This window comes from Xenopus tropicalis, chromosome 3 (assembly GCF_000004195.4).
Source record: "Xenopus tropicalis strain Nigerian chromosome 3, UCB_Xtro_10.0, whole genome shotgun sequence".
NCBI classification, from domain to species: Eukaryota; Metazoa; Chordata; class Amphibia; order Anura; family Pipidae; genus Xenopus; species Xenopus tropicalis.
In genome coordinates this window covers 142749398-142810345 of record NC_030679.2, presented here as the reverse complement: position 1 = coordinate 142810345, position 60948 = coordinate 142749398, and the positions used below count along the sequence as shown (strand labels likewise).

At 43.4% G+C, this 60948-nt stretch overlaps 2 protein-coding genes across 2 annotated transcripts; one reads left to right on the top strand and one right to left on the bottom strand.

Annotated features, from left to right (window-relative positions):
- Window positions 1–233: 233 nt before the first annotated feature.
- Window positions 234–20612, bottom strand: LOC116409571 (mucin-17-like). Its single transcript, XM_031898251.1, has 12 exons — window positions 20527–20612; window positions 17985–18920; window positions 16267–16365; window positions 15993–16117; window positions 14782–14840; window positions 10606–10739; window positions 10273–10332; window positions 8502–8664; window positions 7764–7931; window positions 5333–5433; window positions 4505–4575; window positions 234–473 (listed from the first exon to the last, which is right to left on the bottom strand). Exons 1-12 carry the CDS (start codon window positions 20582–20584, stop codon window positions 234–236), a joined length of 2214 nt encoding a protein of 737 aa, XP_031754111.1. The 5' UTR covers window positions 20585–20612.
- Window positions 20613–55128: 34516 nt separating this feature from the next.
- LOC116409570 (mucin-19-like) lies at window positions 55129–57417 on the top strand. Its single transcript, XM_031898250.1, has one exon. The coding sequence runs from the start codon at window positions 55129–55131 to the stop codon at window positions 57415–57417; it is 2289 nt and encodes a 762-aa protein (XP_031754110.1).
- The last annotated feature ends 3531 nt before the right edge of the window (window positions 57418–60948 follow it).

The window sequence follows — 60948 nt, the reverse complement described above, 5'->3', positions numbered from 1 at the left end:
GAGGAGAGGGGAGAACAAGACCCTTGCCATCAGGCAGCAATGTCAGGGATTATGCAGTAACATAGGCAGAGATTGTCCTACCCAGTAACTCATGTCTGGGATCTTCCTTGAACAGCCATCCTTGAACAGGGCGGAGCCATTATCCTGAGGGTGCTGAGCTGGTGTGCATGTACCTTTAAAATTTGCTGACAGGCTGCCGGAGTCGATAGGAAAAGGCACCTGTGGATGCTGATCTATGTTGTATTTGGCCGTGGGTTCGGGCTTGAAGGTTCCCCCGAGAGTACCCATTGGGTGTTGAAGCCGTCAATCAATCGCTGTGGATTTTGGCGCGCTTCTGTGAGATCCCGCGGGAAGTCACGCTTGTTGACGAGACTTCGCGGAGCGTCGGCCATTTTGTGACAGACCTCGGACCCAGATGCAAGCGCAACATGCTGCCTGATTGGGAGTTGGTAAGCGGCTGCTACCACTGAGGACTGCAACCGGATAAGTTCCAGATGACCGCGGCTGCGGACTGGATTGCTGTGAGAAGGGGGTAAGCAAGCCATTTCCCCCGGGTGTTACTGCGGCAGCGGAACACCCCAACTATAGTGACTTTCCATAGACCCTGCTTTATCGTCTGGAGAGATGGAGGATAAAGGCTGGGAGGGTGGGAGAAATCTAAGGTGTGAGGTTATGCCCGGATTTCCCACTGGTTGGTCACCCCTATGGACTCCCAAGGACAGAGACACTTAGGGGGGATGACCATGTCTGTTGCCCATAAAGGTGGGACAGAAGTGGACTAAATAAAGTTGATGTTGGGTGGGGTGTGTTTTTAACAGTTGCATGCACCCACTGACTTTTTCTCCTTTACAGCCAAGCACAAGATGGGGTTGTAAGTGGTTGAGAAATGGTAACATGTTTTTTCCGCAGGAACCATTGTACCTGGTATGCCTCAGGAGAGGATACCTGAAGAGGATGTTTGGTACTGTGTGTTGCACTGTATATTATGATTGAAATGTGTGTTTGAACCATTGCTGGGACGGGATGGGTTTTCCCCCGGGTGAATGTAGGGACCCATAGGGTTAACTAGTCCCTATGGCTTTAAACCCTGCAGCTTCCTGGTTTTGTGCTGTTACTGGGCAAAGACCCCTGTATCAGTTTTGAGTTCAGATGTGTGATTATTGGGTAACAGGGAGACCACTCCCTTGGCACTCTGATATAGTGTTTAGCAGGGGGGGGGGTCTGTCTCTTTGGCTGCCTGTGCTCACAGGGGAAGGAGCACTGTGCTGGAGGCAAAGGAACTAGGCCTCCAGTAAAGCCATGTGCCCCAGAGTGTGTCAGCCACTCTGGTGAAGTCGGGGACAGGGACCCCGTGAATGAGGAGCAGTTAGATAGCAAGTTTTGTGGAGCACTTTGTAGGAAAGTGAGATAGTGAGGGAAGAGAGCACGAGCAGTTTGGCTCAGAGGAAAGTAGCTGTGGGAGTCCCAGACAGGCACTGTTGCCTTAGTGTAGGGCCACGGTTTAGACCTAGGAGGCAGGTAGATTGAACCCTGATCCAAAGTTGCCGTGGGGCCTGAGGAGTGGGGTACCCAGCTGACTGTTCCACAGAGTGAGCAACTGAACCGGTGGCACTGATCCTGCCCGGGCTCAAGGGGAGTTGGGAGGAGCGGGTGTGCCCCCTCTCTGTGCTGTCCTCAGAGAAAGCTATGCTAACTGATGTGTGAGTATATTGCTATAACCCTGCAAGTTGCTTGTTGCTGAAAATAAACCAGTTCTACTGTTAAACTGCAAGAACCTTCTGGCGCCCATTTGTTATTCTGCACTGCACACAGCTACAGTGGGTTGTAGTTGCACTACACCCTAGCTCCGTTTGGTTACTTCCACATAGCGAAGGCCCATCCTGAAGGATTGAGTCACGTGTACCCCATGTTCTAGGCCTATCTAGCCGTGCTGTTGGCTTGTTACAGCCAAGAAAGGGTTACATATATATTGGGCAAATATTAGTTGGGCAGGCCATATGCACTCTCCACACACACACACTGACCAATAAGCCTGGAGGTGCAGCTGTGTGTTCATTTACCCACTACACACCCCTGCTTTAGTTTAGCTACATACGGGGCCCCTCCTTTCTCACAAGGTGCATTAAATAGAGCTTTATTGGGCCACCAAGATAACCCTGAGATAAGCAACCGCCCCCTGCTCGGCACTCCTAGTACTGGGTGCAAAAACAACATTATATAAACTGTCACCCTGCTATGATTTAGTGCAATGTAAAGCTGTACATGGAATATATTTATAGTCTCTATTCTCAGTTTAGGATAAACATGACTCTATTTATACCGGCTGTTACGAGCACAGAGATATAGTGTCACTCACTTTGACGTCTATTGGCCTAATGATATAGAGGTGAGTAGGTATGTGTAGAGGTTTATCTGTGATCCCTGGGTGCGGGGGTTACATTGGGTGCAAAGGTTGGTTCAGTCTCGTGCCCTACATTTCCAGTTAATGAAAACCTGAAGGAGAAAGACCCTTGGATTAAACACAAGGCAAGGACCCAAATAACCCCCAACCTGCTGCTAGAGATATAACCATCGGACTCATTGAAGGGTTAACCCATCCCACCCACAGTGTCACCCGTGCTGTCCCCTTCCTGGACTTGATTTCAACAAAAGGTGGCAACCATAAGCCGTCCCCCGAAATACTGTGACTAATTAACATTGTTTAGCAACAGACGCACCGTGGCCCCCACCTTTCATGACATTGTGCACCCCCCCATAATAGGTTTTATATAATGTGATGAGGGCTGGAGAACAGGGCATTTTAGGGGCAATCTGGAACCACAGGCTGGAGGTTTAAAATCAGGAATGTCCCCTGAAAAGTGGGACAGGTTGGCATAAGCCCAGAGCATTCCTGTTTGTGGCCAACCTGAGGGGTTGCTGACATCAAGTGGCAAAACTGAAAATTACACTTTACCACAATTTCACACAGAATATATTGTACCTCCCTATACCCACAGATGTCCACTCACAGTGTGTGTCTCCTCAGGGGCCCCCCACACCCCCTCCAAGGGACCCCACCACCCAATCAACAGCATCCGAGGGGGAGCACTGATGCTCCTGGAAGGGGTTGGGTTTGGATGAGCTGGGCCCACTGGGTTCTTTCCCGGTGTCCCATTGGCCCGGCCCCATCCTACCCAATCAAGCCTTTCTTCTAGCCATTGTATCTGATGGCATTAGGCACCAGCAGTTAAGGGTGGTGGTAGAGTTCTCTGCTGAATGGAGAGTTAAATTAGTCGTAAAGGAAATGTAAACCCTAAAAACAAATTTTTGTAGGTTGATATCTCACAGGCAACAAGGTGGGATGCATCCCAAATTATGGCAGGTTCAAGTTTGGAGAAAGCAGTTGTCATTGGCCATTGACCAGGCAAAAAAGTAGAGTTCCCCCTTGTGTATTGCCCCCATGGGCACAATATTTATTGTGATTCAGTACCCTATACAATTAAGGGACACCTATTTTGCACAATGCACAGAATTTACTAACAGGCTAAAAAAGATCGGCATGGAATAACTGAGCCCAATGTGTCTAGATTCCTTATTCCTCAGCGAGGGTGGGGAAAAACCATCGGCTCTCCCTTTACTCCTCTCTATGGAGGACACATAACGATTCAATAACATTACTACAGAAGCATCATGTTCAAAATAAATCATTTATTAATCAATAAATAAATGTATACAGTTTTTTTTAACACCAATGTCACAAAGCTGAATCGTATTTAGAAAAAACAACGGTTCTGGTCACTATTTACCATGCAGGACCCATATGGGCACAATGAGGCAAAATGCAGCGAATAATTATCCTCTAGTCCTGTGTAAAGCAGATTCATCTCTAGAAGGTCAGTGCGCTTCAACATGATGATACTTTTGCTAAATTACTTGCCCATTCTGGCCCTGGCAGTCGTTAGCTGTTGGGAAAAGAGAGAGATGTGAACAACTCAAGTCACTCACGGTTATCTATTCGCTTATTTATTTCTAACATCCCATAAGGTTCATCTTATGGTGCAAAAAGAATGGGTTCTCCAAGAATGGAGGTGTTCATGAAGGCTAAGTGGTGGCTGTCACATTGACATCCCCTGGAATACTTCGCAGTTCAAGCTCAGTCATATGTACTTTGTTCTAACAAACCCAAACCCCAATGCTGCCACCCCTGCCCTCTTCCTCCCTGACCACTTTGCTCCTCATACATGGTAACATAGTAACATAGTAACATAGTAAGTTAGGTTAACAAAAGACGTCCATCACGTTCAACCATAATGCCTATATATAACCTGCCTAACTTCTAGTTGATCCAGAGGAAGGCAAAAAACCCCATCTGAAGCCTCTCTAATTTGCCGCAGAGGGGAAACAATTCCTTCCTGACCCCAAGATGGCAATCGGACCAGTCCCTGGATCAACTTGTACTAAGTGCTATCTCCCATAACCTTGTATTCCCTCACTTGCTAAGAAGCCATCTCTTTATATCTCTTACCTTAATGTGTGGGTCCACTTTGTCCAGTGCTGGCTTGAAATCCAAGTTATAATATTCAGGGTTCTGAATCCCTAAAACAGGAAGGTTAAGGGTTATTAAGTTAGGTGATATTGTTGACGCTTCTTTTAGGCAAAGGGAATGAAGTTCTGCAGATCTCCAGTAGGCTACAGAGATGAGGAGCTACCATGGCAACTGTAATTATGTTGAAACAATGGGGGTTTGACATAAGTGAAGACCTGAATAACATACCTCAATGTTCCTTCTATCTTGCTCTGTCAAAATAATGCTTAAGCAGTACATTTATGGAAGGCAAAATGGTGCTGAATGGTTAGTGTTTGTAGCATCTACTGAGAATTGAGGTATGCCAGTTTGGACTTTAGCTAGTGTTCCTAACTACTCTTCTTCTAAATGAATTTTCTCTTGGTTATCTGGTTTGGCCTATTTCTGGATGTGTCCTGATTAGTCCCCTCCTCTAAGGCCTCTTGATCCAACAATGAAACCACCATCTGCAACTGGACCAGTCCATCAAACAGATCCATTGGTTAGGTTTGGATGAACTGGTAGAAAGTATTAGTAATCAGAAGTATTAAATAAATCTGAGGTCGAACTAAAAGATGTGTCTTTTTTACCCAACCTATGAAAAGGTGATATCACCCAGATATTTTGCAACTTGTCATAAAGTAGATTGTCTAGTGCCCTTACCCTTTATTGCCCCTTCAAATTTCTCCTTGTTACCACCACTTATTGCTAAAGATTAAGATGCTGCTTAATGATAATAAAAGGTTCTGCCCTCTAATAGAAGGGAAAGATTTTCTAGAGGTGGCTCACCAGAGGTGCTGTTGGATTCTGATCCTGAGTTCCTGAGTTGGCCTTTATTAAACCTTTCGCCATCCCAGCCCTCGTACCACAATTGTTCATTATCAGTCAACCTGCACAGGAAAGAACAAAAGGAAAAACAGGTGTAAGGTGGGATCAGAGGCATCAGATTGTTTGAAATGAGACATCAGTGAGCAGCAGTTTAACTTCAAGTGTCCAGGTCCCTCAGCTTTCTGAACACGGATGATGTATGCAAACTCCCAGGTCACCCATGATTATGCTACATGCCCAGGTCACCCAGCTAGTTAGCTCAGTTTACAAAGTAGTTGGCTTTATATTTAGCTGGCCATACAGCCTCCATATTATCTCATAACATAAAAAGATATGCAGATAAGATCTACATAACGAATCCAACTCTAGTACCATCAGCAGACAAGATCTAAATAAAGAAACCAACTCTAGTACCATCAGCAGAGAAGATCTAAATAAAGAATAAAACTTCAACCATATTAAGAGAAAATCTAGATTATCCAACCCTAGTACCATCAGCAGAGAAGATCTAAATAAATAAACCAACTCTAGTACCACCAACAGAGAAGATCTAAATAAAGAAACTAACTCTAGCACCATAAGTAGAGAATATCTAAATAATTACACTTCAATACCATTTGAAGAGAAAATCTAGATTATCCAACCCTAGTACCACCAGCAGAGAAGATCTAAATAAAGAAACCAACTCTAGTAACACCAGCAGAGAAGATCTAAATAAAGAAACCAACTCTAGTACCATCAGCAGAGAAGATCTAAATAAAGAAACCAACTCTAGTACCATCAGCAGGTAAGATCTAAATAAAGAAACCAACTCTAGTACCACCAGCAGAGAAGATCTAAATAAAGAAACCAACTCTAGTACTATCAGCAGGTAAGATCTAAATAAAGAAACCAACTCTAGTACCATCAGCAGGTAAGATCTAAATAAAGAAGCCAACTCTAGTACCACCAGCAGAGAAGATCTAAATAAAGAAACCAACTCTAGTACCAACCCTAGATTATCCAACCCTAGTACCATCAGCTGAGAAGATCTAAATAAAGAATCCAACTCTAGTACCATCAGCAGAGATCTAAATAAAGAAACCAACTCTAGTACCATCAGCAGAGAAGATCTAAATAAAGAAACCAACTCTAGTACCATCAGCAGGTAAGATCTAAATAAAGAAACCAACTCTAGTACCACCAGCAGAGAAGATCTAAATAAAGAAACCAACTCTAGTACTATCAGCAGGTAAGATCTAAATAAAGAAACCAACTCTAGTACCATCAGCAGGTAAGATCTAAATAAAGAAGCCAACTCTAGTACCACCAGCAGAGAAGATCTAAATAAAGAAACCAACTCTAGTACCAACCCTAGATTATCCAACCCTAGTACCATCAGCTGAGAAGATCTAAATAAAGAATCCAACTCTAGTACCATCAGCAGAGATCTAAATAAAGAAACCAACTCTAGTACCACCAGCAGAGAACATCTAAATAAAGAATCCAACTCTAGTACCATCAGTAGAGAAGATCTAAATAATCAAACTTCAATACCATATGAAGAGAAAATCTAGATTATCCAACCCTAGTACCATCAGCAGAGAAGATCTAAATAAAGAAAGCAACTCTAGTACCACCAGCATAGAAGATCTAAATAAAGAAATCAACTATAGTACCATCAGCAGGGAAGATCTAAATAAAGAATCCAACTCTAGTACCATCAGTAGAGAAGATCTAAATAATCAAACCAATACCAAATAAAGAGAAAATCTAGATAATCCAACCCTAGTACCATCAGCAGAGAAGATCTAAATAAAGAATCCAACTCTAGTTCCATGTACTTGCTTCTAATTCAATAAACAGTGTATGTAAAATGTACAGATGGAGCAACTTTATCCAGATATTTGACTCATCAAACCCCACTATGCCATTCCATCTAAAGAAATTATTTCCATACCCTATTCCATTGACTTGCACGGTGAGACATGATGTGCTATGGGGCTCCTTGTGTCAACAGTGGCATGAAAATATAAAACATCTGTGAACCAGATGCTTCATAACCAGGCACCTGTTCCTCAACATAGTTATCCCACAACATTGGAAAGCACCCTCTTAGGAATAGATAATACAAATGGGCATTATGATGTATATCCTTCATGGCTTATACTATAGACCACCTGGGATAATTAATGACCATTAAGTGACAATGGACCCATTTTGAAATGGCTGGGCATGGGATTCCATGACTTGGGCTGGAAGTGAAGAAAGTCAACATCACACAAACAGTCTAATAGGAGTAGCATCTCTTATACCTATTTTCACAACATTGCTGAAGGGGTTAGGCTGTGGTTGGTTTACTGGTGAAGGGGGAGGCCCCCATTTTTGTTACTGGAAAAATATATAACTTTACCTTTCTTTGGCTTTGTTTTTCCCACATCGACAGATGATGATTGCCAGAGTGATAATTATAATGGCCAAAGCGATAAGTCCGACTGTCACTCCAGCAATGACGCCTGCTTTACTAACCGAGGTCCCACACCGCTCCCCTGTGTACCAGAACTGCCCCGACGTCTGGCAGCTGCAAAAGGTTAATAGGAGATTTTTAGGGGATTTTCTGAAGTTAATGCTACAGGGAGAAAATATAGGTGGTCTAGGTGGAGTATCTCCAACTGGCCTATCATAAGGGAGTACTAGGGGATACAAGAGCCCAGAACTCCAGAGGCCCGTAATTATTTCCATCAAGCTTTCCATCCCCACTCCCCAGTTCTACCACATATAGGACCTCCCCCTGACCCTGTCACTGACTCCGCCCATGTCATCACTGCCCCACCCCTCCACAGGCCAGTAATATATTAAGAAAAGTGGCAACCCCTATCTCCAAACCCATCTAGTGCACAAGAAATAGCCAATTGGATAAATAGTTTGTTGGGAAGCATTATAAGATGGAAATCTAGCCCTTGGGTAACTTTGCCCATAGCAACCAATCAGATCTTTGTTTTCTAACTTGTACGTAACTGTTCAAATCTAATTGCTGATTGGTTGCTATGACCAGTGATGTTGGTTTACACACTATAATAAATATGGTCTTCTTCATCACATGTGGATCATTCCTAAACGAGGTGTAAGAAGTAGTAACAGAAGGACTTACTAGCAGTGGGGTCCTGCGGTACTGACTGAGCACTGACCCGCGTTACAGTCGAAGAACTCGGGGTTCTGAGCGCTGCAGTTGCTGGCACAGAGGAGACTATTGGATTCATTGACACCATAGAAATATTGGCGCATCTCTTCAGGGATGAACTCTGAGCACAGACCTAGTGAGCAAGAACAATGGGCAAAATAGTAAGTCTTCCTGGTTGCTAAGGTCATTTGGATCCTAGCAACCAGATAGCTGCTAAAACTCCAAACTGCAGAGCTTCTGAACTGAAAATGAAATAACTGTAAAAAAGTAATAAAAAATGAAGACCAATTGCAATTTGTCCCAGGATATTACTCTGCACTAAAAGCTGACTCAAAGTAGAGCAAAGCTGTAGAGCAGTGATCATAGGCTTGGGGTATCGGTGCCGCTGCCAATCTCTGTATGTGCTTGGGGTGCCACAATCTACTGCCCTGGGTGTATTATATACTTGGGGTGCCACAATCTACTGCCTGGGTGTATTATATACTTGGGGTGCCACATTCTACTGCCCTGGGTGTATTATATACTTGGGGTGCCACATTCTACTGCCCTGGGTGTATTATATACTTGGGGTGCCACATTCTACTGCCCTGGGTGTATTATATACTTGGGGTGCCACATTCTACTGCCCTGGGTGTATTATATACTTGGGGTGCCACATTCTACTGCCCTGGGTGTATTATATACTTGGGGTGCCACAATCTACTGCCCTGGGTGTGTTATATACTTGGGGTGCCACAATCTACTGCCTGGGTGTATTATATAATTGGGGTGCCACAATCTACTGCCCTGGGTGTATTATATAATTGGGGTGCCACAATCTACTGCCCTGGGTGTATTATATACTTGGGGTGCCACAATCTACTGCCCTGGGTGTATTATATACTTGGGGTGCCACATTCTACTGCCCTGGGTGTATTATATACTTGGGGGGCCACAATCTACTGCCCTGGGTGTATTATATACTTGGGGTGCCACATTCTACTGCCCTGGGTGTATTATATACTTGGGGTGCCACATTCTACTGCCCTGGGTGTATTATATACTTGGGGTGCCACAATCTACTGCCCTGGGTGTATTATATACTTGGGGTGCCACATTCTACTGCCCTGGGTGTATTATATACTTGGGGTGCCACATTCTACTGCCCTGGGTGTATTATATACTTGGGGTGCCACATTCTACTGCCCTGGGTGTATTATATACTTGGGGTGCCACAATCTACTGCCCTGGGTGTATAATACACTTGGGGTGCCAATACCCACTAACTATTATTATATTTAATGTGATTGGGACGGTACCCCCTAAATAAAGTACCTAAAACCTCATTAAGGTTAATTTATCTAGGTCTCCGGGTTTCAAAGTTCCATTAATTTTCTGAATCAAAAATTAGCTTTACTTCACCATTAGCCTCAGTGTCAGACTGGAAAACCCAATTATAGGGCCCCCCCAGTGCAGCCTCAGCCCCCCCCCCCCCCCACAGCTAAGACCCTTCCACTCCCCCATGAATACTGGCGCCATCTCAGATCGCACAATGCATTCTGGCTCCCTAGTGCTCCACCATGCAGCCTGCCGGAGTGCTCAGTGCCCACCGGGTTTGTTCCCGGTTCCCCCGGCAGACCAGTCTGACCCTGGTTATCCAAAAATATATTTTTAAGAAAAACATTCAGTTTTTTTTAAATACTAAAGCAATTGTGTTTCAAAGGAAACTTTATTGTTTGCAGAGATGCATTAAGATTTATACCTGTAACATCCAGGGCTCTGTCTTGGATCTCTGTTCTGCTTGCATTGAACTCCAAGAAACCTGTAGGGTAGAACATGGGATGATATTACTGTATATGTGTGAGTGGGGAGATACCTGCACTGCCGTGTTTGTCATATTCTCTTGGTATTTATATGGGATTTGGGAGTTCCCATATCTCATTAGTAAGGGGGCCTGTGCTTGTATAAATGCGCTATGTGACATTAGCAATCCTGCTGGATATGTTGGGCTGTACCCCAAGACTTGTATCCCACCCCCTTGGTTAAGCTCCACAGTTCAGAATGTAACCCCCTCTTATATGTTGTCTGTGCTGACCTGGAGCATTAGAGGTGGAGTCCTTCCCAATGAGAGTCTCTTTAAGTTCTCTGACTGAATTATTGTATTGCTCGTGGCCACTTATTAAATCGACAGTTAGCAGCACTTCATGTTCCACCACCACACTTCCTGGTCTGAAGAGAGAACAAAAGAGATTGGTTACAAGGCAGAAACCAATAAGGATTTAGGAGACTAAATGGCCTCTCAATTTGGCACTAAGGACCACCTTTACCTATGAGTCTGTTGAGTTCTATTCTCAGGCTGGATCATTCTGTTCCTTGCTTCCCGGTATCTCCCTTTACATGAGGCTTAAACATAAGGAACAGGACTTTGCTTAAAGGTAAGTGTTCTGCGGGAGATGTTGGGTTACTCTTTTTGAGTTTAGATGTTAATGAACTGCATTCATACATAGGCTAACCCTCGCATTGCTTAATAATGCGCCAACGCATTTCCCCCCATCATTGCCACAAGGTCAAGGTCCGAGGTTCTCCAGATAAGGGGTCATTTTGTAATTTTACCCCCACATTGACATGAACTCATTCAGTTGGGTTATGTAGAAAGGGCGCAAAAACAGTCTCCAAAAGTTCATAAATATAAAGGTATTTTTTATAACAGACATATCTAGGACCATTATCACATATATAGGACCATTTTCCATCCCTTCTTAATAGAAAACTATACCCCCAAACAATGTAGGTCTCTATATAAATATATTGCATAAACAGCTTATATGTAAAACCCTGCTTCATCTAAATAAACCATTTTCATAATAATATACTTTTTTACTAGTATGTGCCATTGGGTAATCCTAAATAGGAAACTGCCATTTTAAGTACTAAGTGCCGCCCCCTGGGATCATAGGATTCACAGTGCACACAAACAAGCCAAGGCACACATACATGCTAGGCCCCATCAGCCAATGAATGGGCAGAGTTCTGCCTTTTGCTCCCACACTACTTCCTGTTACAGTTAGAGCTGCATCACTTCCTGTCAGCTGATCTCTGAGGAAGCACACAGCCCATCACTAGATGGTGGAATGATGGATTCCGGGACTTGAAATTCCTTTGCTTTCCAGAGAATCTGTGAACCTTCCACTATAGAAAACAGAGTCAACTCAAGTCCCAGAATCCATCACTTCACAATGGAACGAACCATGAGCCTAAGGGATGTGGTGAAACGATCCCTCTAATCATGGTCACTAGACTGTAACCACCTTATGTAATAAAAGGCACTAAGTTTGCCCAGTAGCAGTAACCTATGGCAACCAATAAGATATTTTTCTTTAAGATGGTTGCTTTGAAACAGGTGACCAGTATATTCTACCTGCTGATTGGTTGCTATTGGTTACTGCTCCTGTGCAAACTTAGTGCCTTTTATTACATAAGGTGGTTACAGTCTAAGACCAAAAGCAACCAATTAGCAAATAGTTTGCCTGATGCAAGTTAGAAAATAAAAGAAGAAGCTGATTGGCTGCACTGTTAGTAAATCTATCCCCAAGCTTCCTACTTGTTACATAGTTACATAGTTACATAGGGTTGAAAAAAGACCAGTGTCCATCAAGTTCAACCCATCCAAGTAAACCCAGCACACCTAACCCACACCTACCAATCTATACACTCACATACATAAACTATAAATACAACCACTAATACTAACTGTAGATATTAGTATCACAATAGCCTTGGATATTCTGATTGTTCAAAAACTCCTCCAGGCCCCTCTTATAGGCATTAACAGAATCTGCCATTACCCCATCACTAGGAAGGGCATTCCCCAACCTCACTGCCCTCACCGTGAGGAACCCCCTACCCAACATCCCCCGGCAGGGCATTCCCCAACCTCACTGCCCTCACCGTGAGGAACCCCCTACCCAACATCCCCCGGCAGGGCATTCTCCAACCTCACTGCCCTCACCCTGAGGAACCCCCTACCCAACATCCCCCGGCAGGGCATTCCCCAACCTCACTGCCCTCACCGTGAGGAACCCCCTACCCAACATCCCCCGGCAGGGCATTCCCCAACCCCCTCACTGCCCTCACCGTGAGGAACCCCCTACCCAACATCCCCCAGCAGGGCATTCCCCAACCCCCTCACTGCCCTCACCGTGAGGAACCCCCTACCCAACATCCCCCGGCAGGGCATTCCCCAACCTCACTGCCCTCACCGTGAGGAACCCCCTACCCAACATCCCCCGGCAGGGCATTCTCCAACCTCACTGCCCTCACCGTGAGGAACCCCCTACCCAACATCCCCCGGCAGGGCATTCCCCAACCCTCTCACTGCCCTCACCGTGAGGAACCCCCTACCCAACATCCCCCGGCAGGGCATTCCCCAACCCCCTCACTGCCCTCACCGTGAGGAACCCCCTACCCAACATCCCCCGGCAGGGCATTCCCCAACCCTCTCACTGCCCTCACCATGAGGAACCCCCTACCCAACATCCCCCGGCAGGGCATTCCCCAACCCCCTCACTGCCCTCACCGTGAGGAACCCCCTACCCAACATCCCCCGGCAGGGCATTCCCCAACCCCCTCACTGCCCTCACCGTGAGGAACCCCCTACCCAACATCCCCCGGCAGGGCATTCCCCAACCCCCTCACTGCCCTCACCGTGAGGAACCCCCTACCCAACATCCCCCGGCAGGGCATTCCCCAACCCCCTCACTGCCCTCACCGTGAGGAACCCCCTACCCAACATCCCCCGGCAGGGCATTCCCCAACCCCCTCACTGCCCTCACCGTGAGGAACCCCCTACGCTGCTTCAAATGGAAGCTCCGTTCCTCTAATCTAAAGGGGTGACCTCTGGTGCGCTGATTGTTTTTATGGGAAAAAAAGAACATCCCCCAACTGCCTATAATCCCCTCTAATGTACTTGTACAGAGTAATCATGTCCCCTCGCAAGCGCCTCTTTTCCAGAGAAAACAACCTCAACCTCGACAGTCTCACCTCATAGTTTAACCCTTCCATCCCCTTTACCAGTTTAGTTGCAGTCTCTGCACTCTCTCCAGCTCATTAATATCCTTCTTAAGGACTGGAGCCCAAAACTGCCCCCCATACTCAAGGTGAGGCCTTACCAGGGGCCTATAAAGGGGCAAAATTATGTTCTCATCCCTTGAGTCAATGCCCTTTTTTATACAAGACAGCACTTTATTTGCTTTAGTAGCCACAGAATGACACTGCCTGGAATTAGACAACTTGTGATCTACAAAAACCCCCAGATCCTTCTCCATTAAGGATCCCCCAACACACTACCATTCAGTAGATAGTTTGCGTTTATATTATTTCTACCAAAGTGCATAACTTTGCACTTATCAACATTGAACCTCATTTCCCAGTTTGCTGCCCAGTTATCTAATTTTGTCAAATCTCTCTGCAAAGCAGCACATCCTGCATGGAACTTATAGTTTTGCACAATTTAGTGTCATCAGCAAAAATAGAAACAGTACTGTCTATGCCCCCCTCCAGGTCATTAATAAACAAGTTAAAAAGCAAAGGACCAAGGACTGACCCCTGCGGTACTCCACTAACCACACTGGGCCAATTAGAAAATGTTCCATTTACCACCACTCTTTGTGTTCTCTATCCAATTACAAATATTATGTTCTAGGCCAATATTCCTTAATTTGATCATTAACCTTCTGTGAGATACTGTATCAAACGCTTTAGCAAAGTCCAAGTAGATGACATCCACTGCCATTCCAGCATCGAGGTTCCTACTCACCTCCTCATAAAAGGCAACTAAATTAGTCTGGTAAGATCTGTTACGCATAAAACCATGCTGGCACAAACTAATAGTATTGTGAACTGCAATGTATTCAAGTACCCTATCCCTTATTATAAGCCTTCATTATCTGGCTCTTCAGATGTATAGACAGATGAAAAATAAGAGTTCAAAATTTCAGCTTTTTCCCCGTTCTCATCAACCAACTTACCCCCCCCCCCCCCCCCCCCCAGGATAATAAGGTTCCCACCCCTTCTTGCTTTTACTATTCACATAATTAAAAAATAATTTTGGATTCTTTTTACTCCTAGCCTATCCCTTTCCATTTCTATTTCTATTTTAGCTTGCTTGATAGCTTTTTTGCATTCTTCATTTGCTTCAGATACTTGTATGGGATCTGTGCCTGCTAGACTGATACAGGCCAACAATATGTATGAGCAAAAACCAGATCCTTACTTGATCGAGGTGATCCTGACGCCAACATAGTCTGCGATTGACTGGTACAACTTTCCCATCTGCAGAGACAGGAAGGAAATCTTGACGTCAAAGAAAGAACATTCCACTCACTAGACATGAGGGTAAGAATTATCCAAAGCTGCTGCTGGTTTATCATTATTCCAACAATATTCCATATAAAGATTGGTTTTTCCGATCCCTTTCAATGTAACTACTTTCCACACCAGGCTGTGTGTTGCTAGTGCGCTGCTGAGTCATCCGGGAATCAACCAATCAGAGCAGATGAAACCTGTCATTGACTCACAGCATGTGTGTGTGTGTTGGTTGCAGTCAGAAGAAGACTATTAGGTTGAGGATTTCACTAATAGTGATTTACTAGTATTATATTCTATCAAATTGCTTTAGCTGCTGTGACTCTTTGTTTAGGGCCAAACCAATCAATATATAAGTGGGAGGAGCCTTTTTGTTGAAAGACTATGGACGGCCAGATGGGATGAAAAGTGGTAGTTAAGTGGTTCCTCACTTTAGAGCAGCGGTTCTCAACCTGTGGGTCGGGACCCCTTTGGGGGTCGAATGACCCTTTCACAGGGGTCGCCTAAGACCATCGGAAAACACATATTTCCCATGGTCTTAAGAATAATTTTATGGTTGGGGGTCACCATAACGTGAAAAACTGTATTAAAGGGCATTAGAAAGGTTGAGAACCTCTGCTTTAGAGCCTTCAGACATGATACTATTTTACATAGCAAGATCTGATGTAGTCACTCAATGGGAAATATGACTATTGCCAAATATTTGTATTTTTAGATCTAATTGTTTCCTGGCCTTCATAGATCCCTCCATGTGATGATGTTTGTAGAAATTAGAAAGGCAAATTCCATTCTCAAGGGCAGAAGATAATTGGCAAAATGTGTTCTGGACAAGACTAGAGAATATTGAAACCACAGTCAAATGTAAAAAGACTAGGGGAGCAACACAAGCACCATAACAGTTCATGGAGGTGCCAAATAAGGGCTGTGATTGGCTATTAGGGGCCTCTATGCACCCTATCAGCTTACAGGGGCTTTATTTGGTAGGAAATCTTGTTTTTATTCAACCAAAACTTGCCCCCAAGTCAGGAATTCAAAAATAACTCCCTGGTTTGGGGGCACTGAGAGCAACATCCAAGGTGTTGGGGAGCAATATACTGATTTAAACTGATTTAAACTTACCTCACGCTGAAATCTATCTTCAAACGCTCTGTATTGGTCGGACTCCTTATCAGTTAGATTGGCTGAGTATTCCATGTTGGACACCACAACGGTGACTTTGGCTTTAGCAATGAATGGACCCCCACCTAGAAAGATTCAGAGACCTTTATTTGGTTTATCTCCCATACAGGAGTGGCCCTTTCTTAGATAATGAAAGAATTTTTGTTTCCTATAGATGGGGGTTGCCTGGTCATACCCAAAGCCGATCCCCCGACCAGCAGATCCCCAAACATACCTGGTCTTATATCATTGGAAATTGACTCGCACCGGCTGCCATGGAAATTCTCATCACACACGCACAGCGAGCCAATGAGATGCCCATTTACACAGTGACCTAAACAAAAAATAGAAACAGTCAGAACAACATTCCTGAGATTCGCTCAAAAATCAACTAAAAAAATTACATTATTTCATTCAACAATCTAATCTTAAAACAGACTGAATTTTGAAAATTCAAGTTCTGGACAACTGTCCAAGTACGGTGAACTTCTGCTCTGTCTCCCTCCAAAACTTAGAATGACTACAGGCGGTTTATATACATATTAACTGGGGAGATACCTTACAGCCTAGACTGGGGAGATACCTTACAGCCTAGACTGGGGAGATACCTTACGGCCCCTAGACTGGGGAGATACCTTGCGGCCTCTAGACTGGGGAGATACCTTACGGCCCCTAGACTGGGGAGATACCTTGCGGCCCCTAGACTGGGGAGATACCTTACGGCCCCTAGACTGGGGAGATACCTTACGGCCCCTAGACTGGGGAGATACCTTACGGCCCCTAGACTGGGGAGATACCTTACGGCCCCTAGACTGGGGAGATACCTTGCGGCCCCTAGACTGGGGAGATACCTTACGGCCCCTAGACTGGGGAGATACCTTACGGCCCCTAGACTGGGGAGATACCTTGCGGCCTCTAGACTGGGGAGATACCTTACGGCCCCTAGACTGGGGAGATACCTTATGGCCCCTAGACTGGGGAGATACCTTACGGCCCCTAGACTGGGGAGATACCTTGCGGCCCCTAGACTGGGGAGATACCTTGCGGCCCCTAGACTGGGGAGATACCTTACGGCCCCTAGACTGGGGAGATACCTTACGGCCCCTAGACTGGGGAGATACCTTACGGCCTAGACTGGGGAGATGCCTTACGGCCCCTAGACTGGGGAGATACCTTACGGCCCCTAGACTGGGGAGATACCTTACGGCCCCTAGACTGGGGAGATACCTTACGGCCCCTAGACTGGGGAGATACCTTGCGGCCCCTAGACTGGGGAGATACCTTGCGGCCTCTAGACTGGGGAGATACCTTACGGCCCCTAGACTGGGGAGATACCTTACGGCCCCTAGACTGGGGAGATACCTTACGGCCCCTAGACTGGGGAGATACCTTGCGGCCCCTAGACTGGGGAGATACCTTACGGCCCCTAGACTGGGGAGATACCTTACAGCCTAGACTGGGGAGATGCCTTACGGCCCCTAGACTGGGGAGATACCTTACGGCCCCTAGACTGGGGAGATACCTTACGGCCCCTAGACTGGGGAGATACCTTACGGCCCCTAGACTGGGGAGATACCTTACAGCCTAGACTGGGGAGATGCCTTACGGCCCCTAGACTGGGGAGATACCTTACGGCCCCTAGACTGGGGAGATACCTTGCGGCCCCTAGACTGGGGAGATGCCTTACGGCCCCTAGACTGGGGAGACGCCTTACGGCCCCTAGACTGGGGAGACACCTTACAGCCCCTAGACTGGGGAGACTTGGGAGATGGGAATCAAGGACATCTCCATTGCCTCTAATTTTCCCAGACTCCCTTTCATCTGGTACATTATCAGTGACCTGGAGGAAAGCTGATGTAATTGCAATAGTCCAATATTATATGGTCCGAACCAGGCAGTAAAGACCTGGTGTTGAAATGTTGAAGAAGTTGGTTATGGCAAAGTCACGATTACCTTTATTTGTACTTGTAGTACTAGAGGAAATGCTGGTGGTGTTGTCAAAAGGTGGTGTATCAGTAGTTACTGTGCCATTGAAGTCATTGGTGGTGTTGTCAAAAGATGGTGTATCAGTAGTTACTGTTCCATTGAAGTCATTGGTGGTGTTGTCAAAAGGTGGTGTATCAGTAGTTACTGTGCCATTGACGTCATTGGTGGTGTTATCAGAAGGTGGTGTATCAGTAGTTACTGTGCCATTGAAGTCATTGGTGGTGTTGTCAAAAGATGGTGTATCAGTAGTTACTGTGCCATTGAAGTCATTGGTGGTGTTGTCAAAAGATGGTGTATCAGTAGTTACTGTGCCATTGAAGTCATTGGTGGTGTTGTCAAAAGATGGTGTATCAGTAGTTACTGTGCCATTGACGTCATTGGTGGTGTTGTCAAAAGATGGTGTATCAGTAGTTACTGTGCCATTGAAGTCATTGGTGGTGTTGTCAAAAGATGGTGTATCAGTAGTTACTGTGCCATTGACGTCATTGGTGGTGTTGTCAGGAGGTGGTGTATCAGTAGTTACTGTGCCATTGACGTCATTGGTGGTGTTGTCAAAAGGTGGTGTATCAGTAGTTACTGTGCCATTGACGTCATTGGTGGTGTTATCAGGAGGTGGTGTATCAGTAGTTACTGTGCCATTGACGTCATTGGTGGTGTTATCAGGAGGTGGTGTATCAGTAGTTACTGTGCCATTGACGTCATTGGTGCTGTTATCAGGAGGTGGTGTATCAGTAGTTACTGTTCCATTGAAGTCATTGGTGCTGTTATCAGGAGGTGGTGTATCAGTAGTTACTGTTCCATTGAAGTCACTGGTGGTGTTATCAAATGGTGGTGTATCAGTTACTGTGCCATTGGAGCTGCTGGTTGTGGATGATTGAGCGAAGTTCAAGATGACAGTAGAATCTACAACACAAAAATTTTTGATACCATTATAAATTGATCAGTGGCCGTTAACATGATGATATTACAGTATAGGCAAAAGGACCCTGGTTCTCAGATGTCTGGGTATCCCATAATCAAGTGCAGGGAACTGGTAAATTGTACCTTTTCTAACTCTGGGTCCCCTAGTATTTAGACAGCTATGAAGGGTCCTTAATTTAATGGGAAGTAAGTCCCTTGTTCCTGGGTCATAGCAGGACCTTTTGTGCAGTTCCACAGTTTGGCCATTAGGTGGTATAAAAGGCTGAGCAGCCATGAGGATGGAGGCCATTTTGTAAAGTCTCTACCTGAGTAAGCAGGCAGAGAGATATTGTGGAATCTGGGAATAGGTAGGTCCAGACAGAATAGGCAGCTCCTGTTATAGATCACACTAGGGGTGATAGACAGGCAGGGCTATTTAGTGAGCAGCATTTTGGCTCCAACCAGGAATGGTAGAGGGATTATTAGTCCGGGTATAACACTGCCCAGAGTAGGGGTAACAGTGTACAGACCTAGGGTTAGATAGTGATCACCCAGGTTCATCTGGAAGCATATACAGGTATAGGACCCATTATCCAGAATGCACGGGACCAAGGGTATTCCGGATAAGGGGTCTTTCCGTAATTTGGATCTCAATACCTACCTAAGTCTACTAAAAAATCAATAAAACATTAATTAAACCCAATAGGATTGTTTTGCATCCAATAAGGATTAATTATATCTTAGTTGGAATCAATTACAAGGTTCTGTTTTTTTTCTACATAGAAAAAGGAAATCAGTTTTAAAATTCTGAATTATTTGATTAAAATGGAGTCTATGGGAGACGGGCATTCCGTAATTCGGAGCTTTCTGGATAACGGGTTTCCGGATAAGGGGTCCGATACCTGTACCTGAAAGCTGGGAGTTAACCCATTGTGCCCTGCTGCTAAAGGATTATTGTGACCATTCATTGTAAGTACTACCTATTCTGTGAGATGCTACTACCTACCTATTCTGTGCTGTAATTACTCTGTGTAAATAAACAGTTCATGGTTTCAAGGTTAAGAACCACTGGCGCCCATTTATTGAGAAATACAACACATATCCACCTGGCCTCCATACCAAGCGAGGGCTCACCCCTAAAGGATACAGTCTCATCCTGGGTAAAATACGGTGTAGCTTGTGGTAATAGAAGGGCTAATTTACTATAAGTTTACACAATCAATCCCATAATTCCTTCTGGGGATGAAGATCTGGATAAATCCTTACAAGCTTCTTAAACACAAAAATCACCCTCTGTCTATGGAACCGAATGTTTCTCTGATTTGACCAAAAATGAACAAAATGGCACAGAAAGCTAAATGTCGGCATTGGGTTATTCACTAAGATGAGGGATTTGCTCACAGGTCTGATGACTTTTGCACTGTACCCCAACAATTACATAGATAAAACAAATATATTGGTAAAATTACTTGCACAAATACCTTTAGAATGATTGTTTTTTAAATAAGTGTATCTGAGAAGGTTCCTTAGATTTTCTTGCATTAGGAAAAAAAGTTTAGGGGTAGAGTTCCCCTTTAAAGATATTATATCAGCTATAAGAAAAACTCACCCTGTACAAAGCCACATATGAGTATGAGCAGAGCCAAAGCCCATTGCAGGGTCCCCATCCTGACGAACCGGGTCTCTCCCTCTGTCTCTCAGCCTTCTGCCCTGTGTGTGTTTATCCCACATACTCACCTGGCTTATATATATATATATCCCATCAGTCCCTTGGGGAGGAGTAATGCAAAGTATATATGATTTTAGATATAATTACAGGGTTCAGAGTCCATATAGTCTGAGGCAGATATTCCCAACTTATTCTACTTCCTTCTCTGAGCATCACTCATGTATTATAAGGGATAATGTACCCCCTACTGTAAATGATAAGGATATTAGCAGTCACTGAGGGGTTCTGTGCCCCCCATATAAAGGCACAAGGCTGCAGGCTGAGTTATACAGGGAACTCTGAGTATCACTCATGTATTATAAGGGATAATGTACCCCCTACTGTAAATGATAAGGATATTAGCAGTCACTGAGGGGTTCTGTGCCCATATAAAGGCACAAGGCTGCAGGCTGAGTTATACAGGGAACTCTGAGTATCACTCATGTATTATAAGGGATAATGTACCCCCTACTGTAAATGATAAGGATATTAGCAGTCACTGAGGGGTTCTGTGCCCCCCATATAAAGGCACAAGGCTGCAGGCTGAGTTATACAGGGAACTCTGAGTATCACTCATGTATTATAAGGGATAATGTACCCCCTACTGTAAATGATAAGGATATTAGCAGTCACTGAGGGGTTCTGTGCCCATATAAAGGCACAAGGCTGCAGGCTGAGTTATACAGGGAACTCTGAGTATCACTCATGTATTATAAGGGATAATGTACCCCCTACTGTAAATGATAAGGATATTAGCAGTCACTGAGGGGTTCTGTGCCCATATAAAGGCACAAGGCTGCAGGCTGAGTTATACAGGGAACTCTGAGTATCACTCATGTATTATAAGGGATAATGTACCCCCTACTGTAAATGATAAGGATATTAGCAGTCACTGAGGGGTAAACTAATTAAGCTATAGAATCAGAATTCCTCTGCCTATTTATTCCTATAGCTTTATTGCAGTATATTAAGCAATGATTACGGCACAGAGTGACGCCCGTTGTGCTGAATTACAGAGAGGTGTATCAGTCTGTGCACGTGTGAGCCATGATTACAATCTCCTTATCAGCAATCAGTATCTGAATTTGGGGTTACGTTTATAAAGGGTTGTTTAAGCTCTGTTCCTTATTGGCCCACAAGAAATACGCAAGCAAAACCTGTAGCCAGGAAGTTGCATGAGTGAATGCAAAGCAGTGAGTAAAGGGCAATTTTTGGACGTAAGTTACTTTGTTTTCTAACACAATTCAGCATTTTCCACTAGAGTTCCAGCGTAATTGCCCCCACGCGATTGTGCCCGATGGCTCAAAGGGAATGCAGTTTTACATAATTAGTCCCCTATGGAAACCCTAGAATTTATCAGCAAGTTCAGGGTGATAATAGCCCTGGGGTCCCTCAGGCCAGTGGTGTAACTATTATCATTATTATTATTAACATTTATTTATAAAGCGCCAACATATCCCGCAGCGCTGTACAATAAGTGGGTTTCTTACATTGGACATACAGAGTAACATATAAAGCAATCAATAACCGATACAGGAGGGGAAGGGAGCCCTGCCCAAAAGAGCTTACACTCTACAAGGAGTAACATATAAAGCAATCAGTAACCGATACAGGAGGTGAAAATAATATCCCTATATGTTACAATAGGGGGCACTTTATATATTATAAGGAACTCCTGGGGGCTTATAATATCCCTATATGTTACAATAGGGGGCACTTTATTCACTATATATTATAAGGAACTCCTCGGTGACTTATAATATCCCTATATGTTACAATAGGGGGCACTTTATATATTATAAGGAACTCCTGGGGGCTTATAATATCCCTATATGTTACAATAGGGGGCACTTTATTCACTATATATTATAAGGAACTCCTCGGTGACTTATAATATCCCTATATGTTACAATAGGGGGTACTTTATTCACTATATATTATAAGGAACTCCTCGGGGGCTTATAATATCCCTATATGTTACAATAGGGGGCACTTTATTCACTATATATTATAAGGAACTCCTCTGGGGCTTATAATATCCCTATATGTTACAATAGGGGGTACTTTATTCACTATATATTATAAGGAACTCCTCGGGGACTTATAATATCCCTATATGTTACAATAGGGGGTACTTTATTCACTATATATTATAAGGAACTCCTCGGGGACTTATAATATCCCTATATGTTACAATAGGGGGTACTTTATTCACTATATATTATAAGGAACTCCTCGGGGACTTATAATATCCCTATATGTTACAATAGGGGGTACTTTATTCACTATATATTATAAGGAACTCCTCGGGGGCTTATAATATCCCTATATGTTACAATAGGGGGTACTTTATTCACTATATATTATAAGGAACTCCTCGAGGACTTATAATATCCCTATATGTTACAATAGGGGGCACTTTATTCACTATATATTATAAGGAACCCCTCGGGGGCTTATAATATCCCTATATGTTACAATAGGGGGCACTTTATTCACTATATATTATAAGGAACCCCTCGGGGGCTTATAATATCCCTATATGTTACAATAGGGGGCACTTTATTCACTATATATTATAAGGAACCCCTCGGGGGCTTATAATATCCCTATATGTTACAATAGGGGGCACTTTATTCACTATATATTATAAGGAACTCCTCGGGGACTTATAATATCCCTATATGTTACAATATGGGGTACTTTATTCACTATATATTATAAGGAACCCCTCGGGGGCTTATAATATCCCTATATGTTACAATAGGGGGCACTTTATTCACTATATATTATAAGGAACCCCTCGGGGGCTTATAATATCCCTATATGTTACAATAGGGGGCACTTTATTCACTATATATTATAAGGAACCCCTCGGGGGCTTATAATATCCCTATATGTTACAATAGGGGGCACTTTATTCACTATATATAAGGAACCCCTCTGGGACTTATAATATCCCTATATGTTACAATAGGGGGCACTTTATTCACTATACATTATAAGGAACTCCTCGGGGACTTATAATATCCCTATATGTTACAATAGGGGGTACTTTATTCACTATACATTATAAGGAACTCCTCGGGGACTTATAATATCCCTATATGTTACAATAGGGGGTACTTTATTCACTATACATTATAAGGAACTCCTCAGTGACTACTATTACTTATTATTCTGTTCCAATGGGTCACATGGTATAAGCGCCTCAGGGGAGGCAACCAGAGATCATCAATCTATATGTCTTCTGTAATAAGGAAAATAATAAAAGGATAAAAAGTGCAATAATAATGTTTTCTTCACACTTGTTTCCTTCTTTATATGAAACAGTTCAGAGGAGGGAACAGGAACATTACACGGGTATGGGGTCTGTTATCTATCTGTTTGATTATCACAGAGAAAAGGGAAACCATTCCAAAAAATGACGGACTTAATGGGAGATGGCCTTCCCATAATCCCAAGCTTCCTGGATAAGATACATGTACAATGTTTGCGCCTTCTGAATTGGATTTTCTATTGTCTTTAGTATTTTATATCATTATAGGGCAAGTATATATAGTATATAAGTTATTAGCACTGGGTCACACTGAGATTTTTTTTTTAACTCAAGAAAAAAAAACCCCATAGATTTTTGTGAAATCCAAGTCCGGCTTGGGACTCCTCCCGTTACATGGGAGTAGGAGAAACAATAGGTTAGCTGAAAGCAGTTCTAATGTATAGTGCTGGCTCCTTCTGAAAACTCAGACTCAGGCACACTTTACTGCTGCGCTGCAAGTTGGAGTGATACCCCCCCTCACCCCCAACAGCCAATCAGCAGAACAATGGGAAGGGAGCAAGATAGCAGCTCCCAGTAGGTATCAGAATAGCACTCAATAGTAAGAAATCCAAGTCCGGCTTGGGACTCCTCCAGTTACATGGGAGTAGGAGAAACAATAGGTTAGCTGAAAGCAGTTCTAATGTGTAGCGCTGGCTCCTTCTGAAAACTCAGACTCAGGCACACTTTACTGCTGCGCTGCAAGTTGGAGTGATACCCCCCCTCACCCCCAGCAGCCGATCAGCAGAACAATGGGAAGGGAGCAAGATAGCAGCTCCCAGTAGGTATCAGAATAGCAGTCAATAGTAAGAAATCCAAGTCCGGCTTGGGACTCCTCCAGTTACGTGGGAGTAGGAGAAACAATAGGTTAGCAGAAAGCAGTTCTAATGTGTAGTGCTGGTTCCTTCTGAAAGCTCAGACTCAGGCACACTTTACTGCTGCGCTGCAAGTTGGAGTGATATACCCCCCCTCACCCCCAGCAGCCGATCAGCAGAACAATGGGAAGGGAGCAAGATAGCAGCTCCCAGTAGGTATCAGAATAGCACTCAATAGTAAGAAATCCAAGTCCGGCTTGGGACTCCTCCAGTTACATGGGAGTACACATTACATATCTGGCCGAAAACTGGGGAAGGAATTGGGGAGGAAGGCACGGAGGGCCAATACACGGCATGTCAGATGCTGAGTCCAGTGTGACTATGTTATTTATTTTTCAGCCTCAGTGAGAGTGGTCAAAACCATTGGGAATCCCATGACTTATACCTTCTCTCCCCTCCCCTCTAGGACACACTATATCAAACATAAACATAATTATAGATGCATTGTGTTGAAAATAACTGATTTTTTATTCAATAAATAAATGCAAACTGAAGTATATATAAAAAGAAAGACCCAGTTGGTGCTGTATTTACAATGCAGACGCCATATAGGAACAACACAAAGGAAAAGAGCACGGAAGTTACATTCGCTTCAGTACATATCATGGGATTTAAGATGATGCTGATAAATTTAATGACCCACTCTGGCCCTGGCAGTCGTAACCTGTGGGGAAAAGAGAGAGGTGTAAACAACAGATGCCGTAATATAACGCACCATTTAGCTGTGCTAAATTCACATGGAGTGGCTGTGGAACATTGCCCATCATTCAGACGTACAGGCTAGGGAGCACTAGGGGCCACTGGGATCCGGAGAGCGCTGTGTTCTGAACAAAGGCGATACGGCAATGCCGGGAAAAGTATCAGGGGATGCATCAACTATGCGGCGATCGATTGATCGAGCCTAGCCTTCCTTCTATATAGGAAGGAGTCAGGTTAGGCTCGATCAGTCGATCGCCACATAATTGATGCATCCCCTAATACTTTCCCCGGCATCGCCGTATCGCCTTTGTTCAAATGACCGGAAGCCGAGTTTAACAGGTATTTTCTTCTAAAGCATTCAAAATAACAAATGGTTTTTAGGATAGGGCAATTATTGGGGGGAGGGTAGAAAAGATTTTTTAGTTAAAAAATTTTAGTGTTACTTTTCCTTTAATGCCGACCCATAGAAGGAGTTAAGTACAAGGCTTTACACTTGCACCCAGGACAATAATAAACAGACCATTGTGCACTTCCATTTCTAATAAACCCAACCCCCCTCTTACCTTAAGGTTTGGGTCCACTTTATCCAGCGCTGGTCTGAAATCCCCGTTACCAGATCCGGTGCCCTGAGACCCTAAAACACACAGTAAGTTTAAGGGCTATTAAGATGGAAGCTAATATTGTTTTTTGGGGGGGGAAATAAATAAAGCATCTCTTCAATCACTTAGGGTTCCTTCTCCTCCTGTAACCCACTCAGCCCCCTCCCTTAGGAATTTACTTTGGCTGTTGGCTACTGAGCATGCTCAGTTCTTCTTAGCTCAGATTATTAAACACACCCTCCAGGCTAGCAACCAATGAAGAGATGGCACTGTTGGTTCCCATAGAAACTCTGCTCTAGCTGTCTGCTACTATTTTTTCTCCTAAACTTCTCTCCTGAGCTCAGCTTTACAGTGCTTTATCCAAGCAAGACTTTTTTTTTATTAAAGTTCTGCCTGTGTAAGCCTGCATTCTTGATTGCATGAACTTGACAGCGAACATGTGCTGTTTGCAGATGTGGCACTGATAATGTCAGTGCAAGAAATACGAATCTTGGAAATGATTCAAATTCGAAAATTGATAAATCAGCCCTTAATGTAATGAATAATGAAGGTGGGGGTACAGGGTCAGAAACTTTGGAACCCAGCACAGGTTATTTATATGGGGCCCCCCATGAACACAAGTGCACAGTACCTAAATTTTGGCCATGCCCCTTGTGTGTGCTCTTTGGCTCTTTGCTTATTGAGCATGTACAGTTCTCAACACACCCTCCATCCCAGCAGCCAATGAAGAGATGGCACTGCTGGTTTCCATAGAAACTCTGCTCTAGCTGTGCACTTTTCTGGAGAAACAGGTTTTTTTCTCCTAACCTCCTTTCCTGAGCTCAGCTTAACCAATACAGTGCTCACTCCAAGCGGGACTTTTTATCAAAGTAAGTTCTGCCTGTGTAAGCCTGCATTCTTCATTGCGTGAACTTAACAGGTCACATGTACTGTTTGCAGATGTAATTGTCACTGAAGATGGGAGGGAAAATGGTGTCAGAGGGAAAATGGCTGATGGATGAAAGCTGGGGGATATATGCAGTACAAATGATACCTTCTGGGTAGGGAAGATGTGCCCAACTTATGTATATGGTAGGAAAATATTAGCATCATGGGAGTCAATGTGTAGGCCTTCCTCGCCTAAGCTAGGTGCCAGTGCAGTTGGTTAGTAGCATTCAGAGAGCTCCGAGATATTACCTGTCTGGACTTTAGCTACTGTTTCTAACTACTCTTCTGCTAAATCGCCCTTCTCTCGAGTCCCTTGGTATCTGACTTTCCAATGGTTTACCAGGTGTTTATATGGAAAAGTCTTTCTTAACTAATGAGTATACTGGTTGTCGGCTCGGTACTACAAAAGAAAGGTTCTGGAAGACTTTGTGGAGGTGGCTCACCAGAGATGCTGCCGGAGCCTGAGTTCCTGATTTGTCCTTTTTCAAACTTTTCATCATTCCAACCCTCATACCAGGTTTGTTCATTATCAATTAACCTGTACAGGAAAGAAGAAAAGGGGAAACAAGTGTTAAATATGAAATGCAAAAGAGATATAGTAGAAGGGGGAGAAAGGAATAACATCAGTGTCTTTGCCCCCCCCCCCAACCCCGATATATGTGGTCATATATGCAAACTCATGGACCCTTTTTCCTCACCCCCACTGGGCCCACCCACAGGATCACAGTGCCTACTGTCACTGTAGCCAGCTAATGGAATACCCATAATACTACAGACCCAATTCACCCAGCCAATTGGGAGGTTCAACGTTGAAGCTTCTGAATTCTGTCCAATCGGAGAGCAGTTCTTGCTCAAAGAGAAGTTTTTAGTTTAGATGGTGGGAGAAGAAGATGGGCACTACCCAGCCAAGGAACCCGTTTAGTATTAATCTGGCTCAGCTGGGTGAGGAAGGGCAAGATGAGAGGTTGGGCGGTGGGTTGCAAGGGATGTTAACCTGTGTACAATAGAAGTGAAGAAGGCCGGCATTAAACATGAAGAGCATCTAGAGCAGCTTCTCTTCCAACCACCTCCATTGACCGTTCTTATGGTTACTGGAGGATAAGGGTGGTTTATTTCTAGGTCTTCTTAAAACTTGCTTGGACATGCTTGCAGTTTGGGTTCCTATGCCCTGGGATTGAGTAGACTGGTGGGCAATATATGCTTTCTACATTTGTGGGCCCATAGATAATATTAATCAGTTGCTTGTCTTTACATGCCCACCTAACCCCTTCAAGTTCAGGGGCTGGTCCATAATTAATAGCCGGGGGGGGGGGGGTTACTTGTAGCAAACATTCTTTGGTTCCTTTTAGTTCAAGCTTCATCAACATCAGTCTGTGTCTTCTTGACCCTACCCTAGTTATCCTTTGTATTTACAAATTTTAAATGTACCTTTCCTTGAATTTATTTCTCCCACGTTGACAGTTGGTGATCGACAGAGTGGTGATTATAATCAGCAAAGCGATAAGTCCGACTGTCACTCCAGCGATGACGCCAGCTTTACTAATAGAGTTCTCGCACCGGTCCCCTGTGTACCAGAACTGCCCCGACGTCTGGCAGCTACGGGAAAATAAAAGGGGATGAGATTTTGTGATGCTATAGGAAGAACCCTATGGGAAGACTCATTGATCAACAGTCTCATTTTAGCGGTTTTTAGAGGTTTTTGAAACCACCAATAAACTCATTTTCTCTAAAAGAACGAATGTCACAAATGAAGTCAAAAACCCCAAAAACCTCTAAAACCAGGAAGCAAAGAAAGATTAGCCAATTGAAAGAGGACCGCTGCCATTGACTTAAGGTGCCCATACACGGGCCGATTCCCTTAGACCAATTCAACGGCCCGTGTAGAGGCACAGACGTCAGGCCTGCCCGACCGATATCTGGCCTCAAATCGGGCATATCTTGATCGGGCAGGTTAAAAATTTAGTTGGATCAGGAACCGCATCAGCTCGTTGATGCGGTCCCCAAACCGACTGTGCCTATACCCATCGTTATAATTCGATCCTTTGGCCCCAGGGCTGAACGACCGAATTAGCCTGAATTTGCCCGATATCGCCCACCCGTAGGTGGGGATATCGGGAGAAGATCCACTCGCTTGGCGACTTTGTCAAGCGAGCGGATCTTAACATGTATGGCTGCCTTTATACATGACCTCGACAGCTTTTAGATGGAATAATAAATGGCTAAAAATATAACTCTTTCCCATTAATAATGTTATTTTTGCATAAAATAATATCAATTGTGAAAAAATGTGGGGAATTTACTAAGTCATGATCTTTTCGAGTCGGGCTGAAAACCCAAAACAGTTGTGGAAAAGAAGTTGCAACTTTTCTGAGATCTATTATGCGACAAAACTAACAATTTAGAAAAAAATCCATCTAAAACCTGTCGAGATCATGCAGAAGTCAATGGCCAATGTCCCTTTTCCAACTGGAAGATCTATCTTTGCTTCGTGGATTTAGAGTTTTTGGGGCTTTTGTGGGACAACTTTTTTTTGACATTTTTTGTTTGTGTTTTTGTGGCTGAAAAACGCCGAATCTTGGCCGAATCCCGAACCGAATCCTAGAAGAAGGATCCTCTAGGGAAGGGAAGGGGCAACGGGCATTAACTTCTACATGATCTTGGCAAGTTGTTGGATTCAAATATTTTATTGTTTTGATGCATAGTGAATCTGGAGATTTTAAAGAGATAGTAAAGTCGAGACTTTTTTTTGGTGACTTTTATCACTAAATAATCTGAATTAGAAAAAAAAATCCAACCATTAGTAAATGGCCCCCTTAGAGTTCACTATTTCATAAATATTTCTAGGGTGGTCTTCCTCATCAAGCTCAAAGCATTCCAAAGGCTATGGGAAAGGGAATGTGGCACTTACTAGCAGTGGGGTCCTTCTCTAGTGATCGAGCACTGACCCCCGTTACAGTTGGCAAAGTCTGGGTGCTGGGAGTTGCACTTGCTGATACAGTGAAGCTTATTGGAAATGTTCACTCCAGAAAAATATTGGCGCATCTCTTCAGGGATGATATCAAGCTCCGAGCACAGTTCTAGTGAGCAAGAACAATGGTCAAAATAGTAAGTCTAAAACTGTGCTTTGTATAAATTCACAGAATAATTGGCACATATAAAGGTGACTCTGCACTTTAAAACCCAGTGAGGTAAACGTCTTCAGATAGAAGGCACACTTACATTTTCCGATTTAGTTTTTTTAGTAGCTTTCTGAGATTTACTATGTAGTGATGGGCGAAAAAGTGTCAAAAGAATTGTCGCGCATCAAAAAAGAATTTGTCACGCATCAAAACAACTGTCTCTCTCATCAAAAAGAATCGTCTCTCGCAACAAAAAGAATTGTCACTCGCGTCAAAAAGAATTGTCTCTCACAACAAAAAGAATTGTCACTCACGTCAAGAATTGTCTCTCGCAACAAAAAGAATTGTCACTTGCATCAAGAAGAATTGTCTCTCGCAACAAAAAGAATTGTCTCTCGCAACAAAAAGAATTGTCACTCGCGTCAAAAAGAATTGTCACTCACGTCAAAAAGAATTGTCACTCGCGTCAAAAAGAATTGTCTCTCGCAACAAAAAGAATTGTCACTCGCGTCAAAAAAAATTGTCACTCGCGTCAAAAAGAATTGTCACTCGCGTCAAGAAGAATTGTCACTCGCGTCAAAAAGAATTGTCTCTCGCAACAAAAAGAATTGTCACTTGCGTCAAAAAGAATTGTCACTCGCGTCAAAAAGAATTGTCACTCGCATCAAAAAGAATTGTCACTTGCGTCAAGAAGAATTGTCACTCGCATCAAGAAGAATTGTCACTTGCGTCAAAAAGAATTGTCACTCGCGTCAAAAAGAATTGTCTCTCGCAACAAAAAGAATTGTCACTTGCGTCAAAAAGAATTGTCACTCGCGTCAAAAAGAATTGTCACTCGCGTCAAGAAGAATTGTCACTCGCGTCAAAAAGAATTGTCTCTCATCAAAAGAATTGTCACTCGTGCCAAAAAGAATTGTCTCTCGCGTAAAAAAAATGTCACTTGCGTCAAAAAGAATTGTCTCTTATCAAAATTCACACAATTTTTTTTTAGCTCAACATTTTCCCCGTTTCGTGAATCTTTTGAAAGATTTGTGAATTTTTCGGCTCATCACTATTACTATGCTACAAAACTGCAACAATTCCGAATCTGAAAATAGAGTTTTTCAGATTTTTGACACTGGCTGACAATTCCAAAAAGTCGCAGTTATCGCGTGACAAATTGAAAAAGTCGCGGAAAAGTCAAGAAATCTGCAACTTTTTTTGCCTTGTCACATGATAGCCGTGTCACACACAAACCAATGTTGAAAATCCAAAAACCTCTTACAATACAAAGCAAAGAAAGATCTTCCCGGAAGGGACATCTGCCATTGACTTCTTCATGATCAAGTTTAAGATGCAGTATTTTCGTATTCGGAATTGTTGCAGTTTTGTCACATAGTTGCAACTTTTTTTTCGATGGGCAGATTTATCAGAATGTGAGTTAAGAGCTTAATACTAGGGATGCACCGAATCAGGATTCGGTTCAGAATTCAGCCAGTATTCAGCCTTTTTCGGCAGCGTTCGGATTCGGCCGAATCCACGGTTCTATTCATTCCTGTGGTATTTTTAGAATTGTATTTATCAACCAGTAAAAGTAAGGGGCAGATTTACCAAAACTCAAACTTTTCAGATTTTTTGAATAAACCGGTTTCTGCGACTTTTTCGAGTTACTTTCACCCATTGATAAATACGCTTCCAAAAAACCCACAGGAATGAATAGACTGCGGATAAGCGATGAGCGAATTTTTTTAGCCAGGCATGGATTCGCAGCAAATTTCCGCATTTCGCCATTGGAGGAAAAAAAAAAGTCAAATTGGGCGTGATCATGTCAAAATGGGCGCGGCTGCGGCAAAATGGTCTTTTTGCCCTATGTTCTTGATTTGCCATAGGTTATGCAGTAATAAATAGGCTGCATTTTTATGGCAAGAAGACGCAATACTGACCTTCCACAACATAAAATATCTCTTTAAGAAAACACTATTTTTTAATACGAAGTCAGAGAGCTTCAAAGGAAACTCTATTCTTTGTAGACAGACAGTCACAATATGAGATTTATACCTGTAACATCCAGGGCTCTCTCTTGGATCTCTGTTTTGCTTGCATCGAACTTCAAGAAACCTGTAGGGTAGAACATAGGGTGATGTTATATGTGTGAGTGGGGAGATACCTGCACTGCCGTGTTTGTCATATTTTGATCTCTTAGGGGCACATTTACTAACCCACGAACGGGTCGAAATGAGTCCGATTGCGTTTTTTTCGTAAAGATCAGTATTTTGCGATTTTTTCGTATTTTTTGCAATTTTTTCGGCGTCTGTACGAATTTTTCGTTACCAATACGATTTTTGCGTAAAAACACGAGTTTTTCGTAGCCATTACGAAAGTTGCGTAAAATCTTGCGATTTTTCGTAGCGTTAAAACTTGCGCAAAAAGTTACGTTTTTTTCGTAGCGTTAAAACTTACGCGAAACTTCGCACCTTTTAAGTTTTAACGCTACGAAAAAGGCGCAACTTTTCGCGTAAGTTTTAACGCTACGGAAAAATCGCAAGATTTTACGCAACTTTCGTAAAGGCTACGAAAAACTCGCGTTTTTACGCCAAACTCGTATCGGTAATGAAAAATTCGTAAAGACGCCGAAAAAATCGCAAAACATACTAAAAAAGTCGCAAAATGTTCGTTTTCAAGTCGGAACTTTTCCAATTCGGGTCGGATTCGTGGGTTAGTAAATCAGCCCCTTAGTATTGATGAGCGAATCTGTTCCGTTTCGCTTCGCCGAAAAATTTGCGAATCTTTCAAAAGATCCGCAAAATGGCAAAAAATTAGCGAAATGGCTAAAATGTCGTGCGGCAAAAAAAAAATTGTCGCCCGCGTCTATTATTTTGTCACGCAGCTATTATTTTGTCACCCGCAGCTATTATTTTGTCACCCGCAGCTATTATTTTGTCGCCCGCGGCTATTATTTCATCGCACGGCTATTATTTTGTCGCCCGCTGCTATTATTTTGTCGCACGGCTATTATTTCGTTGCCCGTGGCTATTTTTTCGTTGCGCGGCTATTATTTAGTCGCCCGCAGCTATTATTTCGTCACATGGCTATTATTTAGTCACATGGCTATTATTTAGTCACATGGCTATTATTTCGTCGCATGGCTATAATTTCGTCGCCCGCAGCTATTATTTCGTCGCCCGCAGCTATTATTTCGTCGCACGGCTATTCTTTTGTCGCCCGCAGTATCTGTACTGCATCTAATCCATTCGTTTCCTAAAACAAAAAGCAGCTTTCACTCAGCGGCCATTTTCCTTCTCAAACATCAGATGTGCGCTGTAAAAACTCATGCAATGAAGAATGCAGGCTTACACAGGCAGAATTGACTTTAATAAAAAATTCTTTCTGCCCTGTAACGGCGAAACTGAGTGCAGGAGAGGAGGTTAGAAGAAAAAATATGTTTCTGCAGAATAGGGCACAGCTAGAGTAAAGTTTCTATGGAAACCAACATTGCCATCTCTTCATTGGCTGCTGGACTGAAGGGTGTGTTTAGTAACCTGAGTTGAGACGAACTGAGCATGCTCAGTAGCCAACAGCCAACGTAAATTCCTGAGGGAGGGGGCTGAGTGGGTTAGGGGAGGAGAAGGAACCCTAAGTGATTAAGGGGATGCTGCAGCCTTACTGTTAACCCTTAACAAACAGGCATTGCAGGTATTTAAAAACTGCAAAGAGGCTGTTTACCAATTAACATTTTTTTGTGCTGGGTTTACATGTCCTTTAATATGAGACTCTTGACCAAGCCCTTATGTGCCGGTATAAATGCACTGCAAGATGAGCAATTAGCCTCAGACTATATTGTATGCCAAGACTTGGTGAGATCTACAGCTCAGAATTTGCCCACCCGTGAGTTCTGTTGCCGCACACATTGTCAGTGCTGACCTGGAGCATCAGAGGTGGAGCTTGTCCCGTTGAGAATTTCATTAAGGTTCCTGACCGCATTGGCATGTTGCTCAGTTCCATTTATTAAATCGACATTTATCAGCACGTCATGGTCCACCACTATGCTTCCTTTTCTAAAGAGAGAACAGACAGAGTACTAAGGGCCGCCCCCTGGGATCATAGGAGTCACAGTGCACACAAACAAGCCAAGGCACACGTACATGCTAGGCCCCATCAGCCAATGAATGGACAGAGATGATGTCAGCTGATCTCTGAGGGAGCACACAGCCCATCACAAAATGGCAGCTCAAAGGATAAGATGTAATAGGGCAATATTTACTGATTGGTAAATTCTGTCTTTTACGCCCACACTACTTCCTGTTACAGTTAGAGCTGCATCACTTCCTGTCAGCTGATCTCTGAAGGAGCACACAGCCCATCACAAAATGGTGGATCAAGGGAAAAGATGTAAAAGGGCAATATTTACTGATATATATATATATGTTCTAGTTTGGTAATGTCTGTCTTTTTCTCCCACACTACTTCCTGTTACAGTTAGAGCTGCATCACTTCCTGTCAGCTGATCTCTGAGGGAGCACACAGCCCGTCACAAAATGGCGTCAAGTGAAAGGACGCACAAGGCCAATATTTACTGATATATATATATATATATTCCAGTTTTGTAAGATTCTTTAATAGGCAATATATATATATTTGAGGGTATAGTTTACTTTAAGTAACATTGTCACTAAACTGTACCCGTTCAGATACCAAAAGTAACCAGTCTCATAAGCCTAATGCAAGAAAATGAAAGAAAAGATCTGATTGGTTTGACTGTTAGTAAAACCAACCCCTACTTTATTTGTATGGGGTTAGCAGCCATTCCTGCTAGACTGATGCATACCAACAATATGTATGAGCGAAAACCAGATCCTTACTTGATCGAGGTGATCCTGACTCCAATGTAGTCTGGGATTGACTGGTACAACTTTCCCATCTGCAGAGACAGGAGGAAATCTCAATCTCAAAAAAGAATATTTAGTCGGATCAGGGAACCATCCCCGAACCGACTGTACCTATAACAGTTGTTCTAATTCAATCCAAACGACCGAACTAGCCAGAATCCGCCCTGTAGGTGAGGATATCTGGAGAAGATCCGCTCACTTGATGACCTCGCCAAGCGAGTGGATCTTACCGTGTATGGGCACCTTAAATCAAGGAATACCATCAAGGAACTTATCAGAGGATAAAGATTTATCACAACCATACTCTGTCTTGCTTGAGCTGCTATGGGTTTTTTTTTAATTTTGTACCAAAGAAAAGTAGGAGGAGCCTGATTGTTGACTGTATATGGGCAGCCAGATGGAATGATTAGCAATTAGTCGCTTCTGCCTTTAGAAGTTTGAGTTATAATCCTGGATTTATTTAGCAGGATGGAAACTTGATATAAAATATGACTACTGATTAAAAATTTTATTTTTAGATCTAATTGTTTCCTGTCTTTGACAGATCCATGCGTCAATGTTTGTGGAAAATAAACCATTTTTGGTCCAGTCTCTGATATATCCTATAATAGGGGCAGACTAGACTATGGAAAAGACTTGGAGTTAATAAACTTACCTCATCCTTAAATCTAGCCTCAAATTTTTGGTATTCAGGGGACTTCTTGTCATTTAGTTCCACTGTATACTCAGTGTTAGTAACCACAACTGTGACTTCGGCTTTAGCAATGAATGGACCCCCACCTGGAAAGATACAGAGACATCTCTCAGCCTTCCTTTCATCCATAGCCAACATGGGAAAAGAGAATGGAGCTGCTCCTCCTTGGGTAATCAAAGGAGGTCAAAGACTGAAATCCCCTTGGCTTGTATGTAACCCCCAAATTTATATCATAGATTGTGATACCTTTGTTACTGACAAAATTAGGTCTTATAATTTTTAAGTTGTAGAGCTCAACATAGAGTTGTTGAGCTCAAGGTAGAGTTGTCGAGCTCAAGGTAGAGTTGTACAGCTCAAAGTAGAGTTGTACAGCTCAACGTAGAGTTGTAGAGCTTAACGTAGAGTTGTAGAGCTCAACGTACAGTTGTAGAGCTCAACGTAGAGTTGTAGAGCTCAACGTAGAGTTGCAGAGCTCAACGTAAAGTTGTACAGCTCAACGTAGAGTTGTACAGCTCAACGTAGAGTTGTACAGCTCAAGGTAGAGTTGTCGAGCTCAAGGTAGAGTTGTCGAGCTCAAGGTAGAGTTGTACAGCTCAAGGTAGAGTTGTACAGCTCAAAGTAGAGTTGTACAGCTCAACGTAGAGTTGTAGAGCTTAACGTAGAGTTGTAGAGCTCAACGTACAGTTGTAGAGCTCAACGTAGAGTTGTAGAGCTCAACGTAGAGTTGTTGAGCTCAACGTAGAGTTGTAGAGCTCAACGTACAGTTGTAGAGCTCAACGTAGAGTTGTAGAGCTTAACGTAGAGTTGCAGAGCTCAACGTAAAGTTGTACAGCTCAACGTAGAGTTGTACAGCTCAAGGTAGAGTTGTAGAGCTCAAGGTAGAGTTGTCGAGCTCAAGGTAGAGTTGTCGAGCTCAAGGTAGAGTTGTACAGCTCAAGGTAGAATTGTACAGCTCAACGTAGAGATGTAGAGCTCAACATAGAGTTGTAGAGCTCAACGTAGAGTTGTAGAGCTCAATGTAGAGTTGTAGAGCTCAATGTAGAGTTCTAGAGCTCAACGTAGAGTTCTAGAGCTCAAGGTAGAGTTCTAGAGCTCAACGTAGAGTTGTACAGCTCTGCCTGCATCCAGACCCCAACCCTTGAACCGGAAGATCCCCATACCATACCTGGTCTTATTTCATTGGAAATTAAGTCACAACGGCTGCCATGGAAATTCTCATCACACACGCACATTGAGCCACTGAGATATCCATGTACACAGTCACCTAAACAGTCAGAAAAAGATTTTTCAAAATGTTGTTGTGCCCATGGTGGCTCTTGGTACTCATGGGCAATTTTATTTCATTTATACCTCTTTAAAGGATTCTCAGTTAGCCTTGTTGCCAGTAGACGGTGGGCCAGTGAGCCATTGGAGGGGCTGGTGGTGTTGCCCATAGAAGGTGGGCCATTAAATAACTCAACAGCCACCTATAAAAATGTAAAGGCTCTTTTTGCACTTGTTACAATGCATCTGTGCCTTAGAATATATATAAAAGCACAGTAAGTTGCGCATAGAACCATTTTCATTAAAGATACTTGTGTCAAAATACATTCTTTGCACTTTGTATAGACGCAGTCAGCAATGATGCTGGAATTCTGGGGGCAAAAACTTGGCATTGTGGGGCAAAAACATGGCAATGGTGTTCGAAATTGCACTTTGCTCATTGCACTTGCAGATGTAAATGTGTCCTAGAGCATTATAGAGTTAATATAGAATAGTTTAAGTGATGTCACAATTACCTTCAGTTGTAGTGCCAGCAGGAATGTTGGTTGGTTTATTGTCAGTAGTTGTCATGCTAGTCAAAATGCTGGTGGCATTGCCAGTAGATGGTAATGCTGTGCTATTGATGTTGCTGGTGGAGTTGTCACTAGGTGTGCCATTGGAGAGGTTGGTGGTGTTGTCAGTAGATGGTGGGCCAGTGGGCAAGGTGACATTAGGGGGGATGGTGGCGTTGCCAGTAGATGGCAGGCCAGTGGGCAAGGTGACGTTAGGGGGGATGGTGACATTGCCAGTAGATGGCGGGCCAGTGGGAAAGGTGACGTTAGGGGGGATGGTGATGTTGCCAGTAGATGGCGGGCCAGTGGGCAAGGTGACATTAGGGGGGATGGTGACGTTGCCAGTAGATGGCGGACCAGTGGGCAAGGTGACATTAGGGGGCATGGTAACGTTGCCAGTAGATGGCGGGCCAGTGGGCAAGGTGACATTAGGGGGGATGGTAACATTGCCAGTAGATGGCGGGCCAGTGGGCAAGGTGACATTAGGGGGGATGGTAACATTGCCAGTAGATGGCGGGCCAGTGGGCAAGGTGACATTAGAGGGGGTGGTGGCGTTGCCAGTAGATGGCGGGCCAGTGGGCAAGGTGACATTAGAGGGGGTGGTGGTGTTGCCAGTAGATGGTGGGCCAGTGGGCGAGGTGATGTTAGAGGGAGTGGTGGTGTTGCCAGTAGACGGTGGACTAGTGGGCGAGGTGATGTTAGAGGGGGTGGTGGTGTTGCCAGTAGACGGTGGACTAGTGGGCGAGGTGATGTTAGAGGGGGTGGTGGTGTTGCCAGTAGATGGTGGACTAGTGGGCGAGGTGACGTTAGAGGGAGTGGTGGTGTTGCCAGTAGACGGTGGACTAGTGGGCGAGGTGACGTAAGAGGGAGTGGTGGTGTTGCCAGTAGACGGTGGACTAGTGGGCGAGGTGATGTTATAGGGGGTGGTGGTGTTGCCAGTAGACGGTGGACTAGTGGGCGAGGTGACGTTAGAGGGAGTGGTGGTGTTGCCAGTAGACGGTGGACTAGTGGGCGAGGTGATGTTAGAGGGAATGGTGGTGTTGCCAGTAGATGGTGGGCCAGTGGGAAAGGTGATGTTAGAGGGGGTGGTGGTGGTGTTGCCAGTAGATGGTGGGCCAGTGGGCGAGGTGATGTTAGAGGGAGTGGTGGTGTTGCCAGTAGACGGTGGGCCAGTGGGAAAGGTGATATTAGAGGGGGTGGTGGTGTTGCCAGTAGACGGTGGGCCAGTGGGCGAGGTGACGTTAGAGGGAGTGGTGGCATTGCCAGTAGATGGTGGGCCAGTGGGAAAGGTGATATTAGAGGGGGTGGTGGTGTTGCCAGTAGACGGTGGGCCAGTGGGCGAGGTGATGTTAGAGGGAGTGGTGGTGTTGCCAGTAGACGGTGGGCCAGTGGGCGAGGTGATGTTAGAGGGAGTGGTGGTGTTGCCAGTAGACGGTGGGCCAGTGGGCGAGGTGATGTTAGAGGGGGTGGTGGTGTTGCCAGTAGACGGTGGGCCAGTGGGCGAGGTGATGTTAGAGGGAGTGGTGGTGTTGCCAGTAGACGGTGGACCAGTGGGCGAGGTGACGTTAGAGAGAGTGGTGGTGTTGCCAGTAGACGGTGGGCCAGTGGGCGAGGTGATGTTAGAGGGAGTGGTGGTGTTGCCAGTAGACGGTGGGCCAGTGGGCGAGGTGATGTTAGAGGGAGTGGTGGTGTTGCCAGTAGACGGTGGGCCAGTGGGCGAGGTGATGTTAGAGGGAGTGGTGGTGTTGCCAGTAGACGGTGGGCCAGTGGGCGAGGTGATGTTAGAGGGAGTGGTGGTGTTGCCAGTAGACGGTGGGCCAGTGGGCGAGGTGATGTTAGAGGGAGTGGTGGTGTTGCCAGTAGACGGTGGGCCAGTGGGCGAGGTGATGTTAGAGGGGGTGGTGGTGTTGCCGGTAGACGGTGGGCCAGTGGGCGAGGTGATGTTAGAGGGAGTGGTGGTGTTGCCAGTAGATGGTGGGCCAGTGGGCGAGGTGATGTTAGAGGGAGTGGTGGTGTTGCCAGTAGACGGTGGGTCAGTGGGCGAGGTGATGTTAGAGGGAGTGGTGGTGTTGCCAGTAGACGGTGGGCCAGTGGGCGAGGTGACGTTAGAGGGAGTGGTGGTGTTGCCAGTAGACGGTGGGCCAGTGGGCGAGGTGATGTTAGAGGGAGTGGTGGTGTTGCCAGTAGACGGTGGGCCAGTGGGCGAGGTGACGTTAGAGGGGGTGGTGGCGTTGCCAGTAGGTGCTGGGCCAGTGGGCGAGGTGATGTTAGAGGGAGTGGTGGTGTTGCCAGTAGACGGTGGGCCAGTGGGCAAGGTGATGTTAGAGGGAGTGGTGGTGTTGCCAGTAGATGGTGGACCAGTGGGTGAGGTGATGTTAGAGGGAGTGGTGGTGTTGCCAGTAGATGGTGGGCCAGTGGGCGAGGTGATGTTAGAGGGAGTGGTGGTGTTGCCAGTAGATGGTGGGCCAGTGGGCGAGGTGATGTTAGAGGGAGTGGTGGTGTTGCCAGTAGATGGTGGGCCAGTGGGCGAGGTGATGTTAGAGGGAGTGGTGGTGTTGCCAGTAGATGGTGGGCCAGTGGGCGAGGTGATGTTAGAGGGAGTGGTGGTGTTGCCAGTAGATGGTGGGCCAGTGGGCGAGGTGATGTTAGAGGGAGTGGTGGTGTTGCCAGTAGATGGTGGGCCAGTGGGCGAGGTGATGTTAGAGGGAGTGGTGGTGTTGCCAGTAGATGGTGGGCCAGTGGGTGAGGTGATGTTAGAGGGAGTGGTGGTGTTGCCAGTAGATGGTGGGCCAGTGGGCGAGGTGATGTTAGAGGGAGTGGTGGTGTTGCCAGTAGATGGTGGGCCAGTGGGCACAGTGATGTTACGGCCAATAAATAACATGCTGGTTTCGGTGTCAGCAGCAGAATTCTGAGCAAGGATCCAGATCACAGTTGAATCTAGAACAGAAACACAATTATTAACACCGTCCCCTGATACCTCCCCCCTGGGGATTACGGTCAGTGCCCCTTAGTCTTAACCAGCGCTGAAACTAATGGAGATCAGAAGTCTCTTTCCCCATTCCTGCCGGCATTATTTTCAGGCCAAGCAGCTCCCGTGCCTTAGGGGGAAATTAGGGCCATCCAGGGGGCGCCGTAAGTTAGTAAGTTAGAGCTCCAGCTGTTCAGAGAGAGACCTTCCTGTTTCCTGTCAGGGTGCGAGATAACCAGGAGCTGTCTATGAACTCTAATGTGACCACTTTGGGGCAGGTAGCACTCTCTGGGGTAATAAGAGCTCTTGGGAGGGGACACATTGTAGGCTAAGCAAGTAAGCAGCCATTTTAAGTGAGCTTGATCCTGTTCTGAGGAAGTGTGCCATGAAAGGGTTACGCTAGTTTAGGGCCCTGACCTATAGGGTTAAAGGGGAACTGCCACCCACACATAAAAAGCTGCATAATAAAAGTCCTTTCAATATTAATCATGAAACCCAAATTCTTTTTTTAATTAAATCATCCATACCTGTAATAAATGTATTTAAAAATCTGAGCTGTCAATCATATATTGCCTGCCCCGCCTCTATAGAGGCGGGGCAGGCAATATATGATTGACAGCTCAGATTTTTAATTACAATTGCTCTAACTTTCCATTCAACACTTCCTAGAAATCACCTAGATGCCAAATGCATAAGATTTTGAGGGGGTACAAAGCTTTGCCTTAATAACAGTGTAAACAAAATGGCGCCGGCCTGTTTGCTGTAACTATACATTGTAAGACTAAAGGAAAAAGAAATTCAATAACCTACATAGTGTACGTAAACCTTATTTTGCTCTACTAACATGATACAAAGGGATTTGGAATTATTTCTTAAGGTGACAGTTCCCCTTTAAATCCCCCTGCTAGCCTGAGAAAGCTGCGTGTAAGGATTTCCATGTTAAAAACAACTCGGCATTTAACATTTTAAATAAAGTTTACATTGATAACTAACTGGAATAGTATGAACTTCTGTGGGTTTGTTGCTGCCACTCCATGTGTATCGGGGTGGCCCTTTGGAATCTGAATTCTGCCTCTTTCCAGCTTTTAAATGGGGGTCACTGACCCCGGCAGCCAAAAAACGATTGCTCTGTGAGGCCACAGTTTTAATATTGTTATTAATTTTTATTGCTTATATTTCTACCTAGTCCCTCCCCTATTCATTTTACAGTTTCTCATTCCAACCAGTGCCTGGTTGCTAGGGTAATTTGGACCCTGGCAACCATCATGCTGCTAAAACTCCAAACTGGAGAGTTCCTGAATATAAGGTATAATAGGTTAGGAATAAAAAAAACCACAAACAACAAATAAAGAAGACCAATTGCAATATTTTTGTAAATAGCCCTTTCTGAACAACCCCTTTCAGGGGCAGTTTTACTGTGGCTCACTGAACGGCCAATCAGATCAGGCCAATGAAGTTGTGGTGGAGATGGCACATCTGTCGTGAATGAAAGAGATTGGTTTATCTAAACTGGCATGTAAGGGGCAAGCTGACTCTCAGGGCACCCTGGGGGGCAACTGGTCTAGTACAGGAAAGGGGAGGAGTCATAAGAAGGAAAGGCAGGTAAATAGGGATTGATGGGGAGTTAATAGAATAGTCACTAATCCACCACTGGGACCTTACATGATAAACTGTCACTTTCCTAGCGCTAAGGAAAAAGTGATTAGAATGACCCCTTTTCAATTAAATAAGAAACTGGTTTTGAGTTGAGTTCCCCTTTAAATCATGGTTTGGTTAGTGCACCATTGACAATCTAATCAGTTATTGGCTATAAGTAAGACTCACCTTGTACAAAGCCACATATGAGTATGAGCAGAGCCAAAGCCCATTGCAGGGTCCCCATCCTGAGGAACCGGGTCTCTCCCTCTGTCTCTCAGCCTTATGCCCTGTGTGTGTTTATCCCACATCCTCCTCTTCCTCATATATATATATATCCCATCAGTCCCTTGGGAGGAGTAATGCAAAGTGTATATGATTTAGATACAATTACAGGGTTCAGAGTCCATATAGTCTGAGGCAGATATTCCCAAATAACTTATTCTACTTCCTTCTCTGAGTATCACTCATGTATTATAAGGGATATTGTACCCCCTACTGTAAATGATAAGGATATTAGCAGTCACTGAGGGGTTCTGTGCCCATATAAAGGCACAAGGCTGCAGGCTGAGTTATACAGGGAACTCTGAGTATCACTCATGTATTATAAGGGATAATGTACCCCCTACTGTAAATGATAAGGATATTAGCAGTCACTGAGGGGTTCTGTGCCCCCCATATAAAGGCACAAGGCTGCAGGCTGAGTTATACAGGGAACTCTGAGTATCACTCATGTATTATAAGGGATAATGTACCCCCTACTGTAAATGATAAGGATATTAGCAGTCACTGAGGGGTTCTGTGCCCCCCATATAAAGGCACAAGGCTGCAGGCTGAGTTATACAGGGAACTCTGAGTATCACTCATGTATTATAAGGGATAATGTACCCCCTACTGTAAATGATAAGGATATTAGCAGTCACTGAGGGGTTCTGTGCCCATATAAAGGCACAAGGCTGCAGGCTGAGTTATACAGGGAACTCTGAGTATCACTCATGTATTATAAGGGATAATGTACCCCCTACTGTAAATGATAAGGATATTACAGTCACTGAGGGGTTCTGTGCCCATATAAAGGCACAAGGCTGCAGGCTGAGTTATACAGGGAACTCTGAGTATCACTCATGTATTATAAGGGATAATGTACCCCCTACTGTAAATGATAAGGATATTAGCTGTCACTGAGGGGTTCTGTGCCCATATAAAGGCACAAGGCTGCAGGCTGAGTTATACAGGGAACTCTGAGTATCACTCATGTATTATAAGGGATAATGTACCCCCTACTGTAAATGATAAGGATATTAGCAGTCACTGAGGGGTTCTGTGCCCATATAAAGGCACAAGGCTGCAGGCTGAGTTATACAGGGAACTCTGAGTATCACTCATGTATTATAAGGGATAATGTACCCCCTACTGTAAATGATAAGGATATTAGAAGTCACTGAGGGGTTCTGTGCCCATATAAAGGCACAAGGCTGCAGGCTGAGTTATACAGGGAACTCTGAGTATCACTCATGTATTATAAGGGATAATGTACCCCCTACTGTAAATGATAAGGATATTAGCAGTCACTGAGGGGTTCTGTGCCCATATAAAGGCACAAGGCTGCAGGCTGAGTTATACAGGGAACTCTGAGTATCACTCATGTATTATAAGGGATAATGTACCCCCTACTGTAAACTAATTAAGCTATAGAATCAGAATTCCTCTGCCTAATTATTCCTGTAGCTTTATTGCAGTATATTAAGCAATGATTATGGAACAGAGTGACGTCCGTTGTGCTGAAATGCCAAGATGTGTCGGTCTGTGCATACAATCTCCTTATCAGCAATCACTATCTGGATTTGGGGTTCCTTTATAAAGGGTTGTTGAAGGTTTATTCCTTATTGGCCCACAAGAAATAAGATTGTACCCAGGAAGAGGCAATAATGAACTCCATATTTTACAACAGGGGGTAATTTATTTATTATAATATACAAGTTTTAGTGAGTCATGTGACAGAAATTACATCACTAATAGTTCACCTTTAAGTTAACATTTAGTATGTTATAGAAACGCTAATTCTAAACAACTTTCCAATTGCTCTTCATTATTTATATTTTAAAGTTTTTCAATGATCTGCCTTCTTCTTCTGACTCTCAAACGGGGGTCACTGACCCCGGCAGCCAGAAAACGGTCGCTCTGCAAGGCTACAATTTTATTGTTATTGTTACTTTTTACTACTTGTCTTTCTATTGGGGTTCTCTCCTATAAATATACCAGTCTCTCATTCAAACTGCTCCCTGGTTGCTAAGGTAATTTGGACCCTAGCAACCAGATAACTGCTGAAATTCGATACTGGAGAGCTGCTGAAGGAAAAGTGAAATAATTAAAAAAAAAATCACACAAGTAATAAAAAAAGACTAATTGCAAAGTGTCTCAGAATATTACTATATACAGGTATAGGACCCATTATGCAAAATGCTCGGGACCAAGGATATTCCGGATAAGGGGTCTTTCTGTAATTTGGATCTCCATACCTTTAGTCTACTAAAGAATCAATAAACCATTAATTCAACCCAATAGGGCTGTTCTGCCCCCAATAAGGGGTAATTATATCTTAGTTGGGATCAAGTACAGGTACTGTTTTATTATTACAGAGAAAAGGGAATCATTTAACCATGAAATAAACCCAATAGGGCTGTTCTGCCCCCAATAAGGGGTAATTATATCTTAGTTGGGATCAAGTACAGGTACTGTTTTATTATTACAGAGAAAAGGGAATCATTTAACCATTAAATAAACCCAATAGGGCTGTTCTGCCCCCAATAAGGGGTAATTATATCTTAGTTGGGATCAAGTACAGGTACTGTTTTATTATTACAGAGAAAAGGGAATCATTTAACCATTAAATAAACCCAATAGGGCTGTTCTGCCCCAATAAGGGGTAATTATATCTTAGTTGGGATCAAGTACAGGTACTGTTTTATTATTACAGAGAAAAGGGAATCATTTAACCATGAAATAAACCCAATAGGGCTGTTCTGCCCCCAATAAGGGGTAATTATATCTTAGTTGGGATCAAGTACAGGTACTGTTTTATTATTACAGAGAAAAGGGAATCATTTAACCATGAAATAAACCCAATAGGGCTGTTCTGCCCCAATAAGGGGTAATTATATCTTAGTTGGGATCAAGTACAGGTACTGTTTTATTATTACAGAGAAAAGGGAATCATTTAACCATTAAATAAACCCAATAGGGCTGTTCTGCCCCAATAAGGGGTAATTATATCTTAGTTGGGATCAAGTACAGGTACTGTTTTATTATTACAGAGAAAAGGGAATCATTTAACCATGAAATAAACCCAATAGGGCTGTTCTGCCCCCAATAAGGGGTAATTATATCTTAGTTGGGATCAAGTACAGGTACTGTTTTATTATTACAGAGAAAAGGGAATCATTTAACCATGAAATAAACCCAATAGGGCTGTTCTGCCCCAATAAGGGGTAATTATATCTTAGTTGGGATCAAGTACAGGTACTGTTTTATTATTACAGAGAAAAGGGAATCATTTAACCATGAAATAAACCCAATAGGGCTGTTCTGCCCCCAATAAGGGGTAATTATATCTTAGTTGGGATCAAGTACAGGTACTGTTTTATTATTACAGAGAAAAGGGAATCATTTAACCATTAAATAAACCCAATAGGGCTGTTCTGCCCCCCCTGTCACTAAGACAATTGGAAAAAGTTGAGTTTTTGGACAAAACCCAGCGGAATCTGTAAAGTTTCGAGACAAAAGAAAGAAATTCAATGAAAGAGAAGGGAGCTCTGCCATTGGCTTCTACATGACCTCGGCATCTTTTTAATTGGTCTTCATTATTTATTTTTTAAAGTTTTTCAATTATTTGCAATCTTCTTCTAGCTCTTTGCAACTTTCAAATGGGGGTCACTGACCCCGGCAGCCAAAAAACTTTTGCTCTGTGAGGCTGCAGTTTTATTGTTATTGTTACTTTTTAGAATTTATTTTTCTATTCAAGTCCTCTCCTATACACATACCGCATTCTCGTTCAAATCACTCCCTGGTTGCTAAGATAACCTGCACCCTAGCAACCAGATAGCTGCTAAAACTCCAAACTGGAGAGCTGCTAAATAATTATTGAAACAATGAAAAAAACTACAAATAATAAAAAAATTAAGACCTTTTACAAGTTATCTCAGTATATTACTCTCGACATCATAACTAAAAATTAACGCTGATGAATGAGATCATGCAAAAACTGGCCATAGTTCTTGTTTCACAATTGTTTGGCCGCCCGCGTAGATTTCTGGTCAAAATGACATCGCAATTGTTACCGTGACTACTAATCTCATCAACCCTTGTTATAGTATCGAATTTCACAGCTGTTGGACCACCCACGTAGATTTATGCTAATGAGCATTACACCACAGCTGTTACCATGGCAACCTTATCCGTTACCATGGCAACCTTATCCGTTACCATGGCAACCTTATCAGTTAATCAGATAAGAACAGAGTTTATGGCTTCACTCCTGTCAGTTGGCAGTTGGCAGTCGACGGGTGCAGTCGCCTCTTAGCACACAGTGCTGAGTACACAGTGACCGCACACTGTCCTGACACCATGGATCCAGTTGATCCAAACAAAACCACTAGTTCCCCTTTGAGGAACAGCCAACAGGTTAATACAGCAATGAATGTTTTTCAGGATGCCATTGCAAGAGCTCTTGGCATTTCTAATCCAGATGGAGCTCCAGTTGGAGCAAACGCTGGCACTGTGACTGGTCCGTCATCTAGTGCAAATGTGGCCGGCAATTCAAGTGCAGGTCCAAGTACCCGCACTTCTGGAAGGAAAAGAGCACGTTCTCCTGAGGACCAGACTAGCAGTAGAAAACATCACAGAACAGATAGTGAGGGTAAGGGGAGCACCTCAAACTTAAAAAACATGGCCCCTGCAACATCAAAAGAACAAAGACGTTCTACTCGGGCTCAGAGTGCCGCAAAACGACTGAAATGGAAATACAAGAAGATCAAAAGATGCACTTGGAACAAGCCCAAGATTTCCAGAGTGCAGGAGACACAGGCTATCAAAGTCTTCCAGGATGCAATTGCCGAAGCCCTTGAAAGCTCATTGGCTACTGGCACTTCCGGAGCAGGTACACAAGTTGCCTCATCTCCTGGGCCATCTACAAGCATGGCCAGCAGTTCAGGGGCAACTCCAAGTACCAGCTCTTCTGGGAGAAAAAGAGCTCATTCTCCTGAGAACCAGACTAAACGTAGGAAACGTCACAGAACAGATAGTGCAACATCAAAAGAACAAAGAGGTTCTACTCGGGCTCAGAGTGCCTCAAACCGACTGAAAAGAAAATACAAGAAGATCAAAAGACGCTCTTTACTCAAGCCCAGGGTTTCTAGAGTGCAGGAGGCACAGGCAATCAAAGTCTTCCAAGATGCAATTGCCAAAGCCCTTGAAAGCTCATTGGCTACCGGCACTTCCGGAGCAGGTACACAAGTTGCCTCATCTCCTGTGCCATCTACAAGCATGGCCAGCACTTCATTGGCAACTCCAAGTACCCGCTCTTCTGGGAGAAAAAGAGCTCATTCTCCTGAGGACCAGACTAGAAGTTGGAAACATCGCAGAACAGATAGTGAGGGTAAGGGTAGCACCTCAAACTTAAAAAACATGGCCCCTGCAATATCAGAAGAACAAAGAGGTTCTTCTCGGGCTCAGAGTGCCTCAAAACACCCAAAAAGAAAATACAAGAAGAGCAAAAGACGCTCTTTACACAAGCCCAGGGTTTCTAGAGAGCTGGAGGCACAGGCGATTAAAGTCTTCCAGGATGCAATTGCCAAAGCCCTTGAAATCTCATCGGCTACTGGCACTTCCGGAGCAGGTACACAAGTTGCCTCATCTCCTGGGCCATCTACAAGCATGGCCAGCAGTTCAGGGGCAACTCCAAGTACCAGCTCTTCTGGGAGAAAAAGAGCTCGTTCCAGTGAGGAACAGCCAAGAATTAACACTAAAGACAATGAAACTGATACTAATTGCACAAACACAAGCAGACAAACTTGTAAAAAATCTACCAAAGGTAGAAAAAACCGACAGCCCAGCCCTTATAGCCAGCAGCAGGCTAGTGATTTCCAACTATTCCAGGATGCAGTTGCCAAAGCTCTTGGAATATCTGACAGTGAAACAAACACTAGCGTTGCCACTAACCAGACATTTATTCCACCGGCAAAGTCTGTCGCCAAAGATACTAGCATAGTACCAAGTACTAGCTCTTTGGTGAGAAACAATGATGGAGTTAAATTGCAGAACAGTAGCACTGGGAATATTGCTGGAATTCCATCTCCGGCAACAGAAACCAGAATAGATCCAACTATTAGTTCTTCCGTGGCCCAGAAAGACAATTCTGGTCAACAGAATCAGTGCAACGTTCAAAATAATGTTACGTCCCCTGAGAATCCTTCTACTACAACCAGGGGAATATTTGAATATATAGAGTTAAGTGAAAGGGAACGAGCCATTCAAGCACATCAACAGCAGATGGTTCTACAACAACAAATGGAACATCTCAGGGAGTCTCCATATGAAGATTCCCCTCTATTCAGGAATCCAATACCTGAAACAAGGAAGAGAAAGTTGGACACCAACCCAGAAGATGTTGCTTTATGGAACCCCAAGCGTCTGAGGCCCAGACTGGGCAAAGGACCTAAGGTACGCCCCAAAGCCTTAGCAACAAAGGCAGAAACACGGGATGTACAAGGCAAAGAAGATTCTACATCAGATGATATATTTCCACCAACATCAGTAATAATGACAAGATTAAGGGCAAGGGCACAAGCAATGAAGAGAAAAGATCCGAGCAGATCTGAGCAGTCTGATAAAAAAGATGATTCCCAGTCAAAGTAAATATAATTACACGGACCATTGAAGCAAAGGGCAATAAATATAATTGATGGCTGTGACTTAGACACTGGGAGTTTTCACCACTGCATTTCAATTATGGGCACAATTCTAAAAGAAAAGATGGATGGACACTACTCACGTCTGTTCTCCATCAAATGTTACGGTTCCCATAATGGAATGCTTAAGATGAGCAGTAGGAAACGTATAGAATGGGAGGTTGGATGGGAGATTGGGATGGATTCCCAGTACTGCTCAAAAAAATGAACGCGTGGGGAGTAAATATATACTCCATTCAACTCGAGCTGAAGAAATCAGTACAACTTCAAATACCAGAGATTCTGTGAGGAAATGATTAGTGAGAAGCGAATCTGTCCCGTTTTGCTTTGACGGAAAATTTGAGAAACTTTGAAAAGCTTTGTGAAATGGAGAAAAATCCACGAAATGGAGAAAATGTTGTGCACAGTTTTGTCACCTGTTACACGAAATAATCCGCCAATGGCAAAACGCGGACATTTGCTAATTACTTTGCCCCTCATTAGAAATGACAGTCGGACAGAACTCACAGTCTAACGCCATGAATAGCCCAACAAACCCTTCTGGTGGGGTAGTGGGGGTCATTTATGCAGTGCATTTGTGCAGCGCAGAATATTCGCACAGTGAGCATATTAGCCCTGCCCGTGTTTATATTTATAACGTTGGACAAGACTGGTGCATTTAATAGGCAAAAACAGAATATTTCAGCGCACACTATGCGTTCGAGTTATCCCTCAGCTTCAGTGGCAAAAATAATATTCGCTAAACTGATTTTGTTAATAAACGCACACAGAGGACGCGTTTGTGCAAATCCCAATTTCATTTGCAAATTTTTGTGTGGAATTAACAATTTACTGCAATTCGCAAATAAAGGCAAGTCGGGCACAGCAGTGCGAAACTGAAGCATTGAAACATGCGTAAAAAAAATATGCGATCCGTGAACTTTATAAATGGCCCCCGCTAACGCTGTATGTTTCCCAGTAGTCTAAGCCTAATAATTGTGTGAGCGAAAGCATTTCATTGGGCACATGGAATGCCGGAGTTACTGCTGGGCACAAACTGAACATAAGGGAATGTAACCCAGCTACAGATTCCAGAATATTTATAGGAAAGAAAGACAATTCGCACAGCGGCAGAGACTTCGATATTCGTCTCACCAGTGTCTGTATCTCTGAAGTGAGTAGGTTCCCTGTCAGAACTGCCGCAGAAAGTTCCAGGGCCCCAAAAGGGCGTTGGTGAAGACCAGTGCTGACAGGGTGTCTCTCGCTCCATGGAAGAGACGGCTCCCTTCAGCTGTCTCCTTACCATTCCACATGCACAGGGGTTCTCTCACACCATGGAAGAGACGGCTCCCTTCAGCTGTCTCCTTACCATTCCACATGCACAGGGGTTCTCTCGCTCCATGGAAGAGACGGCTCCCTTCAGCTGACTCCTTACCATTCCACATACACAGCCCTTACACTGTAACATAGGAGAGTAGAAGAAATTGTTCCTTTTGCCACAATATCTAGATTACAGGGATCCCATCTGTTTTGGAAAATGATTAAACTTAAAAAAAAATATCACCGGAGCCATAAACTTTTCCACCATATGGGGTTTACCTTGACGTGGTATGGTGGCTTGGCAATTTTATGATCATAAATTTGTATATTTTCATTCACTTTTAATGGAAGTAAATGAGGTTAATGGGGTTTTCCTTAATGGGGTATGGGGGCTCGGCAATTTTATGATCATAAACTTGTAACTAAAAACCCCTGTATAAAACTATTCCAAAGTATAAAAGTATTGGTAGTTTTTCAGAAAAGTCATAAAAACCATTAACTTTAGGAAAGCTTTGCAGATTGGTACTTTGGTGTAGAAAGGCTTCTTTATCCATGTTGGATTTGTCAGAATGTGTACTTTCCAAAAATATATGGTTTTGTGGGTTTTTCTGTATAGTTAGGGGGCGTTACGGCACATCATACACAGTCATTGGGCTTTTTTTTTGCAGAAAAGCTGAGAAAATTCCTATGCACTATTTTCATTTGGGGCCTCTGTACCACATACTGGTAAATCTATGCATATTGGGCATCAAACTGTTTAGTAGACCCCTACTTATATTTAGGGTGATGTGTCATTGTATGTAAGAAATGTTGTAAGATAAAGGCAACAAATTGCAACAATTTTAGGCATTTTTCAGAAAAGTCATAGAAACCACTAGCTTTAGGAAAGCTTTGCAGATTGGTACTTTGGTGTAGAAAGGACTCCTTACCCATGTTGGATTTGTCAGAATGTGTACTTTCCAAAACTATATGGTTTTCATGGGTCACCCTACATTTCTGCAGTCTCTATCCCACATAAAACTGCCATGTGGTTATGAATTAGGTAAAGTTAAGCCATGAAATTAGTGGCACAAGGTATATTTGGGGGTCTCTAAGTGCCATGTGCTTTGATAAACCTATGTACAGTGGCATCAAACTATAAAGGGAACTCTGAGTATCACTCATGTATTATAAGGGATAATGTACCCCCTACTGTAAATGATAAGGATATTAGCAGTCACTGAGGGGCTCTGTGCCCATATAAAGGCACAAGGCTGCAGGCTGAGTTATACAGGGAACTCTGAGTATCATTCATGTATTATAAGGGATAATGTACCCCCTACTGTAAATGATAAGGATATTAGCAGTCACTGAGGGGCTCTGTGCCCATATAAAGGCAAAAGGCTGCAGGCTGAGTTATACAGGGAACTCTGAGTATCACTCATGTATTATAAGGGATAATGTACCCCCTACTGTAAATGATAAGGATATTAGCAGTCACTGAGGGGCTCTGTGCCCATATAAAGGCACAAGGCTGCAGGCTGAGTTATACAGGGAACTCTGAGTATCACTCATATATTATAAGGGGTAATGTACCCCCTACTGTAAATGATAAGGATATTAGCAGTCACTGAGGGGTTCTGTGCCCATATAAAGGCACAAGGCTGCAGGCTGAGTTATACAGGGAACTCTGAGTATCACTCATGTATTATAAGGGATAATGTACCCCCTACTATAAATGATAAGGATATTAGAAGTCACTGAGGGGTTCTGTGCCCATATAAAGGCACTTTCAGTATCAGGTAACTGTCAGTTATAGCTGCAGCTACTGACCTCCTGTGAGTAAAGACCTCATAGTGCATCATGGGAACTGTAGTTGTTCTGCACATGGCAGTGATGGAAGTGTGCTGGTAGTACTGCTTTATTGGGAAAAATACAGTAAACTAATGATCTGCCTGACAATGGTACCAGCATTCCTCTGCCTATTTATTCCTATAGCTTTATTGCAGTATATTAAGCAATGATTACGGCACAGAGTGACGTCCGTTGTGCTGAATTACAGAGAGGTGTATCAGTCTGTGCATGTGTGAGCCATGATTACAATCTCCTTATCAGCAATCACAATCTGAATTTGGGGTCACTGTATTGGGATTATATGCAAAAATATATCCCTTATTGGCCTGCAACAAACGGGGAAAATAAAAATCGTACGCAGGTTGGTCAAAGTCCTTCATTGGAAGTGCAAAATCAGACTAAAGGGTATGGGAGATTCATTTGCACCTATCCTGCTTTAATACAGGGGCCAGGCACAAAACCTGGGGCCCCAAGGATAGGCTGTGCATGTCCCCTTGGAGCCCATCTACAGGGCACAGATGGGAGATTCCAGGGCAGAGATATAAAGTCACCCAGATCCCAACCTATAAATTATATCCTTATAAATGGAGCTTAGTAATGTCCTCAGTTATAATGGGAGCTTAGTGATGTAACTTCTGTCACATGACTCACTGAAACTTGTGTATTATAATAAATAATGTACCCCCTGTTGTAAAATATGAGGATATTGGAACCTTGGAGTTTCATGACCTGTATAAACACACTCCAGCTTTTGGCCTTGTACCTTTATATGGTCATGGAACTCCTCAGTGACTTATAATATCCCTATATGTTACAATAGGGGGCACTTTATTCACTATATATTATAAGGAACTCCTCAGTGACTTATAATATCCCTATATTTTACAACAGGGGGTACATTATTCACTATATATATGTATGTAGATATACACATTTATATACAGTATATATAAAGGATGCACCAAATCCAGGATTTAATTTGTCACTGGGCGGCTCTTTTGCAGTCTTTGCATTAATTGGTCGATGTGTCCTCATCCAACCGGGCAAAACCCATACATGGGCCAATACATTTTTATTGTCCAAATTTAGGGCAAACTATACCTCTTATACTATGTAACTCTGCTTTTATCTTAATACATAAAAAACTCACCCGTGTTCTATTCATTCCTATGGGATTTTTAGAAGCACACTTTACTATTAAATAGTAAACTCTGACTTTCACCCATTGACAAATACAGGTATACGACCTGTTATCCAGAATGCTCGGGACCAAGGGTATTCTGGATAAGGGGTCTTTCTATAATTTGGATCTTCATACCTTAAGTCTACTAAAAATCAATAAAATATTAATTAAACCCAATAGGGCTGTTCTGCCCCCAATAAGGGGTAATTATAGGGATCAAGTACAGGTACTGTTTTATTATTACAGAGAAAAGGGAATCATTTAACCATGAAATAAACCCAATAGGGCTGTTCTGCCCCAATAAGGGGTAATTATATCTTAGTTGGGATCAAGTACAGGTACTGTTTTATTATTACAGAGAAAAGGGAATCATTTAACCATTAAATAAACCCAATAGGGCTGTTCTGCCCCAATAAGGGGTAATTATATCTTAGTTGGGATCAAGTGCAGGTACTGTTTTATTATTACAGAGAAAAGGGAATCATTTAACCATGAAATAAACCCAATAGGGCTGTTCTGCCCCCAATAAGGGGTAATTATATCTTAGTTGGGATCAAGTACAGGTACTGTTTTATTATTACAGAGAAAAGGGAATCATTTAACCATTAAATAAACCCAATAGGGCTGTTCTGCCCCAATAAGGGGTAATTATATCTTAGTTGGGATCAAGTGCAGGTACTGTTTTATTATTACAGAGAAAAGGGAATCATTTAACCATGAAATAAACCCAATAGGGCTGTTCTGCCCCCAATAAGGGGTAATTATATCTTAGTTGGGATCAAGTACAGGTACTGTTTTATTATTACAGAGAAAAGGGAATCATTTAACCATTAAATAAACCCAATAGGACTCTTCTGCCCCCCCCATCACTAAGACAATTGGAAAAAGTTGAGTTTTTGGACAAAACCCAGCGGAATCTGTAAAGTTTTGAGACAAAAGAAAGAAATTCAATGAAAGAGAAAGGAGCTCTGCCATTGGCTTCTATTTTTTTAAAGTTTTTCAATTATTTGCAATCTTCTTCTAGCTCTTTGCAACTTTCAAATGGGGGTCACTGACCCCGGCAGCCAAAAAACTATTGCTCTGTGAGGCTGCAGTTTTATTGTTATTGTTACTTTTTAGAATTTATTTTTCTATTCAAGTCCTCTCCTATACACATACCGCATTCTCGTTCAAATCACTCCCTGGTTGCTAAGATAACCTGCACCCTAGCAACCAGATAGCTGCTAAAACTCCAAACTGGAGAGCTGCTAAACAATTATTGAAACAATGAAAAAAACTATAAATAATAAAAAAATGAAGACCATTTCCAAGTTATCTCAGTATATTACTCTTGACATCATAACTAAAAATTAACACTGATGAATGAGATTATGCAAAAACTGGCCATAGTTCTTGTTTCACAATTGTTTGGCCGCCCGCGTAATACCGTAACTACTAATCTCATCAACCCTTGTTATAGTATCGAATTTCACAGCTGTTGGACCACCCACGTAGATTTATGCTAATGAGCATCACACCACAGCTGTTACCATGGCAACCTTATCCATTACCATGGCAACCTTATCCGTTACCATGGCAACCTTATCAGTTAATCAGATGAGAACAGAGTTTATGGCTTCACTCCTGTCAGTTGGCAGTTGGCAGTCGACGGGTGCAGTCGCCTCTTAGCACACAGTGCTGAGTACACAGTGACCGCACACTGTCCTGACACCATGGATCCAGTTGATCCAAACAAAACCACTAGTTCCCCTTTGGGGAACAACCAACAGGTTAATACAGCAATGAATGTTTTTCAGGATGCCATTGCAAGAGCTCTTGGCATTTCTAATCCAGATGGAGCTCCAGTTGGAGCAAACGCTGGCACTGTGACTGGTCCGTCATCCAGTGCAAATGTGGCCGGCAATTCAAGTGCAGGTCCAAGTACCCGCTCTTCTGGAAGGAAAAGAGCACGTTCTCCTGAGGACCAGACTAGCAGTAGGAAACATCGCAGAACAGATAGTGAGGGTAAGGGGAGCACCTCAAACTTAAAAAACATGGCCCCTGCAACATCAAAAGAACAAAGACGTTCTACTCGGGCTCAGAGTGCCGCAAAACGACTGAAATGGAAATACAAGAAGATCAAAAGACGCACTTGGAACAAGCCCAAGGTTTCCAGAGTGCAGGAGGCACAGGCAATCAAAGTCTTCCAGGATGCAATTGCCGAAGCCCTTGAAAGCTCATTGGCTACTGGCACTTCCGGAGCAGGTACACAAGTTGCCTCATCTCCTGGGCCATCTACAAGCATGGCCAGCAGCTCAGGGGCAACTCCAAGTACCTGCTCTTCTGGGAGAAAAAGAGCTCATTCTCCTGAGGACCAGACTAAATGTAGGAAACGTCACAGAACAGATAGTGCAACATCAAAAGAACAAAGAGGTTCTACTCGGGCTCAGAGTGCCTCAAACCGACTGAAAAGAAAATACAAGAAGATCAAAAGACGCACTTTACACAAGCCCAGGGTTTCTAGAGTGCAGGAGGCACAGGCAATCAAAGTCTTCCAGGATGCAATTGCCGAAGCCCTTGAAAGCTCATTGGCTACTGGCACTTCCGGAGCAGGTACACAAGTTGCCTCATCTCCTGTGCCATCTACAAGCATGGCCAGCAGTTCAGGGGCAACTCCAAGTACCAGCTCTTCTGGGAGAAAAAGAGCTCATTCTCCTGAGGACCAGACTAGAAGTTGGAAACATCGCAGAACAGATAGTGAGGGTAAGGGTAGCACCTCAAACTTAAAAAACATGGCCCCTGCAATATCAGAAGAACAAAGAGGTTCTTCTCGGGCTCAGAGTGCCTCAAAACGACTGAAAAGAAAATACAAGAAGAGCAAAAGACGCTCTTTACACAAGCCCAGGGTTTCTAGAGAGCTGGAGGCACAGGCTATTAAAGTCTTCCAGGATGCAATTGCCAAAGCCCTTGAAATCTCATCGGCTACTGGCACTTCCGGAGCAGGTACACAAGTTGCCTCATCTCCTGGGCCATCTACAAGCATGGCCAGCAGTTCAGGGGCAACTCCAAGTACCAGCTCTTCTGGGAGAAAAAGAGCTCGTTCCAGTGAGGAACAGCCAAGAATTAACACTAAAGACAATGAAACTGATACTAATTCCACAAACACAAGCAGACAAACTTGTAAAAAATCTACCAAAGGTATAAAAAACCGACAGCCCAGCCCTTATAGCCAGCAGCAGGCTAGTGATTTCCAATTATTCCAGGATGCAGTTGCCAAAGCTCTTGGAATATCTGACAGTGAAACAAACACTAGCGTTGCCACTAACCAGACATTTATTCCACCGGCAAAGTCTGTCGCCAAAGATACTAGCACAGTACCAAGTACTAGCTCTTTGGTGAGAAATAATGATGGAGTTCAATTGCAGAACAGTAGCACTGGGAATATTGCTGGAATTCCATCTCCGGCAACAGAAACCAGAATAGATCCAACTATTAGTTCTTCCGTGGCCCAGAAAGACAATTCTGGTCAACAGAATCAGTGCAATGTTCAAAATAATGTTACGTCCCCTGAGAATCCTTCTACTACAACCAGGGGAATATTTGAATATATAGAGTTAAGTGAAAGGGAACGAGCCATTCAAGCACATCAACAGCAGATGGTTCTACAACAACAAATGGAACATCTCAGGGAGTCTCCATATGAAGATTCCCCTCTATTCAGGAACCCAATACCTGAAACAAGGAAGAGAAAGTTGGACACCAACCCAGAAGATGTTGCTTTATGGAACCCCAAGCGTCTGAGGCCCAGACTGGGCAAAGGACCTAAGGTACGCCCCAAAGCCTTAGCAACAAAGGCAGAAACACGGGATGTACAAGGCAAAGAAGATTCTACATCAGATGATATATTTCCACCAACATCAGTAATAATGACAAGATTAAGGGCAAGGGCACAAGCAATGAAGAGAAAAGATCCGAGCAGATCTGAGCAGTCTGATAAAAAAGATGATTCCCAGTCAAAGTAAATATAATTACACGGACCATTGAAGCAAAGGGCAATAAATATAATTGATGGCTGTGACTTAGACACTGGGAATTTTCACCACTGCATTTCAATTATGGGCACAATTCTAAAAGAAAAGATGGATGGGCACTACTCACGTCTGTTCTCCATCAAATGTTACTGTTCCCATAATGGAATGCTTAAGATGAGCAGTAGGAAACGTATAGAATGGGAGGTTGGATGGGAGATTGGGATGGATTCCCAGTACTGCTCAAAAAAATGAACGCGTGGGGAGTAAATATATACTCCATTCAACTCGAGCTGAAGAAATCAGTACAACTTCAAATACCAGAGATTCTGTGAGGAAATGATTAGTGAGGAGCGAATCTGTCCCGTTTTGCTTTGACGGAAAATTTGAGAAACTTTGAAAAGCTTTGTGAAATGGAGAAAAATCCACGAAATGGAGAAAATGTTGTGCACAGTTTTGTCACCTGTTACACGAAATAATCCGCCAATGGCAAAACGCGGACATTTGCTAATTACTTCGCCCCTCACTAGAAATGACAGTCGGACAGAACTCACAGTCTAACGCCATGAATAGCCCAACAAACCCTTCTGGTGGGGTAGTGGGGGTCATTTAGGCAGTGCATTTGTGCAGCGCAGAATATTCGCACAGTGAGCATATTAGCCCTGCCCGTGTTTATATTTATAACGTTGGACAAGACTGGTGCATTTAATAGGCAAAAACTGAATATTTCAGCGCACACTATGCGTTCGAGTTATCCCTCAGCTTCAGTGGCAAAAATAATATTCGCTAAACTGATTTTGTTAATAAACGCACACAGAGGACGCGTTTGTGCAAATCCCAATTTCATTTGCAAATTTTTGTGTGGAATTAACAATTTACTGCAATTCGCAAATAAAGGCAAGTCGGGCACAGCAGTGCGAAACTGAAGCATTGAAACATGCGTAAAAAAAATATGCGATCCGTGAACTTTATAAATGGCCCCCGCTAACGCTGTATGTTTCCCAGTAGTCTAAGCCTAATAATTGTGTGAGCGAAAGTATTTCATTGGGCACATGGAATGCCGGAGTTACTGCTGGGCACAAACTGAACATAAGGGAATGTAACCCAGCTACAGATTCCAGAATATTTATAGGACAGAAAGACAATTCGCACAGCGGCAGAGACTTCGATATTCGTCTCACCAGTGTCTGTATCTCTGAAGTGAGTAGGTTCCCTGTCAGAACTGCCGCAGAAAGTTCCAGGGCCCCAAAAGGGCGTTGGTGAAGACCAGTGCTGACAGGGTGTCTCTCGCTCCATGGAAGAGATGGCTCCCTTCAGCTGTCTCCTTACCATTCCACATGCACAGGGGTTCTCTCACACCATGGAAGAGACGGCTCCCTTCAGCTGTCTCCTTACCATTCCACATACACAGGGGTTCTCTCGCTCCATGGAAGAGACGACTCCCTTCAGCTGTCTCCTTACCATTCCACATACACAGCCCTTACACTGTAACATAGGAGAGTAGAAGAAATTGTTCCTTTTGCCACAATATCTAGATTACAGGGATCCCATCTGTTTTGGAAAATGATTAAACTTAAAAAAAAATATCACCGGAGCCATAAACTTTTCCACCATATGGGGTTTACCTTGACGTGGTATGGTGGCTTGGCAATTTTATGATCATAAATTTGTATATTTTCATTCACTTTTAATGGAAGTAAATGAGGTTAATGGGGTTTTCCTTAATGGGGTATGGGGGCTCAGCAATTTTATGATCATAAACTTGTAACTAAAAACCCCTGTATAAAACTATTCCAAAGTATAAAAGTATTGGTAGTTTTTCAGAAAAGTCATAAAAACCATTAACTTTAGGAAAGCTTTGCAGATTGGTACTTTGGTGTAGAAAGGCTTCTTTACCCATGTTGGATTTGTCAGAATGTGTACTTTCCAAAACTATATGGTTTTGTGGGTTTTTCTGTATAGTTAGGGGGCGTTACGGCACATCATACACAGTCATTGGGCTTTTATTTGCAGAAAAGCTGAGAAAATTCCTATGCACTATTGTCATTTGGGGCCTCTGTACCACATACTGGTAAATCTATGCATATTGGGCATCAAACTGTTTAGTAGACCCCTACTTATATTTAGGGTGATGTGTCATTGTATGTAAGAAATGTTGTAAGATAAAGGCAACAAATTGCAACAATTTTAGGCATTTTTCAGAAAAGTCATAAAAACCACTAACTTTAGGAAAGCTTTGCAGATTGGTACTTTGGTGTAGAAAGGACTCCTTACCCATGTTGGATTTGTCAGATTGTGTACTTTCCAAAAATGTATGGTTTTCATGGGTCACCCTACATTTCTGCAGTCTCTATCCCACATAAAACTGCCATGTGTTTATGAATTAGGTAAAGTTAAGCCATGAAATTAGTGGCACAAGGTATATTTGGGGTCTCTAAGTGCCATGTGCTTTGATAAACCTATGTACAGTGGCATCAAACTGCTCAGTAGACCTCTGGGGTTCACATTTAGGGTGTTCTATATAGCTATCTAGAAAATAATATGCTGCATATTGGAAGTTTTGAGGTGATTTTTGGAAATGTCATAAAAATCGGATAATCAGCTTAGAAAAGCTTTGCGGCTTGGTACTTTGGAGTAAAAAGACACGGGTACCCATTTTAGATTCGGGGGAATGTGTACATTTTTTTAGCTAAAAGCTAAAATAACAGAAATAATAGATCCTATGGGTGTATGTTCCCATTGGGGCCCCTACATGCCACATACTTAGGGAAACCTATACATATTAGGAATCAAACGGTAGAGATATAGCTAGATATATAACTAGAGATATAGCTAGAGGTATAACTAGAGATAGAGATAGAGATAGAGCTAGAAATATAACTAGAGATATAGCTGAGATATAGCTAGAGATATAGCTAGAGATAGAGCTAGAAATATAGCTAGAGATATAGCTGAGATATAACTAGAGGTATAACTAGAGGTATAAATAGAGGTATAACTAGAGATACAGTATAGCTAGAGATATAGCTCTGTGCCCATATAAAGGCACAAGGCTGCAGGCTGAGTTATACAGGGAACTCTGAGTATCACTCATGTATTATAAGGGATAATGTACCCCCTACTGTAAATGATAAGGATATTAGCAGTCACTGAGGGGTTCTGTGCCCATATAAAGGCACAAGGCTGCAGGCTGAGTTATACAGGGAACTCTGAGTATCACTCATGTATTATAAGGGATAATGTACCCCCTACTGTAAATGATAAGGATATTAGCAGTCACTGAGGGGTTCTGTGCCCATATAAAGGCACAAGGCTGCAGGCTGAGTTATACAGGGAACTCTGAGTATCACTCATGTATTATAAGGGATAATGTACCCCCTACTGTAAATGATAAGGATATTAGCAGTCACTGAGGGGCTCTGTGCCCATATAAAGGCACAAGGCTGCAGGCTGAGTTATACAGGGAACTCTGAGTATCACTCATGTATTATAAGGGATAATGTACCCCCTACTGTAAATGATAAG

Excerpts from the sequence above, each read along its gene's own strand:
- LOC116409571 (XM_031898251.1), bottom strand. The coding sequence starts at position 20,584 with ATGGGGACCCTGCAATGGGCTTTGGCTCTGCTCATACTCATATGTGGC. Across the intron at positions 16,118-16,266 it reads TTCCAATGATATAAGACCAG|GTGGGGGTCCATTCATTGCT; the intron begins GTATGTTTGGGG and ends GAATCTTTCTAG. Across the intron at positions 10,333-10,605 it reads CTCCACCTCTAATGCTCCAG|GTTTCTTGGAGTTCAATGCA; the intron begins GTCAGCACAGAC and ends TCTACCCTACAG.
- LOC116409570 (XM_031898250.1), top strand. The coding sequence starts at position 55,129 with ATGGATCCAGTTGATCCAAACAAAACCACTAGTTCCCCTTTGGGGAAC.